The following is a 67615-nucleotide window of genomic DNA, read 5'->3' on the forward strand; positions in this document are numbered from 1 at the left end:
TCAGCCCGGTAACATGTCGCGTGCGCCATGTCTCGAATCGCAGTTTAAGTTTAGACAAACAACTCAGTTGGGTTTAGGAAAGTAAAACAAAGGTTGGGTTTAGGAAACAAAAGCAACTTGGGTGGGGTTAGGGGTTAGGGTTATGCTTCGGGTCCGGATTGAAACTCTCACGGCGAGAAAGTTACAAGTCGGGAACACTACACGTCTGCCACTCACACTCCTTCTGCCTACTGCGACTTTGACATACGTAAACCTCAAACTCTCATTACATTCTATGACGTGTATAACGTTAATTATTTACCTATCTAGAAACGTGATATGGAACGTATTTAGGTTCAGAAATGTTAATTATTCTACATATCTGTGGATTGCAAAAATATACAATGCCGACATTTTATTCTGGCAATTGAGCTGTTCATTGTTGAAAGAATTAAATCCAAGGCCGGATTGCAATCCAAGCCTAACCGACAAGACAACGAACATTCTGAAAGGAGAGCCCTCAACTATTATGCATTACTTTTTCTCAACTGTTTCTAGTGTTAATGCTGATTACAAAGATCCAAACTATGCTTTTTCCCAGACAAGGAAACATTTAAGTGAATTATGCTGAATTAATTATTTAATTTGTTTCCTTTTGCTTACCTGCAATCGTCATATTCAGTCTCTCCACTTCCCTCTGTAGCTGGTCTCGCTCTGCAGTCAGGTTGTTGTATCTCATCTTTAACTTGTCTCTCTCGGCAGTTGCGTTGTTGTAACTGATGCGTAGCTGGTCTCGTTCTTGAATCAAAGCCGTATAACTAGCCTGCAGCTGGTCTGTCACACTTTTAAGTATGTCGTAACTGGCCTGTAAATTGTCTTTCTCCTTAGTCAGGTTGGTGTGGCTGCTCTGTATCTTGTCTTTCTCACTGGTGGTGGAGTTGTGGCTGATCTGTAACTGCTCTACTTGCTTAATCATGGAGTTGTAACTCATCTGCAACCGCTCTCTTGATCTGGTCAGGTTGTTGTATCTGTTCTGTAAATTGTCCCTGTCTTTGGTCAGTGAGTTGTGATTGGTCTGTAACTCGGTTTTTTGTTTGACCACTGAATTGAAATTTGTTTCAAACATGTTTTTGGCTTTAGTCAAGGCATCGTTATTAGTCTGCAATTGGGTTTGGGTGTTTTTTAGCTGGTCTCTCTCGCTCATTAAAGCAGTGTTACTGGTCAGTAACTGTGTTTTACTCGTTTCAAGCTCACTTTTTTCTTTAGTCAGAATATTATTATTGGTCTGATATTGGTCTCTGTCTCTAGTTATAAATTCACTCCTGCTCTGTAACCGGCTTTGGATGCCTTGTAGTTCCCTTTTGTCTTTAAGCGTGGTCTTCAGGTTCTCCTGTATGTTGTCTTTCTCTTTAGTCAGGGCATGGTAGCTGTCCTGTTGGTCTCTCATCACATTGCGATCTGCAGAAGAGGTGAGATATTGAGAAACATCTCCTGGATCAGTGACCTCACCATGAACTCGGGTAACTTCTAAAAAGGTTCGAATATTTGACAAAATAGAAAGACAGACTCACAGTGGACTCCCTGGCCTATGAGCCCAGCCACCAGGAGAACACACAGAAGCCCCAGACAGAGTGCAGCAGGCCTGAGAGGGCTCTTTCTCAACTCCTGAACTGAAACACAAGAAGCAGTAGACATGAAAGAAATGATGATGTGATCTGAGGAACTTGTGGTTTTGTCAGCATGAGGGCAAGTGGCTGACTACAGGATATTCATTACAAAATGCACCAAGTAGGCTATATCTGATTTTGTTGCTATTTTGAAGGTCCTGAAAAAGTCTTGATTTGGCAAACAACTTAGACATTTCCACTCATTTTCAAACAAAGCAGTCATTTTATTACCTGAATATTGAAACCTGCTGCCAGTAAGGAGCTTATATCCATTTGGACCGTCATCGATGTCCATCGTTGTCATCATCGTAGAGTCACTCTGTCTGGCAACCATCTGCTTCTGCATCTGCTTCATAGGTTTGACCTCAGCGAAATCTCAGCAGAATTTCTGTACACAAAATATTTCACAGTCAGACTGAATAAGGATGTATTACAGTAACTAAGAGTTAAACCTGCAGTAAAGTAAGTGATTTCAGACCCATAACCAATCCTTAAACTAACATGTGCTATGTGGAGATTTTTTTTTAGACATAATTATATAGCTAAGTAAATCCACACACATTGCTGCTGTGTTGTTTTCACCTCTTTTTGTAAATCTGGTTGTCAAATTCAAATTGAATCGGAGCTCCTCCCGGTCCGTTCACTAGCTTTTCATTTTAGTGACAAGCAGCTTGTCTCCTCCCTCACTGTTTGAACATGGCGTTCTCCTATGGCAGAATTGATTAACTTGTTCAAGTAATAAACTTGCTACTTCACTTGTCATTGGGACATGTAACCTTAAAGGGACAGCTCACCCTAAAATCCAAAATCCATATTTTCCTCTCACCTGTAGTGCTATTTATCCATCTACATCATTCTGTGTTAGTTGCCTGAGTTTTAGAGATATTGGCCCTAGAGATGTCTGCCTTTTCTCCAATGCAATGGAACTGGATGGCACTCAGCTTGTGGTACTCAAAGCAACAAAAACATACATTTGAAAAACTCAACAGCAATGTCTCTTTCCAGAAATCATGACCTGGTTATCCAAGATAATCCACAAACCTTGTTGTGAGCAGTTTCATGTAGAAAACTATTTTCTTTAGACCGAACTACACCCACCAGCTAATTCCTACATGAAACTGCAGCTAGCTAGCAGCTGTGGGATTAGTTTAGCTGGCTAGCACTTTACAGGTAAAGTGAAATGGGTTACGGTATTTAAGAATAAAACAAACTAATCACCAGGAAACTGTTAATAGTGGATGATCATTAAAACAGGAGTTGTAATTCTATTTTTGTTTTTAATGATACAGTAGTAAATGGTTTAAATGGAAGGGGAAGTTCTAAAACGGAGACAGATCGACCAGTATTAGTCAATATATGTATTTACAAATACATTTGTTAATTACTTAACATGAAAATAATCATGCATTAAGCATTTGTTTAGCATCAATTAATGCATGAACTCATTAACTTAGAGCCTTAGCGGAACATTTAAACAATCTAACTACAACCGCTTGCTTTCCTCTTACATCTCCTTTGAATTGCATCACCCTCTCACTTACCTCCTGCCTTAGTGCACGTCCTAAAGAAAGATAAAGAAATGAATCAAATAAATCCTGCCTACCTGCTCTTATTATTTTACTTAACACTTTCCTCATCACACGAACATTTTCTAATCATCTAGGTGAAGAGGCAGGGTGCTGCTGACCCTTTCACTATTGATTGCTTTTAAATGTTTGAAATCTATGAATTGATTTGGCTTGTCTAACTAATCAGACATTTCCTGCATAAGGATATAAGAGAAAGGCTTAAAATATAATGTGAATGTGTAAGTTGAAAATAAAGTAGGTCTTACCTGGGCTAGATAATATCAAATACAACAAAACAACTGGAAGTAAAATGACACTCCTCTTAAGGAATCAAGTCTGTGTCATAATACACCATCCTTGAATCTTTGTGATCTTTTTGTTATATGTGGCCAGTGGGGCGGGAATTGATGGCTGTCAGGGGGAGGAGAGAGAGCCAATGCACCCATTTGACCCTCTGTCCATATATAAGATCTGTCTGTTTCATTAGGTATATGGTAGGAAAGCTGTTGTACTGATGGTTGAGACGGCATGGTAGACAGATTTAGTGAAACACATACAGATTATCACATTATGACACACATACCTATAGACCAGTGCTCCATGTTGTGTTTGATATCAGGATGATACCTCAGTTTAATTTGGAATAATGTGAGTCATCATGTAAAGAGACTGACAACAACATCACTTTCACAATCAGTGGTTCAATGTTACATGACACATGATGAGGAAGTTCAGATTTAGCAGAATACAGAAATGCTGATCATGAAGTTTCAATATATAAATATATATAGATATAAATATACTTCATTATATTTATTATATGACTTTTGAAGTGTTTTCTGAGAATCGTTTAAAAAGTGTTTAAAAAATGCATTTACGCTTCGAAAATCATAAAAGTGGTCCTCATTTGTGATGATGATCTTGCTGAACACAAAGTCTGCTGTTTCATAAACCTTTGTTAACCACAGACCTTCAAGCATTTAACTAAAATCCCTATGCAAAAATCTCATTGACTTTTACACGTATAGGAACCAGAAGTGCTAACATCCAGGGCCCAGTTGCACAAAGCACCTTAGGTTAAGATTTCCCTTAGAGTCAGCATTAAGGTGTCCATAAAATAAAATCGGCTGCACAAAACACCCTTAAATCTTCTCCATAAGGTTAAACATTTTAAGGAAAACATAAGCTCAAGATTTAAGGGTGTTTTGTGCAGCCGATTCTATTTTATGGACACCTTAACTCTGACTCTAAGGGAAATCTTAACCTAAGGTGCTTTGTGCAACTGGCCAGGTCTTCTGGACTCATTCCTGCAGTACTCTATGCTTTGCTCTGGGAGGAGCTAAGTAAGAAGAAGTGGAAATGTGGGCTACATACAACCAGCCTGCAGTGACACCTACAGGCGTAGTGGCATACTTATATTCACAATTCCTCCACATTCCTCAACATTGCAATGATATGAAATATACTTGAAAGGAAAATGATTAATTAATTAATTGCAATAAATCTGCTCCACTTGGGCAAACTGGTAAATTAAACCAAAATTCCAAATCCAAAGTTACTTATCACAACAAAATACATTTTAGTTCTCAATGTTAACAATGGTTTAGGTTTGTGTGTAATTTGGTCAAATACAACTTTGGAATGGAAGATATCTGCTCCTTTGAAAGGAAGATATTTGCTTCAGTTGGCCTTATTTTGCCATTAACGCCAATACACTGAGAGCAGATCCTAATGTGCAAAAGGCTAGTCTCGCTGGCCAGCCTCCCCCAAGTCTGTGTCATAATACACCATCCTTGAACCTTTGTGATCTTTTCGTTATATGTGGCCAGGCCCCCCCCCCCTTCCCCTAACATGCTTCACTGTGTAATCTTAACATCACAACAAGTTTGCTGAATCGTTCGTTGAAATAGGTATTTTTTCCCCTCCAAAGGTGAGAATTTGACATTTATTCTGAAAGCGGTATGTCCGTTGCTAGTCTGGGTAACTGTTACTGTCTTGACACAGGCCAAGTCCACACCGCTCACTGTGTGTATCCGCTTGTGTGAACCCTGCCCGCGGTAGACAGAGAAGAGAAGAGAAACAGAGACAGAAGCCGTGCGGCCCGCGGGCTGCAATTGGCCAATGGGCCGCACTTTAGACATGCCTGCTGTAGGCCATTCAATATACAGTAGATGTGATCTACATTTCACACATCCATTTTTGTTCTGTGCCACATGAGTCATCGTTCCAATACCCATCCTCTCCTGAACGACGCCGGAATTCTGCACAGTCCTGCACAGCATAGCTGTTGGGCTGGTTTTTGCCCCAGTACCTATGGAGACATTCAAAGGGAGATTAATTGTTGTTTCCATGACATTACCAATCCCTGGATTATTGAACTCAACAAAGAGGATAGGTAATGAACGGTGGTAAGATTTTTTTCCTCCTTCTTCACCATCACAGAGGTACAATATGAGTTCAGTCTCTTACGATGTGGTCAGTGATGTCCCGTCTACCCACTTCCAATCTCCTTCTACTCCTTGGTCAGTCAAGCCAATCCAAGCATCATCGCCATTTCGATACAAACCATAAATGAATATCTTTGAGAGAGAGAGATGAAATTCAAAACATTGTTGCAATGGTTTTCAAGCAAATGTAGCAGTATTTGAAGAAGCACATAGCAATACTTGCACACTATTCACCCTATGTAGCCCCGCCCACTTGACCCATTGTATCACGACTTCCTGTTCAAAACGCCCACTGTTTTACCTACTCAAACTAGTCTGACTCACCTGGTCAAGCCTAGTTTGACTCACATAATGAGTCAGACTAGGTTTGTGAGTCACAGGAAGCGTAAACACAATCAGAAACTTCCGATTGTGTTTACACTTCCTGTTAGTCTCTCAAGCCAGACTGTCTCTTCTACATAAGGTGAATACAGCAAGTGTGCAGTCGCGCACAAATAAACACACCATTTCTTCCTGGCTAGTGATGATTGCCAGGTCTGCCCCTTTGCTTTGGCAGTCCTGTCTGCTTTGGAGCCAAGATTTACGGATAGCAGAAGTGAAGTAGCAGCTATTCTGAAATTTCTTCCAGCCGGGAAAACAGGTCTTATCTGTAAATGTAATATATTCATGAATAAGTAGAGAGTGAGAACAAGTCAGTGATTCATACTTCCTACAATCCTTAGTATCATTTAGCTGCATTAAGTCTCCACACATCCAAGCACTTTATGTCAGCCAAGCCACTTTGACACTATGAATGAGTGTTGAACGAGTGGCCAATTCTGAGGCTAAGTTGAAAGAGATGCTATGATTCCTAATGATCTGGTCAAGGGGGAGTACAGAAAATAAAGTAATATAGAGTTATCAATAAGTAGCCAGTGAGAAGAAGACAATGAACCCTATCCAAACATTGGAGAATTGATGAGGGGAGGAAAACGTTTGACTGATATCTAGTTGTTCACCAAATGGCATTGTCAGCAAAGTGGCATTGCACTTTTGCAGGGTATGCATGCAGTGGAGCATGCAGTGGAGCAGAGCAGTCCAGCTTTCTCAGTGATACACATTGATTTTGTTGTGTCTATGATTTAGCTCTCATATGGCCCAGACAATTTTCTGAAAGCAAAGCTCTCAACTATTACAAAAATGCACATACACTATTGACACGAGTGGCTATATCCATTCCAAACTATATGCTTTTATGCTGAATTCATTCTTTTATTGGTTTATTTTTGCTTACCTCTAATAACAGTTGCATTGAGTCTCTCCACTTCCCTCTGTAGCTGGTCTCTCTCTGCAGTCAGATTGACGTATCTCATCTTTAACTTGTCTCTCTCGGCAGTTGCGTTGTTATAACTGATGCGTAGCTGGTCTCGTTCTTGAATCGTATCATTATAACTAGCCTGCAGCACGTCTGTCGCACTTTTAAGTATGTCGTAACTGACCTGTAAATTGTCTTTCTCCTTAGTCAGGTTGGTGTGGCTGCTCTGTATCTTGTCTTTCTCACTGGTGGTGGAGTTGTGGCTGATCTGTAACTGCTCTACTTGCTTAATCATGGAGTTGTAACTCATCTGCAACCGCTCTCTTGATCTGGTCAGGTTGTTGTATCTGTTCTGTAAATTGTCCCTGTCTTTGGTCAGTGAGTTGTGATTGGTCTGTAACTCAGTTTTTTGTTTGACCACTGAATGGTAATTTGTTTCAAAGAACGTTTTGGCTTTAGTCAAGGCATCATTATTTTTCTGCAATTGGGTTTGGGTGTTTTTTAGCTGGTCTCTCTCGCTCATTAAAGCAGTGTTACTGGTCAGTAACTGTGTTTTACTCCTTGCAAGCTCACTTTTTTCTCTAGTCAGAATATTATTATTGGTCTGATATCGGTCTCTGTCTCTAGTTATATATTCATTCCTGCTCTGTAACCGGCTTTGGATGCCGTGTAGTTCCCTTTTGTCTTTAAGCGTGGTCTTCAGGTTCTCTTGTATGTTGTCTTTCTCTTTAGTCAGGGCATGGTAGCTGTCCTGTTGGTCTCTCTTCACATTGCGATCTGCAGAAGAGGTGAGATATTCAGAAACATCTCCTGCATCAGTGACCTCACCATGAACTCGGGTAACTTCTAAAAAGGTTTGAATATTTGACAAAATAGAAAGACAGACTCACAGTGGACTCCCTGGCCTATGAGCCCAGCCACCAGGAGAACACACAGAAGGCCCAGACAGAGGGCAGCAGGCCTGAGAGGGCTCTTTCTCAACTCATCAACTGAATCACAGGAAGCAGTAGAAATGTAAGAAAAATTCTGATTCGATCTGAGGAACTTGATGAATGTGATTGATTTATTCCTTTACATATAAAGAATACTACAATCATTTTAAGAAAGAAAAAAATTCTGATCTTATTGTTAATTCAGAGAACTTCATAATTGATTCTGCTGCTATTTTGTAGGTCTTGCAAAAGTCTTGGCAAACTACTTGAATTATTAATGTTAACAAATACATTATCTCATTTTAGAATGAAGCTCACCTGAATATTGAAACCTTATGCCATCTGCTGTGAGGAGCTTGTAGCCATTTGGGCCGTCTTCAGTCATCATGTTAGTCATTATAGAGTCAATCTCTGAAAGTCAACAAAATATTTCACTTCTGATATTAAGTCAGACATAATTTTTAAATGATCCAACTACAACTTCTCTCCCCTTACATTGCCCTCTCACTGTACCTCATGTCTTCAATTATAGTCAAATTATTTTCTTTCTATGTTTCTTGTTCTCCTAAGCTCTTATTATTGTATCTCATCAAGTATTGACAGGGTGCCTTTCACTCCTTCCTGTTGATTGTTTATGATTTATTGAGCTTGTAGCGTGTCACTTATCATAAATGTTCCTGCATAAATCTTACCTGGTTTGAAGAGATAATAACAAATGCAGCAGAAGGACTTGACATAAAATGGTCCTCCTCTTGAGCAATCCCAGGAAACTGTGATGTGTCAATGATTCGATCACTGGAAGTGTTCAGCCTACAAAAGCCTGAGTTACTGCTGTACAACACCCTTGTGATATTTTCTTTATATTGTGGCCAGTGGGGCAGGAATTAAGGGGTGGTCAGGAGGCGGAGAGAGAGCTAAGGGCGGTCCATGAGGCATACCTGCACCCATTTACCTGTGTGCCAACAGAAATGCACCGGCAAAGCTGTTCCTGTTACCTTGGAAAGACATCTTCACTGCAATACTCCATGACTATGGTCTTTACCCATGCCGTCATAGCCAAAGAAAATGCAGGTTTTATTCCAACCAAACGCTGTGCTGATACCACACACCTTCAGCCAGCGATGGGAAACTCAGTACTGCCACAGTTTACAGTAATTTGGGAAAAAAAATTGTGTCATCAAGGGTCCTTGATGACCCTTGATGACTTCCTGAGGCACCGCTGGTCCGCTGAGTGTACAGTTCCTGGTAGTTCACACCCCATGATGTGATGGGCTGAGCGCACCACCCTCCCCAGTAGGAATGGGTATCGTTTCGTATTTTTCCGATACCAGTGCTAAAACGATACCTTTAAAACAGTACAGTGCCTAAATGGTGTCTGGACTTTTTTTTATTGCAAATGCAAAGACATTGAACAATATATTAATAAATAAATAATAAATAAAACCTGAGTCAACTACAATAATTTGCAATGGAGGGCGGATATTTAAACCAGCAGTTCAGACACGTAAATGATGTATTGAAATCTGCATTGAAATTCGGTAGTACCGGTCATAAGGGAACTGGTGCCATATTGGTACCGGGTTCCGGCACCCAACCCTACTCCCCAGTGTCTTGCGGTCCATGTCGGTACAGTTGCCGAACCAGGTGGTGAAGCAGCCCATCAGCAGGCTGTGCTGATGTGAAGTCCCTGGGAATTTGCATTGTCAGGCCAAATTTCTTGAGGCGCCTGTGGCCGTAAAGACACTTTTTGGCCTTTTTGACAACGGTGGAGAGATGTGGCTGGCCCATATCAGGTTCTTGTGGATGTTAAGTCCCAGGTGCATGAAGTTATCCACACTCACTGTGCTGTTGATGGTGACTGTGGGGTGAGTACTCCACAGTGACCTCCTTGGTCTTGGAGACGGAGGTGGTTGTCCTGACACCGCTGTTCCAGGGTGTTCACCCCTTTCCTTCTCTTATGCAATGTGTTTATGCCAATGGGGAACAGGCAGATATTTCACTAGCCACTTCTGTTAGTCTGATGTAAGCACTTTTCAGGCTGCTGAATTAGCTTTTCCATTTCCACTTCCCTCAACCATCATGTATGCATCAACAGGTTTGGATCTTCAGCCCATAATCAGAAGAATTCAACTAATCTGTTGCATAACAAGGGAAAATTAGGCCCAGGCCCACGTGCATATATATACAGAATACACCACAATGACAGATTAGCAAGACACATGATCAAACTGTCACAGTAATCAAGAGAAGTGAAGCAAATAAAAATAATTACACTGTTTCAAGTAATCTCAGGATTCAAGGCTAACATTGCATGGGGAGCTCTGTACGCCTGCATCTCATGCCATAGGACCTGCTTCAGCAATGGCGTAACAAAGGCCGATTTAGAGCAACAACTGAGGCAGGCTACAATTTTCACTCAATCAATTGATGACATCATCACTGATGACATCCTATCCATTATCCGTTCCTGACTGAATGAATGAATGAAGAGTGAATGAATGACTCACACCAAACAGCCTTCTCTTGACCACGCGCTTGCTGCGCACGTGGTAAATTTACAGTCGACCTTAGCATCTGGCGAGGTCCGCTAAGCCTAGGTGGCACCTTGTGTACCTATGGGTATGTGCATACGGCATATTATGTCTGGTTCATTATCTGTGCACAGAGGTGACTCTGGTGGTGGTAGGTCTCATTCGAACTCAACTGCCACTGCAGGCTCCTGCAGGAGCAGCTGAGTCTGCTTGGTTGTCTTACAGAGGTCATATCAATACAAATGAAATTTGTAGGAGAGATAATCGATCCACAAAAGAGAATGGTTGGTTACGATATAACCCAGGTTCCCTGAGTGGAGAGATTATCTCTCCAGCTAAGAGCAGCTCCAAAACTGTTCAAATCACGGTCAACCAAAGGGGTGGGCGCCTGCATTGGGGCTTATGTAGCCTGGGGCCAATCACGCTGCCACCCTTGATCAATCACCCACAGGTGTATGATTCAGTCACCCAGGTGAGGTGATTATGTGTCTTAAAGAGCTATTCACATCAGCTGCCGCTAATCAAGGATATATCAATACAAGAGGTCGACCGATTAATCGGCCAGACGATTAATTGCGGACGATTTTTGGCATTTTTAATTAATTGGCATCGGCCGCTGCCTGTGCTTAGAAGGCAGATTTGTATGCCTCCGCCGGCGATAGCCAGGCCGGAGGCATTATCCGGGTGGTCCGTCCATACGTCTGTCCAATGTTCGTTAACGCGATATCTGCTAGCAAGGCGCTACATGCTATCTGTGAGAGGTGTAGTGGGCTAATGTTATGGTTACCTGCAGTAAATGTTAGCTCGCAAGATACCTTTAGCCAGTTAGCTGATTTAATCATTCGGTTTTGGTTTACACTGTGATAAGAGAGATAGTGTGAATAGAGTGAGAACAAAAACAATTGCAGGGACTACTGTAGGTGCAAGGAAGTAGCCTGGTAACCAGCCCTTCACGTGAACTCACATTTCATTTGGTTCTGCGTGACGGTTTGGCCCTTAAGCCTGGGAGGGTGTTTAGCAGAAGCTGCAGAGCGGAAGAGCCAATCAGCGACTGCGCTGTGATTGACAGCGCAAGTTGGCCAATCAGGAACGCTACTAGCACTGCACTAACAAAACAATAAACGTTTACAATAAATGAAACGCAAATGTGAGTTCACGTGACGGGCTGGTTTACCAGGCTAGCAAGGAAGTGGAATCACTGGGAAGCGATAAGGGCACATCATTGGCTGAAGGCGTGTCTGATTCTATTGGCTGCTGCATGAAAGGGGTTGAAATGATTCTTCACAGTGGACATTGGATACCTGCTGATATTTCCGCTCTGCTCTGGGAGGAGCTAAGTAGTATGAAGTAGTGGAAACTTACAAACAGCCTGCAGTGACACCTACAGGCCTAGTGGCACACAGCTTCTTTATTCACAATTCATTCACATACACAGCAGCAGCATATATATTTGTTTTAATGCTATAACGTAATTACCAATAAATGTCAACAATGTCTTGTTGTATTTTTATTAACTTGTATTTTCATATCAAAATCCTTACTGGAAAACAATACATTTTGAATGGTTACCTTAAGCCATACCAGCAGGATAAAAAATTCCGAGCAATACGATCACACATTTTTGAACAATTACACTCCTCCGCTCCTCTCCATCAAGAGAACAAGATGTCCTCAACAATGACTACGTTTACATGCACACACTATTAGGCTATTTGGAAAATGACAATATTCTGAATTGGATAAGGGTCATGTAAACAGCATATTCCAGTTGAATTTTCAGAATTTGGCCTTTTTCCGAATTTTGCATTTTCCAATAAAGACGTGGGTTATTCCAGTATAATTCGGGTTCTAGGAGGATTCTTTGATCATGTATACAGTGCATTCGGAATATGCGTCTCAATCAGGATTTTTACTGCAGTTTGCGACGCATGTTGCCTGTTTGCGGTCAGCTGATGTGTGCTAGAAAGCACTAGAAGAGGCGATATAATCATATAAGCCATCATCTCCAGAAAAGCCCACATTTCTGATCGGGAGGAGATGAGAAACATCGATTTAAAGAGAGAGATATTTAAAGAGAGTGGTGCCCATGGAAGTCCAAAATGCTTGCGAACCTGCGAGGTAATAACGTAGGCTACTAGCCTACTTTTTATGAAAGACTTGGATGTGCAAATATTGCAACGCCAAACTTTCCACCAGCAAGCTCCTGAAATGGACCAAGTGATGCTGGTAAGAATAGCGCTGCTCTGTTTATTCTTAACAGAAAAACTCAGCCTACCTGCATCTCTCTCTCTCCCCCCCTTCACATGTCAGGGAGGGCGAGCTACGGCTGCATGTAAAAGGGAATATTAGTGGATTATTCATTTAGTCGGAATATTGTTTTCCGAATACATTTTCAGAATATGGGCAAAAACCGGAATATTGTTTGCATGTAAACGTAGTCACTGTTGTTTGCTTGTGACTTTAAAATGGGTACAAACACCACCCAGCTGCTATTAGTACATGTCATGTCCTGGCTGGGAATCCATTACTGTAATGAGCATGCCCTTTGTCATTGGATCATCCTCAACCAATCATAGTAGCAAATAAGTGTGACGACATGTGAAACTTTCTTCACCTGGGTAGACTGATCTGTAAAAAAAAGTAGCCTATTTACAGGTATATGTTAAAAATGTCACAGCTATTAGTTGATAGTTGCCTTATCTCAGTGCATCCCATACATGCAGTATAGCTCCAATATCATACAATGTGAGACTGGGATCAGGTATAACAGGTGTGCAGAATGTGTCTTTGAAAATCTTGATACAATGCTAATATGATAATAATTAGCCTCTCTCAACCCATCTGCTCTAGCACCAGCAGGACCAAGTGGTAAATTAAACTTTTTCCCAAATCCAAGTTCCAAAGTTACTCATCACAACAAAATACATTTTAGTTGCCAATGTTAACAATGTGTTAGGCTTGTGTGTAATTTGGTCAAATACATATTTGGAATGGAAGATATCTGCTCCTCTGAAAGGAATATACAGTATTTTGCTTCAGTTGGCCTTATTTTGCCCTTAGGTTAGGTTAAGTTACTATTTGATATGGACATCACAGAGCATTGGAGATTAAACAACCAGATACACAGTGTTTAGTGTTTATAGCGGAACGCTAATTTTCAACACCTGTCCACAGGCGACTCCTTCACCAAAACACAACCCAAATGGACATACTGTACCCAAAATAAACATAATCAAATATAAAACCACAAGAGTAAAGCTATACATACAAATGTATTGACAAGAAAGTCACTACAGAAAATCACTAAAATACACCCCAGAGGACATACCCCAAAAGAAACATAATCAAATATAAAACCACAAGAGTAAAGCTATACATACAAATGTATTGACAAGAAAGTCACTACAGAAAGTCACTAAAATACACCCCAGAGGACATACCCCAAAAGAAACATAATCAAATATAAAACCACATGAGCAAAGCTATACATACAAATATTCAAGGATGTACATGCAATACAGTACACACAATGTACACACGTAAAGTAAGGTTGTACACACAATACAGACATAATACACAGAGTACCACCAGAGGTCTTCAAGGGTATTAAGTGTGAGAACACAGTTGTTTCTCTTTCAACCATGACTTAATACCCCTGTTAAAAACATTAAAATCGTGTTGTGTTTTCAGCTCAGTCGGTAGACTGTTCCATAGTTTTGCTCCTTTAACAGAGAAAACTGATTGTCCAAACAAGGTTGTACACATTGGGGCATGTGCACGCGCACACACACACACACACACACACACACACACACACACACACACACACACACACACACACACACACACACACACACACACACACACACACTTGATTGTGATATTAAGTTTCAACCCTGAAACGGAGGTTGAATAAGATCTCTGACCTACCAGAAACTGAAAGGTTGGCTATAACTACACCATTCTGTATGGACAATCTACATTTCACAGATGAATTTTTCACTTTTCTCACACCCCTCGTCGTTCCATTTCCCTACCCCTGATGAACGGCGCCAGAATTCTGCACAGTCCTGCTTCCCATTCCAGCTGTTGGGCTGGTCGTCGGCCCAGAACCTGCAGTACAGAGAGACATTCAAAAAGAGATGAATTGTTGTTTTCATGACCAATCCCTGGATTATTGAAATCAACAAAGAGGATATGAAGTCATGAATAATGGCAAGACACACAAATCTTTTTTCCACGCTGTTAGTATGTGGGCAGCCCTCTGCTACTGTGCTACTACTGGGGGACCCTTAATCACATCGCCTCTAGAGGGCGACATTGACTAATAGTCTTGACTGAGAGATGACTTGGCCAACACACACACACACACACACACACAGACACCTCCATTGCAACAGGCAGCGTGGGTTTGTACAGGACCTGTGGTTGTTTTTGTTTGTTTTTTCAATATCATGCAGGTATGATTTGAGTCTCTTACGTTGTGCCCACTGACGTCCCGTCCACCCACTTCCAATTCCCTTCTACATCGTCGTCAGTCAAGCCAATCCAGACTTCATCCCCGTCTCGAAACAAACCATTGATGAACGCCTTGGAGGGAAGAGAGATACAATTCAAAACATCAAATACATTTACTTGAAGAAGCCACAGCAACACATACTTGCACACCAATGTTGGGCAAGTTACTTTCATTTGAAAGTAATACGTTACTTTACAATATTACTGTCTGTGTAGAGTAACTCTATACTTATTACACTACTTTTGCATTACTTTCACCAAAATAACTGCAGTAGCAGAATGACATCACCGCCCTGGAACCATCCCGAAAAATAATTTAAACTGTCTTGAAGTCACTGTAAAATTCTTAATGTTATCCTTTTCCTTTGTTATTGTCATCTATAGTGGTTATTTGCATAAAAGCACACAATTTGATTTGGAAATTATTGTATGTTTATTTAAATATGTGCTTTGATAAAAAAATATATATATATATACATTTTTAACGTGTTACTTGACAAAGTAACTGGTAAAATATTACTGAAATCCTATTGGTAATACGTTATATTACTGAGTTACTGCCTAAAGTAATATATTACATGGAATATGTTACTTTTGTAATGAGTTACCCCAACACTGTTGCACACATACAGTACATAAATGCAAGCACACACAAATAAACGCACCATTTCAGCTGAGGTGGTGATGATTGCCAGGTCTGCCCCTTTCCTTTGACAGAATGCTCTGCTCTCCATCCAGGATTGAGTGGTAGAAGAACGGTAGTAGCAGTTATTCTGAAACTTGCTCCAGCCAGACAGACACGTCTTCTCTGTAAATTGCATCCATCAATAAGAAGATAGTAAGAACAAGTCCTTGCAGGGAGATAGTCAGACAAGTGAGACTACGGCTTCCTACCATCCTTTTGGAGTATTATCATGTTTTTAGTTGTGTTTTTTTTGGTTCTTTATATTTTTTGATGGTTGACAGATTAGTTTTTCCAACCCAATCACCAGAATAAAATGTGAGCACTGTACGTTTCTGCAATCCATGAATATGGAGCCTAGAATCTCCGTTGAAACAAAACGGCCTTTCACGTTTCTAAAGTTGTACATCAAACCTACAATCTCAACAATTGTAAACAAAATGTTGATGCACATATCTACACGTAGATTTTGGTTCAGAAACGTGATATTCTATGAGTCTGTGGATTGCAGAAACATACAATGCCGACATTTTATTCTGGCGACCAGGCTGGTTTTTCACCAAACGGCAGCATTGTCAGCAAAGTGACATTTGACTTTTGCTGCGCATGCTATGAGCGGAGCAGAAAGAACAGTCCACCTTTCTCAGTGATACACGTTTCCACTGAGCACCAGACATTATTTCAATGTTGTGTCTATGATTGCAGTACACTATTAAATATTTAAACATCACAGTTGAAAAAATAAGCACCAGAGAAGTATATATCTACATGTTTTCGTCCTAAAGATGTAGTCATAGCCATCTATTAAACTTTAACTTTGAACCACTACATGTAGCCAAAGTTTTGCCTAAACGTTCATCACCATAAAGACCTTCCAGCACAAAATTGCTGTGTTCCTTCTTTGTTGAAAGAATAGTAATGATGAGGGATATAAATAATGAACATCCAAGCCTAACCTAGACAATGTTCTGAAAGCAGATCTCTCAACTATTACTAAAGTGCATATCTACACTATTGACATTCCTGTTGATTAGACATCCAAACTATGTTTTAATGTTGAATAAGCTAAATTCATTATTTTATTTGTTTCATTTTTGCTTACCTCTAACAATACTTGCGTTCAGTCTCGCCACTTCCCTCTGTAGCTGGTCTCGCTCTGCAGTCAGGTTGTTGTATCTCATCTTTAACTTGTCTCTCTCGGCAGTTGCGTTGTTATAACTGATGCGTAGCTGGTCTCGTTCTTGAATCGTATCATTATAACTAGCCTGCAGCACGTCTGTCGCACTTTTAAGTATGTCGTAACTGACCTGTAAATTGTCTTTCTCCTTAGTCAGGTTGGTGTGGCTGCTCTGTATCTTGTCTTTCTCACTGGTGGTGGAGTTGTGGCTGATCTGTAACTGCTCTACTTGCTTAATCATGGAGTTGTAACTCATCTGCAACCGCTCTCTTGATCTGGTCAGGTTGTTGTAGCTGTTCTTTAAATTGTCCCTTTCTTTGGTCAGTGAGTTGTGATTGGTCTGTAACTCGGTTTTTTGTTTGACCACTGAATTGTAATGTGTTTCAAAGAAGGTTTTGGCTTTAGTCAAGGCATCGTTATTTTTCTGCAATTGGGTTTGGGTGTTTTTTAGCTGGTCTCTCTCGCTCATTAAAGCAGTGTTACTGGTCAGTAACTCTGTTTTCCTCGTTGCAAGCTCACTTTTTTCTCTAGTCAGAATATTATTATTGGTCTGAGATTGGTCTCTGTCTCTAGTTATATATTCATTCCTGCTCTGTAACCGGCTTTGGATGCCTTGTAGTTCCCTTTTGTCTTTAAGCGTGGTCTTCAGGTTCTCCTGTATGTTGTCTTTCTCTTTAGTCAGGGCATGGTAGCTGTCCTGTTGGGCTCTCTTCACATTGCGATCTGCAGAAAAGGTGAGATATTGAGAAACATGTCCTGGATCGATTATTTCACTCATCTCAGCTAACTTCCAGAAAACATTAGAATGTTTGACAAAGACAATAGTAAAGTCGACTCACAGTGGACTCCCTGGCCTATGAGCACAGCCACCAGGAGAACACACAGAAGGCCCAGACAGAGTGCAGCAGGCCTGAGAGGGCTCTTTCTCAACTCATCAACTGAATCACAGGAAGCAGTAGAAATGTAAGAAAAATTATGATTAGATCTGTGTTCTATTTCATTCCAAATTGCGATACAGAATGCTAATTACAAGAAAAAAATGTTTCCTGAAATTCAGTCACTGTTACAGTATTTCAAAGTTATACATGGTCCTGCTGCTGAAGGTCTTGGAAAAATCTTGAATTTGCAAACACCTTCCCACAGCGAGTTTAAATCTTAACAAATGCAGGATCTCATTTTAGAATGAAGCTCTCATTTTACCTGAATATTGAAACTTTCTGCCACCCGCTGAGAGGAGTTTATAGCCAGTTGTGCTTTCATCAATCTCCATGGTTGTCATCGTATAGTCGCTCTTGCTGGCAAGAGATTCTTCTGCAAGTCAACACAATATTTCACTTCTGATATCAATTCAGACAGATTAAATGATATAGCTACAACCTCTCTCCCCTTACATGTCCTTTGAATTGCATCTCCCTCTTTACCTCCTCTACTTAACTTGCCACATTATGTTCATGTCTTCAAGAAAATATATCCTTCATATCTGTTCTCCTCAGCTCATCATCACAGGAACATTTTGTTACATTAGGGTGTCTTGATAAGGTGCTGATCCTTTCATTCCTTCCTGTTGATTGCTTATGATTTATTGAGCTTGTAGCGTGTCACTTATCATAAATGTTCCTGCATAAATCTTACCTGGTTTGAAGAGATAATAACAAATGCAGCAGAAGGACTTGAGTTGAAACAAAATGGTCCTCCTCTTGAGCAATCCCAGGAAACTGTGATGTGTCAATGATTCGATCACTGGAAGAGTTCAGCCTACAAAAGCCTGAGTTACTGCTGTACAACACCCTTGTGATATTTTCTTTATATTGTGGCCAGTGGGGCAGGAATTGAGGGTTGGTCAGGAGGCGGAGAGAGAGAGCTAAGGGCAGTCCATGAGGTACCACCAATCTACACACTGGAAGTGTGTAGATTTGTGTTGTGTTTATTGTTGAGGTGTCAACAGAAATGCCCCGGCAAAAATAAGAAGCTTCTTCCATGTGACCTTGGAAAGACATCTTCACTGCAATACTCTACTATGACAATGGTCTTTAGAAAATGCAGGCGTTATTCCAACCAAACACTGTGGTGATACCACACACCTTCAGCGAGGGACGTGCACAGATAGACCCCAGGTGGTGCACAAGCACCTTCAGCGAGGGACATGCACAGATAGACCCCAGGTGGTGCACAAGCACCTTCAGCGAGGGACATGCACAGATAGACCCCAGGTGGTGCACAAGCACCTGCCCTTTTGACATCTGACTGATAAGTGCCCTTTTTGCAGCATTACTGTATTTCAGAAGCTGTAGTAGGTATGAATGTGTTATTTTCACCTATTCTATGTTAACATTTCTGCATACTACTGGGTTCCATAAACAGTCTTGGAATTGCATAATTCGGTATCACTGGAAAGCTGAGACTCTTCTCTTGTGGATTCAATGAGCCTAATTGTATTCATGTGTGATGATGTTAGTCTCCATATAGTAGCCATTTCATTTTAGTGAGACCATTTTTCCAAACTTGATCTCACTGTATAAAATGACCTATTCTTTAGTCAGTACATTGTGTCTTACATTTTTCTGTAGTATGTGTGTTGAGTTTGTGCTCTAGCAATACGTTCATGTACAGTACAGTACTGTAGATCTGTGGTCTTTATTGCCATAAAATGTGAATTTTGTGTAAATTGGAAGGAGGGGGGCACTTCAAGTGGGGTCACCACAGTGTGTTAATCTGGGCCTGACTCTATGTAACTTTATTGTTTAGAAATAATTATGGGAGGGGTGCCCTTTTTCCACTTGAGAACCTGCCCCCCAAAACGCATGACGTTGCCTTCAGCTGGCAATGTGCATATCACTGCCTTCAGCTGGCAATGTTAAACTGGGTAGTGAAATCAGTCTCAGCTGGTCTGTTTGGGCCATGATGGGACACGGGGGCGACCAGTGCTCTCTATGATGTTTCAGAGATCAGGTTGATAAAGCAGTTTTATTTGGAATAGTGTGAGTCATGTAGAGACAGTGGCAACATCACTTTCACAATCAGTGGTTCAACGTGAAATTACGAGGGAATTTATATTTCACAGAACACAGAAATGCTGAATATGCTGTTTCAGTCACGCACACAAAAAGCCATAATACAATTTAACATCATTTTTTTTCTCTTTTTAAAGGGTTGAACTTGATTCGCCAAACATGCACCATGATGATCCATGATGTTTACTCTAGTTGCTGACTGGATTTCTCGCATGTAAGATACATTTGTGATACATGCCTGTGGTCATGGGAATGGGATGCAGGCAGAGATTTCACCGTTATTCTCGCCCAGACAGATTTTTTTAGTCTGATGTAAGCACTTTTCATGCTGCTGAATGATCTTTTCTAGTTTCACTTCCCTCAACCACCAAATATGTCAGCTTAATGGGTTTGCATCTGAAACCTGTGTCAAGAGAATTTACCATAGGGAAACGGAGGGTTAGGCCATGGTTCCCTGAGTGAAGGGACTACACAGTATCTTACACCCAGTGCAAGTGCAAGGCATTATCTTTGCTAGTATCTAGAACTCAAAATCTCACTTTTGTATTTGAATTACCACTGGGTCAGTACATCAAAGGACATGTTTCAGCAACCCAGTGGTAAGTAAAAGCAAAAAAAGGAGATTTTGAGTGCTAGAAACTATCAAAGATAATGCTCATGCTTGCCCCTATGAATCTTGCTCGTCCAGAAATGCAGTAATAAAGCTCAATTACTGTAAAAGAGAAGAAATGTCTGGACCTGGCTAATTTCTAAACCCAGAGTATACGACCCTGCCTGCTTACTCTCATATGGGTGAGGCCCACTGCTCCATTATTGTGTTTGAGGTCAGGATGACTGTGACGCTTTCACAATCAGTGGTTCAGTACAGCATAACCAAATATGAGGAAGTTCCAATTCCACAGGACACAGAAATGCTGAACATGCTGTTTCTAAATAACGGTAATATCTCTGTGAGAAAATGTCAGGACAGATAGGTAGTATTATTTTCATTAACATAACCAAACTATACCGCAGTTAATTATTTACCCTGAAGATAAATATATCGTTAGTTGTTGTGAACTGGAGTAACTACAGTTGTCACTTGCCCAGTTGCCCTGTAGCCAAAAGTAACTGCCATGCACAAGCTGCCTGGGCAGTTTGCAAGGCTCCTCGACTCACGCGCACGCGCACTCGCACCTCACCCCTCCCTGCAGCTATTGCAAAAGCCGTACCCTGACATTATATGAAGCAAAAACAGGAAGAGCTGGTATGTGTCAGATGTACTCCAGTTTACTGAGAATGGTGCAACAAACAAACACATGGAAATAAAATCTAATACAGGTGCACAGCAGCAGAAGACCATGGTGGGTTCCACTCCTGTCAGCTAGGAACAAAAAGATGAAACTAAAATAGGCACCCATATTTAGGATTCTAAAAGAGATGAAAGCGTTTGTTTGTTTGTTTGTTTGTTTGTTTGTTTGTTTGTTTTTCCATGCGATTAATTTGCACGTCAATAGTATTTTCATACCTATTGATAGAGAAAATTTACATCACATTAGCCTTTACTTGGACAATCACTAGTTATTAATATATTCATATACATTTCCATTTTAGTTACATATAGTTATGACACAGACATACTTCAGATGACCTGTGTACATACACAGACAGATAGACATCATATTTGGATAACCTGTGTACATACACAGACAGACATATTTAGATAACTTGTACCATACTTTTGCAGCTCCTCTCTATCGCACACTGTGCCCTGTCACCGTGCCACGGTGCTCTCTACAGGGCCAGAATAACAGATAGGTTGAGTCTACAGAATGGCCTTCCAGTGTGCGTCAAGACATGTAATCTGATGTGCATCAAGACATGTACCGGTAATCTGATGTGTGTCCTATAAGTATCTTTGAGTTTCTGTTCAATGTATGTAAGCCTGTGTATCCATCCGTGAATATACAAGAGTGCATCTCTTGGCCAACATCTATGTTCAATACATCATATCAGACGACTTCTTCTGACTCCTGGCTCCATCATTTCATTTCAACTGGTTTCCTTCAAGTGGTTCACTGTTTACCTTTTGGCTGTGGAATTTCATTCTCTATCACCTATATACAGTAAATGGCAGGCATATCAACGACGAAGTTTCGCTGAGCTTTTATTTTTTCGGACCAAGGTCGAAACATTTGCTTCTGACATGTACACATGGGTCAAGAAATGTGGTCAAAAAAACTTGGCTCAGTGGACTTACTTCCTTATTTCATTTCTCTCCCCCTCTCCTGCAAAGCATGGCGCGTGGCGGGAGCGCATGCTCTTAGAAAAGACCCCCCCTTCCCCCCCGGACCTCCCTAAAGAGCGCTGGGTTAAGCCCCCAAGCCTTCAGACCCTAGAAATGCCCCTGGTAAAAATCTAATATTGACAGTGAAGAATGGAGTGGATATTGTTGTTGAGAAACTGTTGAGAAACTGTTGAGAAGTGAGATTGTCCTGACCTGACAAAATTGTGGATAGACTGCTACACCCTTCCTTACAGTCAGCGCAGTTAATTGTTTCATCAGGTCTGGTTATGGAATTGATTTTGTATGAGAGCAACATTGTATGATTGCATAAGTTTGATTGATTGATTGATTTTATTTTGGATAAAAAATAACAAAATCCAAGGGATGACATGTAAAAGTGTAAACACTTATTTCCATCATGGTCCCTGGTCTTATAAAAACATGATAGGTTTGGGGCTATGTGTCACCCTGCATTGTAACACAAAGCAATAGACAGCATCCTCCTCTGGCCTTGGCACAAATAAGCAAATTATACCATCCAGCACATACACACAGTATTTGCGTAACATATTCATTGTGCCACTCATGCAAGCTGGGTTATATTAAAGCATTTTCAAATGGGTTACTTATTGGATACTGTGGGCTCACATAATATCACGTATAGATAGATAATAATTAGGGATGCACCGATTGCCATTTTCTTGGCCGATTCCGATTTCCGATTTTTGAATAGTCTGACTTGCCGATACCGATTTTTGCCGATTCCGATTTTTTTTTCTAAAAACAACAATTGACAGCTTACACAAACGTTTTTGTAACTTTGTTTAAAAATTAAGATTCATAGAACAATTCTTACATCTAATGGGGATCCAAATAAACAAATAAACAATTCTTATCATTTGCATGAAGTAGGACCTTCTCACTCAAACACATCTCAAAATAAAAGTGTTCCAGGTTAGGCTACTGGACAGAGCTTTTTTGTGCAAATACAATGAATACAAAAATTAAATTAAATCCAATAGCCTATATCCCACAGCTATCATGCATTTACTTTTCCAAAAGAAAACAGGTGCAACAGAACATCAAAATGATCCATGGACAAGGAGTTTATAGACTGGCTCCAGACCAGTCCTCTTGAGTAGAGGGGAAATGAGTTTATGAGTTACAGTAACGATCTTCAGTCTGAATATCAGGCGGAGTTTACACACAGTCCGAAGTTTGGTATGCGTATTTTTATCTGCCATCCGAAAAAATATCGTCACGCACAGAAAACGTTGCACACTTGTGAGTCCGATGCATTTTTATTATTATGTCCGTCGTTCTCATGTCGTTCTATTTGCAATACGAAACAAATAGTCTCTCCTGTATCCACGTCACGTTACAACATGACTTGACAGGCTGAGGCAGCAGCGCTGATGTGGAATGGAAAAGCAGGTCGGGGACTGGACACAATGCTCGCGTTCACCTCGCCAAGCCGGCTGTGCGCGGTGGCGGGTTGCTGGAGCACCGCTTCCCGGGGAGAGAGAGCAGAGAGAGGGGGGCCAGTGAGGTGAAGCGAGCCGCTCAGACTAGACTCCAGCCGAGCGGGACACGGCCGCACCTCTGTCTCCACGGCTTATTTTCGACTTGCATGTGTGACAAACTGCGAGCTTTGTCTACTTCACTGACGGTGAAAAAAATCCACAACGAGGAAGGTATGCTGGCGTGTGTGGTGTGGTGGCTGGGTGCCTGTCTCGGTGCTTTGGGGTGCGCGCACGTCATGTGAAAATCGGCTCACAGAATCGGCTATTTAGAGTGACCGGAACAGATCACCGATCGAGGCCGATCACGTGAAAATCGGCCATTTCCGGTCACGTGCCGATCGATCGGTGCATCCCTAATAATAATACAAGACTAAAATGTATGGCAAACTCATAGGGCCCTATCTTCCAACAGGCGATATCCCCCATTAGCGCTTGCGCACTTGTTTGCGCGTGCCTTAAGGCAGGGAAGATGGCAGTCCGCCTTGTGCCAGTGTCCAGGTGTTATGCCGAGTTTTGCACCCCAGCACCGGCAGCATCCCCACCTCATGGGAGCATATTGTAATGATTTATACAGAAATGTAACTGTTTAAAAGTGATAGAGTGGTAGACGTGACCTCCCTGATTTTTAAGTTAAAACAGCCCCGAAATATGTTGGGGATGCAATTCTCAGCGGGGATGCGGAAACGTTCACGGCACGTGTCGCAGACGCAAATTAGAGCCGTGCCAAAATCATCTGCGCCCCAAAATGCCTGCGCAAACGGGATTTGGGCGGTCTTAACTACCAGAATTATTCACGGGTGTGGCCAGGCAATGCTGGGCATTATGTCAATCAAAACCAATCAGATTCCCGTCTCGCAATGGCTGTTTGCGCGAGGCATGCAATATGCTGTAATTCTCTCCATGCGTGATAGAGTGTTCTCACTCGTGCGAGGACAGAGAGAGCTTATTGACAGATCGTCTGTGGTGCCAACGACCCTCCGGGTTAGGAAGGTAAATAGCCTATGTCCATTGTCCAACACGTTTTCTCAATTCCCTGTTTGCGATGTGATAAAAGTTTCTCAGTGAGTTATAGTTGATTGCCTCACTGAATTATCTGCCAATACCCAATTTTAGCAGCATAATTTGATGTATTGGCGTGGCAAGGCTGTGCGTAATGACATATCCAAAAGGAATTCTACTTTGCACTGCGCTGTGCTGCATGGAGATTACAGTGCGCTCCCAGCGCAGCGAGGTATTTGTGCGTAAGAGGTCATTTTCAAAGCTCTTAGCGCAAAGTAATTGCGCGCTGCCGAGAATAGTATAATGCCATCTATCCCCACATTTTACCGCTGAAACGCCTGTTTTGGCATGTGGCAGCCTATGCCCAGTACAATTATCACAGGCATGCGCTTGTGTCCGCCCCCTAATTAACAGCGTTAAATGAGCGCAAACGCTAAATTAACGCTTTTGGGAAGATAGGGCCCATTGTGAGACTGTCAATTGATCACAGGGTATTCTGTGCACCCTCACTAAAAGTCAGTATTGTCCATTGATAGCGATCCTGTCCTTATGCACATCCAGGTAGTAGTGATGATGGCGGACCCGGTAGAACATCCGTTCCAGTAAGGGCGGTCTGTCACCCGGTGTGATGTATCCATTGGAGACCCCCGTGCACCGGAAGCCCAGCCGCTGGTAGAGCCGGTGGGCAGCCGGTGTGTACGCCGTGGTTCCCAAGACCACCAACGAGTACCTGCGACTCACAGCAAATTGCAGAAGTTTCCGTCCCAGCGCCATGCCCACTCCACAGTGCCGACAGCTCCGGTCCACAGACATCCGCCGCAGCTCCACAGCACCACTTGGCTCTTGCTGGCCAACAGCTGCCACAACACCCACTACTTTGCCTTCCAGCTCTGCTACCCACATACAGGAGTCTGAAATGTCAATCGATAGATAGATAGATAGATAGATAGATAGATAGATAGATAGATAGATAGATAGATAGATAGATAGATAGATACCATACATTTTGGTCTTCAATACAATTTACATAGATAGCCATCTTGTCCCTATGGCCATATCATGCCATCGATGGTCATGATTATTCTTCAGTGACAAATACCTACATATTTGAGATGACAGGGGATCTAAACAAAAGAGAATTTGCAGTTGCACATGTACATTGGGACAATTTAACAATATTTTCCCCACAATTTTCTAATTTACCTGGTGATTTCATGTAAAACCCCTCGATGTCACCCATGTCTCCGCTCCTGGCGCGCTCCAGGTGTCGCTGGCTCACGCGCCAGCTGCAGAAGTAGCGCCCACCCAGGACAAGCACTGGTGCGAGGCCTGCCACCCACCAAGACACGGTGATGACAAAACAGATGACTGCAAGTGGAAAGTTGGGAAAAGATACCAGCAGAAAAATAAAAAGAGAAGATGATGAACGCAAGTTGCTAACTTGCTATAGCAGATAACACACACACACACACACACCGCCACACACACTTCTATATACTGGAACGCGACAGAGTGCAGTAACGAAATCAATCCAATTCGACCAATCAGAACATGGCTTTCGCCGAACTTGGCAGGCGCGCTGCTGGGGTCCCGAGAAAGTGCAGTGGTGAATTTCATGCAATTTGACCATAATACATACATAATATATAATAAACCAACCATAACATAAACATTCAATTAGTAGCATACTTGTCACAGCAGTGTAGAGTAAAAGGCTCTCGGGATGACGTCTTAACCCTCTGAAGGCCGTATCCGCTATCATCTCCATCAGCCCTTCATGGAAGATGCGCTGCACCTCCGGATTGTCCGCAGGCTCAAACTTGCGCACGACGACGCTTCTGTCTTTGAATCCACTGTCAAGTTCTTTGTCGTCCCTTGTCTGTGCCTCTTCCTCCATGTCAAACTATAACCAGCACATGATGAAGATTTGGTTGAGAGCAAGCTTTAGTCAAAGTCCCAGCACTGATAACTTAGGCTTTTCTTCAATGCTTCCATTTTACTTACTTTGTTGTAAATTGTGCACAGTTTTCTCTCTATGTTGAAACTCTATGATGCACCTAAAGCTGCAGTTGGGTTGAGTGTGTCTGTTAGTGCCCCCTGCATGCTGAATCCATATGTCCGGACGTTTACGTATTCTGACGATGACTGAAGTGCTCAGCGTGACATGAGATGGCGAAGGTGTAGGGGTGTGAGACTGGGACAAGCCAGAGCCATTTATTGAGATGGATACAAGTAATGGACGACCCTTCAGCAATAAGCTAAAACAGTTTGAAAACTTCTCTGTGGTTACCAGCACCTTTTGAGGCTATACTGTTATCAGCTGTGAACTGTTCTCAGCGGGCTCGCAGACGCAGCTCGTGCGCTACGCACGCTCGCCCCGCTACGCGTGGGCCTATAAAGACGGAGAAAAGAAATCTAAAATTGTATTCCCCCCTTCCCCCTCCCCATTGTTATTTTTGGTTTTTGATGCAACTGAAAAGTGTTATGGTCACTCATGATTCAGTAGGTCACGGGTTGGCTTGGTTTCAGCCTTAACACTCACAAGGATTTTTCTAAATGTCTATGGGGGAAACTCACTTGCGGGGCAAGAGATGTGACGCGACTGTTCAGCTCCATTAGGCTACTTCCATGTTAACAAAGCCCACCTGTACGATCTGGCATTGGGTGGTCTGCCACATGCAGAATAGCCAACGCAGAAATCTATATGCTTGTACTGCTCTAGGCAGCTACATTGACACTTTGACGCAGAGCTATAAAACAGCCTTTTAGAGTGACAGCCTCTAATGAATTGTAAATTGTTCACAGCGTAACAAGTGCAAATGTATCATAGTAACAAGCTTTGAATGAGTACAGTCAACAACCTAACAACTGATGTTGTGTTGACTCAAAGCTCAAAGCTGCTTTTTGTTTTTATGGATGTTGCCATTTTGGTCAGGTCTTACTCGAAAAAGAGATCTTGGATCTCAAGTAATTTTCCTGGTAAAATAAAGGTGAAATAAATAAATAAATAAAGAGTGCGGTGCAGTGCAGAAAACTTTGTAGTTTCAGGAATACAAAGTTGTCTTTCTGTTAACAGTGAGCATTTACAAATAAACATGAACACAACATACATTATTACAGTTACCTTAAGTCAAGTCAAGTCAAGTCAAGTTTATTTGTATAGCACATTTCATACACAGAGGCAATTCAAAGTGCTTCACATAAAATGGTTGACACAAGAAAATAAAAGAATAAAAAAAGAGAATAAAATGGACATTTAAAAGCATCACAACAGAACTTTAAGAAAGAGCATAAAAAGTGCATTAAGCGACAGGCGCAGCAGTTACAAAAAGAGCTAAAAACTTACAGAGGACTCATTGGGTTTGCATAATAGAATAAATCATTTTTTCTATGTTAAATCCCCCGACATCATGACTATATAAGAAACATGATTACACAGCCATGATTGGAAAAATTATTATGTCTGGTTCATTATCTGTGCACAGAGGTGACTCTGGTGGTCGTAGGTCTCATTCGAACTCAACTGCCACTGCAGGCTCCTGCAGGAGCAGCTGAGTCTGCTTGGTTGTCTTACAGATGTCATATCAATACAAATAAAATTTGTAGGAGAGGTAATCGATCCACAAAAGAGAATGGTTGGTTACGATATAACCCAGGTTCTCTGAGTGGAGAGATTATTTCTCCAGCTAAGAGCAGCTCCAAAACTGTTCAAATCACGGTCAACCAAAGGGGTGGGCGCCTGCATTGGGGCTTATGTAGCCTGGGGCCAATCACGCTGCCACCCTTGATCAATCACCCACAGGTGTATGATTCAGTCACCCAGGTGAGGTGATTATGTGTCTTAAAGAGCTATTCACATCAGCTGCCGCTAATCAAGGATATATCAATACAAGAGGTCGACCGATTAATCGGCCAGACGATTAATTGCGGACGATTTTTGGCATTTTTAATTAATTGGCATCGGCCGCTGCCTGTGCTTAGAAGGCAGATTTTTATGCCTCTGCCGGCGATAGCCAGGCCGGAGGCATTATCCAGTTGGTCCGTCCGTACGTCTGTCCGATGTTCGTTAACGCGATATCTGAGGAATGCCTTGACGGAATTTCATAAAATTTGCCTCAAACATCGACTTGGACTCAAGGATGAACTGATTACATCTTGGTGGTCAAAGGTCAAGGTCACTGTGACCCCTCGAACGCCATTTTCAGGCTTGTTAACGCAATATCTCAGGAATGCCTTGACGGAATTTAATCAAATTTGCCTCAAACATCGACTTGGACTCAAGGATGAACTGATTAGATTTTAATGGTCAAAGGTCAAGGTCACTGTGACCTCCCGAATGCCATTCCCAAGTTCGTTAAAGCAATATCTCAAGAACGGCTTGATGGAATTTCTTTTAATTTGGCTCAACGTCAACTTGGGGGCAAGGATGAAGGGATTACATTTTGGTGATCAAAGGTCAAGGTCACTGTGACCTCACACACCCAATTTCCAAGCTCTGTAACGCAACATCTCAGGAGCGCCTTGACGGAATTTCTTCCAATTTGCCTCAAATGGGGATTTGGACTCCACAATGAACTAATGGCGGAGGCATAAATCCACGGTGTGGTCGTTCTAGTTTATTACATTTTAAAACATATATTATTCTTTTTATCGGGGGGTTCCTATCTGGAGGAAACGAGCATGCAAACTCAGCACAAAAAGGCCGGTTTATTACAAATTAGTGTTTGGGACTGACTGGCTGCTGCGCTGCTGAACAACTATGCCACCCCTCCCCGCATTGGTGCAGGCAGAGCACGCAGCGGTGAAAGGGAACTCCAATGAGACAAACGACGGTAACACTCACATTCCAGCTTTCAAAGATCCATATACATTTACTGTCTGTAACGTTATGATTGCGGGTGAACATTGAGTATAAATTGCCACGTATTGTTTTTAAGCCGGGCATGAGATGAGATCGTTTCAGCGTTTCACTTGAAGTGAATCACTTCTCTTGCTCTGTCTCAGTCACAGACAAAGGAGCTTGACAAAGGTGGGGGCTTTTGCACGCACACACACACACACACACACACACACACACACACACACACACACACACACACACACACATACACACACACACACACACACACACACACACACAAGCGGGGAAGTGATCGTCTCAGCTCATGTTTTGTAGCCTACATTGTCCAATTGTAACTTGTTCCATGGAGTCCCGCTTCTGGTAACAGCCCATGTTGTAGCCGCAAAACGCGACTATTTCACTCGAGTACCTCTCCCATCATAGTCGCGCTCGCCCGACCCCTTTATCGAGGGAAAGTTGCACATTTAGCGATCTACAAGCTTCAAACATGCACCAATCACTAATATAAACTACGCACCTTGTTGCCACGGATGTTGTCGAGCAGGCCGCGCTGAGGCCGCGCTTTGTTAACTCGTATTTTAAGAAAGTTTGGGTTATTTGTGTGTCCGGAAACATTATTTTCCCTTCTCCAACGACTCTTCTTCTTTTTTGCTGCTCACCGGTTCAACTGCTCAACTGCGCCACCGCAGTTACTGACAGAACGACACAGGGCAAACCCCATACTTGACACATGATGTAATACCCCATGATGCGGTGGCGCAGTTGAGCAGTTGAACCGGGGAGCAGCAAAAAAGAAGAAGAGTCGTTGGAGAAGGGAAAATAATGTTTCCGGACACACAAATAACCCAAACTTTCTTAAAATACGAGTTAACAAAGCGCGGCCTCAGCGCGGCCTGCTCGACAACATCCGTGGCAACAAGGTGCGTAGTTTATATTAGTGATTGGTGCATGTTTGAAGCTTGTAGATCGCTAAATGTGCAACTTTCCCTCGATAAAGGGGTCGGGCGAGCGCGACTATGATGGGAGAGGTACTCGAGTGAAATAGTCGCGTTTTGCGGCTACCCATGTTGTAGACTACAGCAGCGTTTGATGCGTGGAGACACCTGGTGTCACTGCTGCCCATTCATTTTGTATTGGATCGCGTCGCCATGTATCCCAGCATGCTTTTCAAGGCGACGAGCGGCGGAGGGCCATTTTGAAATTGACCAATTGAAGACGGAAATACAGCAAGACAACCAATCAGGCTGCAAGCACCAAGCGACCAGCAGGCAACAGCAGGCATCTACACGCGAAAAACGCTGCTGCAATGTGCAAGGGGCGTAATTTAATTTAACCACAATTTAACGCAGAAGTAATGTACATGTGTACTGAAAAAGTTTACCAACAGTTTACCAACATTGTATAGTAAACTGCTACAGTCTTTCTGACAGAAGTGCACATATCTTGCACTGTATAAGCAAGGCGCTACATGCTATCTGTGAGAGGTGTAGTGGGCTAATGTTATGGTTACCTGCAGTAAATGTTAGCTCGCAAGATACCTTTAGCCAGTTAGCTGATTTAATCATTCGGTTTTGGTTTACACTGTGATAAGAGAGATAGTGTGAATAGAGTGAGAACAAAAACTAGAACGACCGCAACGCGGACTTATGCCTCCGCCATTAGTTCATTCTGGAGTCCAAATCGCCATTTGAGGCAAATTGGAAGAGATTCCGTCAAGGCGCTCCTGTGATGTTGCGTTACAGAGCTTGGAAATTGGGTGTGTGAGAGGTCCCAGTGACCTTGAACTTTGACCACCAAAATCTAATCAGTTCATCCTTGAGTCCAAGTCGATGTTTGAGACAAGTTTGATTAAATTCCGTCAAGGCATTCCTGAGATATCGCGTTAACAAGCTTGAAAATGGCGTTCGAGAGGTCACCTTGTCCTTTGACCTTTGACCACCAAAATCTAATCAGATCATCCTTGAGTCTAAGGTGATGTTTGAGGCAAATTTGATGAAATTCCGTCAAGGCATTGGTGAGATATCGCGTTAACAAGCTGGAAAATGGCGTTTGAGAGGTCACAGTGACCTTGAACTTTGACCACCAAAATGTAATCAGTTCATCCTTGAGTCCAAGTCGATGTTTGAGACAAGTTTGATTAAATTCCGTCAAGGCATTCCTGAGATATCACGTTAACAAGCTTGAAAATGGCGTTTGAGAGGTCACAGTGACCTTGACCTTTGACTTTTGACCACCAAAATCTAATCAGTTCATCCTTGAGTCTAAGTAGATGTTTGAGGCAAATTTGATGAAATTCCGTCAAGGTATTCATGAGATATCGCGTTAACAAGCTGGAAAATGGCGTTTGAGAGGTCACAGTGACCTTGACCTTTGACTTTTGACCACCAAAATGTAATCAGTTCATCCTTGAGTCCAAGTCGATGTTTGAGACAAGTTTGATTAAATTCCGTCAAGGAATTCCTGAGATATCGCGTTAACAAGCTTGAAAATGGCATTCGAGAGGTCACAGTGACCTTGACCTTTGACCGTTGACCACCAAAATCTAATCAGTTCATCCTTGAGTCCAAGTCGATGTTTGAGACAAGTTTGATTAAATTCCGTCAAGGAATTCCTGAGATATCGCGTTAACAAGCTTGAAAATGGCATTCGAGAGGTCACAGTGACCTTGACCTTTGACCGTTGACCACCAAAATCTAATCAGTTCATCCTTGAGTCCAATTCGATGTTTGAGACAAGTTTGATTAAATTCCGTCAAGGCATTCCTGAGATATCACGTTAACAAGCTTGAAAATGGCGTTCGAGAGGTCACAGTGACCTTGACTTTTGACCTTTGACCACCAAAATCTAATCAGATCATCCTTGAGTCTAAGTCGATGTTTGAGGCAAATTTGATGAAATTCCGTCCTGGCGTTCCTCAGATATCGCGTTAACAAACATCGTACGTACGGATGGACGTACGGACGGACGTACGGACGGACAACCCGGATCCATAATGCCTCCGGCCTGGCTATCGCCGGCGGAGGCATAAAAATTGCAGGGACTACTGTAGGTGCAAGGAAGTAGCCTGGTAAACCAGCCCTTCACGTGAACTCACATTTCATTTGGTTCTGCGTGACGGTCTGGCCCTTAAGCCTGGGAGGGTGTTTAGCAGAAGCGGAAAAGCGGAAGAGCCACTCAGCGACTGCGCTGTGATTGACAGCGCAAGTTGGCCAATCAGGAACGCTACTAGCACTGCACTAACAAAACAATAATGGCCGCCTCTTTGCCTGATCGTCTCGAGGAGTAATGTCAGCGTTTGTCTAATTTAAACAGCCATAAAGTGCAGTTATTGCAGAAATAGCTTCAATAACAACAATTAAACAAGTACAGGAGTTTCTCGGCAGAAAACATGTTTTTGCCATTCTCCCGAGTGGATTTGGGTTTGACTGGATCCGACGCTGATTGGCTGAAGGAGTTGTCTGTCAAGGCAACTATGCAACTATGCAACCATGCTCCCACCCCTGCTAAGGACTGGGTGAAGAGTTGGGGCCAGACCGTCACGCAGAACCAAATGAAATGTGAGTTCACGTGACGGGCTGGTTTACCAGGCTAGCAAGGAAGTGGAATCACTGGGAAGTGATAAGGGCACGTCATTGGCTGAAGGCGTGTCTTATTCTATTGGCTGCTGCATGAAAGGGGTTGGATAAGGGGGGCGGGTTTCTGTGACGGGCACTGTCTGCAAGAAAGGGTCCACGAACTTCGCCCATGTGCGTCATGCGATGAGTGGCAGCTGGGGCAGAATGTAGGTCATCACCCCAGCAGTGAAATGATTCTTCACAGTGGACATTGGATACCTGCTGATATTTCCGCTCTGCTCTGGGAGGAGCTAAGTAGTATGAAGTAGTGGAAACTTACAAACAGCCTGCAGTGACACCTACAGGCCTAGTGGCACACAGCTTCTTTATTCACAATTCATTCACATACACAGCAGCAGCATATATATTTGTTTTAATGCTATAACGTAATTACCAATAAATGTCAACAATGTCTTGTTGTATTTTTAGGGGTTCAAGCCCTGAAGGGGCTGAAACCCTATTGTTTTTCCTCCGGTTTATTATTATTCTTCTTGTTCATCTGCCCCGACGCAAATTCCCGTGAGTTGGTAAATGGTAGAGACCTGAAATTTGACCCAATGACAGATATTGTTGGCTGGTAGGTGCTCAAAAAATATTTTTCGAATCGGCCTGAAGGTGGCGCTATAATCGACAGTTTTACTTTAAAGGCCATAACTTCCACGCCGTTGGTCCGATTTTCAAACTTTTTTTTTCCAGATGTTCAGGTGAACCTGCTCTACAAGTTTGCCATAAGGACCCTTAATGTCCGTCTGGAAAATTTTTGAGATATTTGGAAAAGTTTGGAAAACACATTTTCGAGAACTCCTCCTAGACTGTTGGACCGATTTGCACCAAAATCGCCAGGAAGCCTCTCTGGAGCAAGCTCTACAAACTGCCTTTTTGAAACCTTTGAAATCTCCTTTCGTTTCGGAGATATCAATCGTTAAAGTTGTGAGAGGGCGTGGCCTCACAGCTAAATTGTCATAACTTCATGAAAGATTAAGGAATCTTCACAAAACTTGCAGGAGGTCTTCGGAGACCATCCTAGACCATGTGTGTCAAATTTTGTGCAATTCGACCAAAAGGGGGCGCCATAAACGCCAGAAATGGGCGTGGCTCAACATAAAAAAGGCTGTAACTCCACACCTGTTTGTCCAATGAACGCGAAACTTGTCAGATATATCAAGGAGGATGTCCTAGTCAGAATCAGAAGCTTTGTCATCTGCGCAAGGCTTGAACCCCGCCCATCGCCGCTTGCGGCTATATTTATTAACTTGTATTTTCATATCAAAATCCTTACTGGAAAACAATACATTTTGAATGGTTACCTTAAGCCATACCAGCAGGATAAAAGATTCCGAGCAATACGATCACACATTTTTGAACAATTACACTCCTCCGCTCCTCTCCATCAAGAGAACAAGATGTCCTCAACAATGACTACGTTTACATGCACACACTATTATTTGGAAAATGACAATATTCTGAATTGGATAAGGGTCATGTAAACAGCATATTCCAGTTGAATTTTCAGAATTTGGCCTTTTTCCGAATTTTGTATTTTCCAATAAAGACGTGGGTTATTCCAGTATAATTCAGGTTCTAGGAGGATTCTTTGATCATATATACAGCGCATTCGGAATATGCGTCTCAATCAGGATTTTTACTGCAGTTTGCAATGCATGTTGCCTGTTTGCGGTCAGCTGATGTGTGCTAGAAAGCACTAGAAGAGGCGATATAATCATATAATCCATCATCTCTGGCATGCGAAAGGAAAAGCCCACATTTCTGATTGGGAGGAGATGAGAAACATCGATTTAAAGAGAGAGATATTTAAAGAGAGAGTGGTGCCCACGGAAGTCCAAAATGCTTGCGAACCTGCGAGGTAATAACGTAGGCTACTAGCCTACTTTTTATGAAAGACTTGGATGTGCAAATATCGCAACGCCAAACTTCCCAGCAGCAAGCTCCTGAAATGGACCAAGTGATGCTGGTAAGAATAGCGCTGCTCTGTTTATTCTTACGAAACGCGTCACCTGGCCCATTTTTTTTTTTTTTTTTTTTTTTCATTTATTTTTTTCTCTGGCTGTGAACAAGCAATTTCAAAAATTTCAACGGATTCGAAATTTAAGATTTTTTAAGAATTAATATATATTCATATTCCCCACGGTAAAGCCGGCCTTTAACAGAAAAACTCAGCCTACCTGCATCTCTCTCTCTCCCCCAGTGTGCGAACTATACTGTGCGGGGGAGGCACTACAGCCGCCGTCGGAAATTTGAGGCAATTTGAAGGCCAATTTAGGGGTATAACTCATTTTAAATCAGCACGCTCAAAGACACGGATACAGCTCTTGTCGTGTTCAACTTTTCTCTCCAAGACAGAAAAGCATGCTGCGCACACAGAGAGGGAGGGAGGGTGAGAGAGCACAGTGGCGAAACCGGCGCACTGCTCTCCATATACACTGCATCCGCAAGAACATGATATCTCTGCCCAACACTTTTATCCACTCCATAACGCACATGTCCCACTCACTGTGAAGTTCCTGACGCATTCCATCTCACAAACAGTCCTCCATATGCGGGAGGACTCGGAGGTATTCCAGCTTCACGTCGTCACTTTTTCCACATCTGCGTTTGAAGTAGAAGCGACTTGTTGCTGTTCAACTGACGGCTGCTTCCATTTCTTCATGAATGTAAAGTTTGTCAAACTGCCTTGTTTTCTTTTTGACATCTTGCTGTTGTTTTAAATCTGACCTGCCCGCGTGAGTGACGTTTGATTTGCACCTGCGCCGCCACGCTTTGATGTGGTGATGATAAGAATACATGCATGTCGGTATAGGGGCTTACAGTGAATTTGACAGTGATTGAGTACACTCTGAATCATACGATTAAAATAGCATAATTTTACGCATTATTCACTATGAAGGTACAGAAAAAGAAATAGAAAATACATGGGGTAATATATATTAGTCAATAATTTAGAGACCCCCCCAAATTTCACAAGTCATGTTTTCAGGGGGTCTACTATTTCTTTAAGGGGAGCCAAAGCCCCCCCAGCTCCCCCGTAGTTCGCACCCTGCTCTCCCCCCCTTCAGATGTCAGGGAGGGCGAGCTACGGCTGCATGTAAACGGGAATATTAGTTGATTATTCATTTAGTCGGAATATTGTTTTCCGAATAAATTTTCAGAATATGGGCAAAAACCGGAATATTGTTTGCATGTAAACGTAGTCACTGTTGTTTGCTTGTGACTTTAAAATGGGTACAAACACCACCCAGCTGCTATTAGTACATGTCATGTCCTGGCTGGGAATCCATTAATGAGCATGCCCTTTGTCATTGGATCATCCTCAACCAATCATAGTAGCAAATGTGAAATCATGTGAAACTTTCTTCACCTGGGTAGACTGATCTGTGTAAAAAAAAAGTAGCCTATTTACAGTATGTTCAAATTGATTTATTTAGGAAAAACCCCTTGAGATGAATCATCTCGTTTTCGAGGGGGTCCTAAGATACAGAAGAACAAGTCAGGTTACAATTCAAGGGAAACAAGACAGACAAAAAAATGTCAACAAAATGATAAAACAACAGGACAGGACACTACACTACAACAAATATAGCAGAATAATTAATACTTAATATAATTATATAATATTTATATATTTATAATATTATATATAATAATTAATACCATTAATATAGTATAAATATATATATATAATAAATATAATACACAAGCAGTATATTTTATGAAGTGAACTATGTAGAACATGCACAGAAGCATATATCATATAACCATAAACATACATTTAAACATGTATGATATACAGATACACATATATACATATACACACTATATATATATATATATATATATATATATATATATATATATATATATATATACACATATATATACATACTATATATACTAATACATATATATTAGATATACATATTCATAAACATAAATATTAATAGGCAACACAATCATATCACACCTCATCAGAAGCAGGAGCACGTCAACTCAAAACAAGAAGATAAACCTTTCTTAAGGGCAATATCACATCCTTAAATAGCTAAACCCTGATGAACAAATAGCCTACCCACAATCTGTAGAGAAGATTAAAAAAAAATGGAGAGAGTGTGTGGGTGTATGTGTATATGTGTGTGGGTGTGTGCCCATGTGCGCGCGCGCAGGAGACCAAGGCAGTACATTTAAATGAGAGAAGACAAGTTTGTGTCACTCTGTGTACTTGAGGGAGAACAGAGAGTAGGACCAAGTCTCTGTGTTTGTGTATGTGTGTGTGTGTGCGCGCGCGCGCAGGAGACCACGGCAGTACATTTAAATGAGAGAAGACAAGTTTGTGTCACTCTGTGTACTTGAGGGAGAACAGAGATGGACCAGTGTCTCTGTGTATGTGTGTGTGTGTGTGTGTGTGTGTGTGTGTGTGTGTGTGTGTGTGTGTGTGTGTGTGTGTGTGTGTGTGCGCGCGCAGGAGACCACGGCAGTACATTTAAATGAGAGAAGACAAGTTTGTGTCACTCTGTGTACTTGAGGGAGAACAGAGATGGACCAGTGCCTCTGTGTATGTGTGTGTGTGTGTGTGTGTGTGTGTGTGTGTGTGTGTGTGTGTGTGTGTGTGTGTGTGTGTGTGTGTGTGTGTGTGTGTGTGTGCGTGCGTGCAGGAGACCAAGGCAGTACATTTAAATGAGAAAAGACAAGTTTGTGTCACTCTGTGTACTTGAGGGAGAACAGAGATGGACCAGTGTCTCTGTGTATGTGTGTGTGTGTGTGTGTGTGTGTGTGTGTGTGTGTGTGTGTGTGTGTGTGTGTGTGTGTGTGTGTGTGTGTGTGTGTGTGTGTGTGTGTGTGTGTGTGTGTGTGTGTGTGTGTGTGTGTGTGTGTGTGTGTGTGTGTGTGTGCGTGCAGGAGACCAAGGCAGTACATTTAAATGAGAGAGGACAAGTTTGTGTCACTCTGTGTACTTGAGGGAGAACAGAGATGGACCAGTGTATGTTAAAGTATGTTAAAAATGTCACAGCTATTAGTTGATTGCCTTATCTCAGTGCATCCCATACATGCAGTATAGCTCCAATATCATACAATGTGAGACTGGGATCAGGTATAACAGGTGTGCAGAATGTGTCTTTGAAAATCTTGATACAATGCTAATATGATAATAATTAGCCTCTCTCAACCCATCTGCTCTAGCACCAGCAGGACCAAGTGGTAAATTAAACTTTTTCCCAAATCCAAGTTCCAAAGTTACTCATCACAACAAAATACATTTTAGTTGCCAATGTTAACAATGTGTTAGGCTTGTGTGTAATTTGGTCAAATACATATTTGGAATGGAAGATATCTGCTCCTCTGAAAGGAATATACAGTATTTTGCTTCAGTTGGCCTTATTTTGCCATTAGGTTAGGTTAAGTTACTATTTGATATGGACATCACAGAGCATTGGAGATTAAACAACCAGATACACAGTGTTTAGTGTTTATAGCGGAACGCTAATTTTCAACACCTGTCCACAGGCGACTCCTTCACCAAAACACAACCCAAATGGACATACTGTACCCAAAATAAACATAATCAAATATAAAACCACAAGAGTAAAGCTATACATACAAATGTATTGACAAGAAAGTCACTACAGAAAGTCACTAAAATACACCCCAGAGGACATACCCCAAAATAAACATAATCAAATATAAAACCACAAGAGTAAAGCTATACATACAAATATTCAAGGATGTACATGCAATACAGTACACACAATGTACACACGTAAAGTAAGGTTGTACACACAATACAGACATAATACACAGAGTACCACCAGAGGTCTTCAAGGGTATTAAGTGTGAGAACACAGTTGTTTCTCTTTCAACCATGACTTAATACCCCCTGTTAAAAACATTAAAATCGTGTTGTGTTTTCAGCTCAGTCGGTAGACTGTTCCATAGTTTTGCTCCTTTAACAGAGAAAACTGATTGTCCAAACAAGGTTGTACACATTGGGGCATGCGCACGCACGCACGCACGCACGCACACACACACACACACACACACACACACACACACACACACACACACACACACACACACACACACACACACTTGATTGTGACATTAAGTTTCAACCCTGAAACGGAGGTTGAATAAGATCTCTGACCTACCAGAAACTGAAAGGTTGGCTATAACTACGCCATTCTGTATGGACAATCTACATTTCACAGATGAATTTTTCATTTTTGTCACACCCCTCGTCGTTCCATTTCCCTACCCCTGATGAACGGCGCCAGAATTCTGCACAGTCCTCCACCCTATTCCAGCTGTTGGGCTGGTTGTTGGGCTCGTTGTCGGCCCAGAACCTGCAGTACAGAGAGACATTCAAAAAGAGATGAATTGTTGTTTTCATGACTTGTTCTTTTCATGACCAATCCCTGGATTATTGAAATCAACAATGAGGATATGAAGTCATGAATGGTTACAAGACACACAATTTTTCCACACTGTTAGTATGTGGGCAGCCCTCTGCTACTGTGCTACTACTGGGGGACCCTTAATCACATCGCCTCTAGAGGGCGACATTGACTAATAGTCTTGACTGAGAGATGACTTGGCCAACACCACACACACACACACACACACACCTCGATTGCAACAGGCAGCGTGGGTTTGTACAGGACCTGTGGTTGTTTTTGTTTGTTTTTTCAATATCATGCAGGTATGATTTGAGTCTCTTACGTTGTGCCCACTGACGTCCCGTCCACCCACTTCCAATTCCCTTCTACATCGTTGTCAGTCAAGCCAATCCAGAATTCATCCCCGTCTCGAAACAAACCATTGATGAACGCCTTGGAGGGAAGAGAGATACAATTCAAAACATCAAATACATTTACTTGAAGAAGCCACAGCAACACATACTTGCACACCAATGTTGGGCAAGTTACTTTCAAAATGTAATATACTACATATTACTAGTTACTTTCATTTGAAAGTAATACGTTACTTTACAATATTACTGTCTGTGTAGAGTAAGAGGCGGCTTTAGCTCAGGAGGTAGAGCGGGTCGGCCAATGACGCAAGGGTTGGCGGTTCGATCCCCGCACCCTCCCAGCTGCTGTCGTTGTGTCCTGCGTGGTAGCCTGCCACCATTGGTGTATGAATGGGTGAATGTAGACTATCTACTGATTGTAAAGCGCTTTGGATAAAAGCGCTATATAAATGCAGGCCATTTACCATTTTACCATTAGTAACTCTATACTTATTACACTACTTTTGCATTACTTTCACCAAAATAACTGCAGTAGCAGAATGACATCACCGCCCTGGAACCATCCCGAAAAATAATTTAAACTGTCTTGAAGTCAGTGTAAAATTCTTAATGTTATCCTTTTGCTTTGTTATTGTCATCTATAGTGGTTGTTTGCATAAAAGCACACAATTTGATTTGGAAATTATTGTATGTTTAATTAAATATGTGCTTTGATAAAAAAAAAATATATATATATATATATATATATATATATATACACACATTTTTAACGTGTTACTTGACAAAGTAACTGGTAAAATATTACTGAAATCCTATTGGTAATATGTTATATTACTGAGTTACTGCCTAAAGTAATATATTACATGTAATATGTTACTTTTGTAATGGGTTACCCCAACACTGTTGCACACACACATACAGTACATAAATGCAAGCACACACAAATAAACGCACCATTTCAGCTGAGGTGGTGATGATTGCCAGGTCTGCCCCTTTCCTTTGACAAAATGCTCTGCTCAAACTCCAGGTTTTAGTGGAAGAAGAACGGTAGTAGCAGTTATTCTGAAACTTGCTCCAGCCAGACAGACACGTCTTCTCTGTAAATTGCATCCATCAATAAGAAGATAGTAAGAACAAGTCCTTGCAGGGAGATAGTCAGACAAGTGAGACTACGGCTTCCTACCATCCTTTTGGAGTATTATCATGTTTTTAGTTGTGTTTTTTTTGGTTCTTTTTATTTTCTGATGGTTGACAGATTAGTTTTTCCAACCCAATCACCAGAATAAAATGTGAGCACTGTACGTTTCTGCAATCCATGAATATGGAGCCTAGAATCTCCGTTGAAACAAAACGACCTTTCACGTTTCTAAAGTTGTACATCAAACCTACAATCTCAACAATTGTAAACAAAATGTTGATGCACATATCTACACGTAGATTTTGGTTCAGAAACGTGATATTCTATGAGTCTGTGGATTGCAGAAACATACAATGGCGACATTTTATTCTGGCGACCAGGCTGGTTTTTCACCAAACGGCAGCATTGTCAGCAAAGTGACATTTGACTTTTGCTGCGCATGCTAAGAGCGGAGCAGAAAGAACAGTCCACCTTTCTCAGTGATACACGTTTCCACTGAGCACCAGACATTATTTCAATGTTGTGTCTATGATTGAGCTGTCATATAGCGGTTTAGATCAATAAGTAGATGCAGTACACTATTAAATATTTAAACATCACAGTTGAATATCAAAAATAAGCACCAGAGAAGTATATATCTACATGTTTTCGTCCTAAAGATGTAGTCATAGCCATCTATTAAACTTTAACTTTGAACCACTACATGTAGCCAAAGTTTTGCCTAAACGTTCATCACCATAAAGACCTTCCAACACAAAATTGCTGTGTTCCTTCTTTGTTGAAAGAATAGTAATGATGAGGGATCTAAATAATGAACATCCAAGCCTAACCTAGACAATGTTCTGAAAGCAGATCTCTCAACTATTACTAAAGTGCATATCTACACTATTGACATTCCTGTTGATTAGACATCCAAACTATGTTTTAATGTTGAATAAGCTAAATTCATTATTTTATTTGTTTCATTTTTGCTTACCTCTAACAATACTTGCGTTCAGTCTCGCCACTTCCCTCTGTAGCTGGTCTCTCTCTGCAGTCAGATTGACGTATCTCATCGTTAACTTGTCTCTCTCGGCAGTTGCGTTGTTATAACTGATGCGTAGCTGGTCTCGTTCTTGAATCGTATCATTATAACTAGCCTGCAGCACGTCTGTCGCACTTTTAAGTATGTCGTAACTGACCTGTAAATTGTCTTTCTCCTTAGTCAGGTTGGTGTGGCTGCTCTGTATCTTCTCTTTGTCACTGGTGGTGGAGTTGTGGCTGATCTGTAACTGCTCTACTTGCTTAATCATGGAGTTGTAACTCATCTGCAACCGCTCTCTTGATCTGGTCAGGTTGTTGTATCTGTTCTGTAAATTGTCCCTGTCTTTGGTCAGTGAGTTGTGATTGGTCTGTAACTCGGTTTTTTGTTTGACCACTGAATTGTAATGTGTTTCAAAGAAGGTTTTGGCTTTAGTCAAGGCATCGTTATTTTTCTGCAATTGGGTTTGGGTGTTTTTTAGCTGGTCTCTCTCGCTCATTAAAGCAGTGTTACTGGTCAGTAACTCTGTTTTCCTCGTTGCAAGCTCACTTTTTTCTCTAGTCAGAATATTATTATTGGTCTGATATCGGTCTCTGTCTCTAGTTATATATTCATTCCTGCTCTGTAACCGGCTTTGGATGCCTTGTAGTTCCCTTTTGTCTTTAAGCGTGGTCTTCAGGTTCTCCTGTGTGTTGTCTTTCTCTTTAGTCAGGGCATGGTAGCTGTCCTGTTGGTCTCTCTTCACATTGCGATCTGCAGAAAAGGTGAGATATTGAGAAACATGTCCTGGATCGATTATTTCACTCATCTCAGCTAACTTCCAGAAAACATTAGAATGTTTGACAAAGACAATAGTAAAGTCGACTCACAGTGGACTCCCTGGCCTATGAGCACAGCCACCAGGAGAACACACAGAAGGCCCAGACAGAGGGCAGCAGGCCTGAGAGGGCTCTTTCTCAACTCATCAACTGAATCACAGGAAGCAGTAATGTAAGAAAAATGATGATGTGATCTGTGTTCTATTTCATTCCAAATTGCGATACAGAATGCTAATTACAAGGGGGAAAAAATTCCTGAAATTAAGTCACTGTTACAGTATTTCAAAGTTATACATGGTCCTGCTGCTGAAGGTCTTGGAAAAATCTTGAATTTGCAAACACCTTTCCACAGCGAGTTTAAATCTTAACACATTGACTGCCAGCCGTTTTGTTTTTGCTGTAGGTAGCTTCTGCCAGGCCGTTTTTTGAGGATTCTGGCTCATTTTACAAGAGCCGAGGATTCTTTTCTGCTTGGAGTTTGTGAACACGAAGTTCACAAAAGTACTAATAGAATGTGTGCTTTCTCTGTCTAAAAGAGTTAGTTTGTAGAGTTAGTAGTTATGTAGATATTAGCCGTTGAGTACAGCATGGTTTCAGCTGTCTGAGAGTGAAAGCTGAGATAATCGCAGTTTTGTGAAATTTAATCAAACAGGCAGAACAGTCACTTTAACCATTTATTTTTGGCATCAGTGAGAGATCAGACATCCAAACAATATAGTTCCGAACGCCCTCTCCTTCAACTCCTCCCTCCGTGGGCGTGTCTAGTGGCTTTCAGCCTGCGTTTGTCACAAGCGAGTGCTCTGCTGCAGCCTCCCTCCCTGGCAGCGAGTTTGAGCAGCCTCCCTCCCCGCCTACAGTATGAGAATGAGGCTCGTTCGTTTCTGGGTTTTCGGAATGCGTGCGATTCTGGCCTTTCTGCGGGCGTTTCAAAGTGTGTTTTACCCATAATATATTATGCAAATTTGCAATCCCCCGTGTGCTGCTGCTGGCGCGGCCCGAGAGCGGCGAGTCTGGTGACTGATGACTGTAAAATCGGCAAGCCATTTCCTCGAGAATGGAGGAAGCAGCCGCGGGAGGCAGCTGCTTTTGGTTGACTTTCTCTCTGTCGGGAGGGCACCGTCGCCACCTAGCTGGTCGGTAAAATAGATTATACACATTCTCTTCCTCCAATTCTGCTATAGGAGACGTAAAAGGGGTTGATCGATGTCCCACCGTCAAAAAAAAAAAATATTTATGTAAGCCGAGATATCTCGTCCTTGGCACTTAACGGTTGGATCATGTAAGCCGAGATATCTCGTCCATGGCACTCAACGTGTTAACAAATGCAGGATCTCATTTTAGAATGAAGCTCTCATTTTACCTGAATATTGAAACTTTCTGCCACCCGCTGAGAGGAGTTTATAGCCAGTTGTGCTTTCATCAATCTCCATGGTTGTCATCGTATAGTCGCTCTTGCTGGCAAGAGATTCTTCTGCAAGTCAACACAATATTTCACTTCTGATATCAATTCAGACAGATGAAATGATATAGCTACAACCTCTCTCCCCTTACATGTCCTTTGAATTGCATCTCCCTCTTTACCTCCTCTACTTAACTTGCCACATTATGTTCATGTCTTCAAGAAAAAATATATCCTTCATATCTGTTCTCCTCAGCTCATCATCACAGGAACATTTTGTTACATTAGGGTGTCTTGATAAGGTGCTGATCCTTTCACTCCTTCCTGTTGATTGTTTATGATTTATTGAGCTTGTAGCGTGTCACTTATCATAAATGTTCCTGCATAAATCTTACCTGGTTTGAAGAGATAATAACAAATGCAGCAGAAGGACTTGAGTTGAAACAAAATGGTCCTCCTCTTGAGCAATCCCAGGAAACTGTGATGTGTCAATGATTCAATCACTGGAAGGGTTCAGCCTACAAAAGCCTGAGTTACTGCTGTACACCACCCTTGTGATATTTTCTTTATATTCTGGCCAGTGGGGCAGGAATTGAGGGTTGGTCAGGAGGCGGAGAGAGAGAGCTAAGGGCAGTCCATGAGGTACCAGTTTGCCCTCTTTCTATATATACTGTACATGATCTGTGTTTCAGTAGATGCTGGTAGGCCCTTGCACTCACGGACGAGTGGGACAGTAAACCTGATCATGGCTCTCCATGGCACATGGATGCCTGCCCCTGTGATGAGCTGATGATTGATCTCAACACTGGAAGTGTGTAGATTTGTGTTGTGTTTATTGTTGAGGTGTCAACAGAAATGCCCCGGCAAAAATAAGAAGCTTCTTCCATGTGACCTTGGAAAGACATCTTCACTGCAATACTCTACTATGACAATGGTCTTTAGAAAATGCAGGCGTTATTCCAACCAAACACTGTGGTGATACCACACACACAGCGAGGGACGTACACAGATAGACCCCAGGTGGTGCACAAGCACCTGCCCTTTTGACATCTGACTGATAAGTGCCCTTTTTGCAAGACACGCCAGCATTACTGTATTTCAGAAGCTGCAGTGGGTATGAATGTGTTATTTTCGCCTATTCTATGTTAACATTTCTGCATACTACTGGGTTCCATAAACAGTCTTGGAATTGCATAATTCGGTATCACTGGAAAGCTGAGACTCTTCTCTTGTGGATTCAATGAGCCTAATTGTATTCATGTGTGATGATGTTAGTCTCCATATAGTAGCCATTTCATTTTAGTGAGACCATTTTTCCAAACTTGATCTCACTGTATAAAATGACCTATTCTTTAGTCAGTACATTGTGTCTTACATTTTTCTGTAGTATGTGTGTTGAGTTTGTGCTCTAGCAATACGTTCATGTACAGTACATTACTGTAGATCTGTGGTCTTTATTGCCATAAAATGTGAATTTTGTGTAAATTGGAAGGAGGGGGGCACTTCAAGTGGGGTCACCACAGTGTGTTAATCCGGGCCTGACTCTATGTAACTTTATTGTTTAGAAATAATTATGGCTTTCTTTATAGCTTATTAAGGTCTACCTCTACTCTGAACACCCTGGCCACCAAGCAGATATGGGAAAGGGACCTTGAGGTGGAGATTGATGACGAGGACTGGTGTGATATATTTGATAATGCCAAAAGAATTTCTGTGTGCAACAGACTGTGGTCGATGCAGCTAAGAATTATACATAGATTGCAAATATCACCCAGCCTTCGTCATAAAATGAATGCTAGCCTGTCTCCCCTCTGCCTTAAGTGTAAGATAGAGGTGGGAGATTACACTCACTGCATATGGTCATGTCCTAAGATAGAACGATACTGGTCAGACATAGTGCAGCAGTTGAGTGTCATCTTTGGTGTGGAGTTGGACCCAGACCCTGTCAGCCTTATTCTTGGTCTTCCCCATAAGAAACTCGTTTATAAACATCACAAACGGCTATTTAATTTATTAACTTTTGCTGCTAGAAAAAATATTCTTTTATTTTGGATTAAAGACAAACCTCCAACAAAGAGGAACTGGCACCAGATAATTATGCAGCTTATGCCTCTGGAGTTCATGACATGTATGCTGCACTCAACAACCGATGTCTTTTATAAAGTGTGGGAGCCCTACCTGAAATATATTGACCCTAACCTAGCAGAGACACTGACTATTGGATACCTCAACCGAAGTGATACTGCCACCTGAGTACTGCCTTTTGCCTCGTACATCTAATTTAATTTAATTTATTTTATCGTATTCTCATTCATCTGTCCATCCTTTTCTTCATTGTTGTCCACATCTATGTCTTTGTGAAGTGTTTAAGCTGCCCTGTCTTTTCGTTTTTGTTTTTTGTCTTTGTCGTTGTCTTGTCTTGTAAAATTTAAAATTGAATAAAAATATTATTGAAAAAAATAAAATAATAATAATTATGGGAGGGGTGCCCTTTTTCCACTTGAGAACCTGCCCCCCAAAACGCATGACGTTGCCTTCAGCTGGCAATGTGCATATCACTGCCTTCAGCTGGCAATGTTAAACTGGGTAGTGAAATCAGGCTCAGCTGGTCTGTTTGGGCCATGATGGGACACGGGGGCGACCAGTGCTCTCTATGATGTTTCAGAGATCAGGTTGATAAAGCAGTTTTATTTGGAATAGTGTGAGTCATGTAGAGACAGTGGCAACATCACTTTCACAATCAGTGGTTCAACGTGAAATTACGAGGGAATTCATATTTCACAGAACACAGAAATGCTGAATATGCTGTTTCAGTCACGCACACAAAAAGCCATAATACAATTTAACATAAATTTTTTTCTCTTTTTAAAGGGTTGAACTTGATTCGCCAAACATGCACCATGATGATCCATGATGTTTACTCTAGTTGCTGACTGGATTTCTCGCATGTAAGATACATTTGTGATACATGCCTGTGGTCATGGGAATGGGATGCAGGCAGAGATTTCACCGTTATTCTCGCCCAGACAGATTTTTTTAGTCTGATGTAAGCACTTTTCATGCTGCTGAATTATCTTTTCTAGTTTCACTTCCCTCAACCACCAAATATGTCAGCTTAATGGGTTTGCATCTGAAACCTGTGTCAAGAGAATTTACCATAGGGAAACGGAGGGTTAGGCCATGGTTCCCTGAGTGAAGGGACTACACAGTATCTTACACCCAGTGCAAGTGCAAGGCATTATCTTTGCTAGTATCTAGAACTCAAAATCTCACTTTTGTATTTGAATTACCACTGGGTCAGTACATCAAAGGACATGTTTCAGCAACCCAGTGGTAAGTAAAATTTACCAGGGCCAGAATAACAGATAGGTTGAGTCTACAGAATGGCCTTCCAGTGTGCGTCAAGACATGTAATCTGATGTGCATCAAGACATGTAATCTGATGTGTGTCCTATAAGTATCTTTGAGTTTCTGTTCAATGTATGTAAGCCTGTGTATCCATCCGTGAATATACAAGAGTGCATCTCTTGGCCAAGATCTATGTTCAATACATCATATCAGACGACTTCTTCTGACTCCTGGCTCCATCATTTCATTTCAACTGGTTTCCTTCAAGTGGTTCACTGTTTACCTTCCTCATTTAATTTCTCTCCCTCTCTCCTGCAAAGCATGGCGCGTGGCGGGAGCGCATGCTCTTAGAAAAGACCCCCCCCCCCCCCCCTTCCCCCCCAGACCTCCCTAAAGAGCGCTGGGTTAAGCCCCCAAGCCTTCAGACCCTAGAAATGCCCCTGGTAAAAATCTAATATTGACAGTGAAGAATGGAGTGGATATTGTTGTTGAGAAACTGTTGAGAAACTGTTGAGAAGTGAGATTGTCCTGACCTGACAAAATTGTGGATAGACTGCTACACCCTTCCTTACAGTCAGCGCAGTTAATTGTTTCATCAGGTCTGGTTATGGAATTGATTTTGTGTGAGAGCAACATTGTATGATTGCATAAGTTTGATTGATTGATTGATTTTATTTTGGATAAAGAATAACAAAATCCAAGGGATGACATGTAAAAGTGTAAACACTTATTTCCATCATGGTCCCTGGTCTTATAAAAACATGATAGGTTTGGGGCTATGTGTCACCCTGCATTGTAACACAAAGCAATAGACAGCATCCTCCTCTGGCCTTGGCAAAATAAGCAAATTATACCATCCAGCACATACACACAGTATTTGCGTAACATATTCATTGTGCCACTCATGCAAGCTGGGTTATATTAAAGCATTTTCAAATGGGTTACTTATTGGATACTGTGGGCTCACATAATATCACGTATAGATAGATAATAATACAAGACTAAAATGTATGGCAAACTCATAGGGCCCTATCTTCCAACAGGCGATATCCCCCATTAGCGCTTGCGCACTTGTTTGCGCGTGCCTTAAGGCAGGGAAGATGGCAGTCCGCCTTGTGCCAGTGTCCAGGTGTTATGCCGAGTTTTGCACCCCAGCACCGGCAGCATCCCCACCTCATGGGAGCATATTGTAATGATTTATACAGAAATGTAACTGTTTAAAAGTGATAGAGTGGTAGACGTGACCTCCCTGATTTTTAAGTTAAAACAGCCCCGAAATATGTTGGGGATGCAATTCTCGGCGGGGATGCGGAAACGTTCACGGCACGTGTCGCAGACGCAAATTAGAGCCGTGCCAAAATCATCTGCGCCCCAAAATGCCTGCGCAAACGGGATTTGGGCGGTCTTAACTACCAGAATTATTCACGGGTGTGGCCAGGCAATGCTGGGCATTATGTCAATCAAAACCAAAACCAATCAGATTCCCGTCTCGCAATGGCTGTTTGCGCGAGGCATGCAATATGCTGTAATTCTCTCCATGCGTGATAGAGTGTTCTCACTCGTGCGAGGACAGAGAGAGCTTATTGACAGATCGTCTGTGGTGCCAACGACCCTCCGGGTTAGGAAGGTAAATAGCCTATGTCCATTGTCCAACACGTTTTCTCAATTAATTTCCCTGTTTGCGATGTGATAAAAGTTTCTCAGTGAGTTATAGTTGATTGCCTCACTGAATTATCTGCCAATACCCAATTTTAGCAGCATAATTTGATGTATTGGCGTGGCAAGGCTGTGCGTAATGACATATCCAAAAGGAATTCTACTTTGCACTGCGCTGTGCTGCATGGAGATTACGGTGCTCTCCCAGTGCAGCGAGGTATTTGCGCGTAAGAGGTCATTTTCAAAGCTCTTAGCGCAAAGTAATTGCGCGCTGCTGAGAATAGTATAATGCCATCTATCCCCACATTTTACCGCTGAAACGCCTGTTTTGGCATGTGGCAGCCTATGCCCAGTACAATTATCACAGGCATGCGCTTGTGTCCGCCCCCTAATTAACAGCGTTAAATGAGCGCAAACGCTAAATTAACGCTTTTGGGAAGATAGGGCCCATTGTGAGACTGTCAATTGATCACAGGGTATTCTGTGCACCCTCACTAAAAGTCAGTATTGTCCATTGATAGCGATCCTGTCCTTATGCACATCCAGGTAGTAGTGATGATGGCGGACCCGGTAGAACATCCGTTCCAGTAAGGGCGGTCTGTCACCCGGTGTGATGTATCCATTGGAGACCCCCGTGCACCGGAAGCCCAGCCGCTGGTAGAGCCGGTGGGCAGCCGGTGTGTACGCCGTGGTTCCCAAGACCACCGACGAGTACCTGCGACTCACAGCAAATTGCAGAAGTTTCCGTCCCAGCGCCATGCCCACTCCACAGTGCCGACAGCTCCGGTCCACAGACATCCGCCGCAGCTCCACAGCACCACTTGGCTCTTGCTGGCCAACAGCTGCCACAACACCCACTACTTTGCCTTCCAGCTCTGCTACCCACATACAGGAGTCTGAAATGTCAATCGATAGATAGATAGATAGATAGATAGATAGATAGATAGATAGATAGATAGATACCATACATTTTGGTCTTCAATACAATTTACATAGATAGCCATCTTGTCCCTATGGCCATATCATGCCATCGATGGTCATGATTATTCTTCAGTGACAAATACCTACATATTTGAGATGACAGGGGATCTAAACAAAAGAGAATTTGCAGTTGCACATGTACATTGGGACATTTTAACAATATTTTCCCCACAATTTTCTAATTTACCTGGTGATTTCATGTAAAACCCCTCGATGTCACCCATGTCTCCGCTCCTGGCGCGCTCCAGGTGTCGCTGGCTCACGCGCCAGCTGCAGAAGTAGCGCCCACCCAGGACAAGCACTGGTGCGAGGCCTGCCACCCACCAAGACACGGTGATGACAAAACAGATGACTGCAAGTGGAAAGTTGGGAAAAGATACCAGCAGAAAAATAAAAAGAGAAGATGATGAACGCAAGTTGCTAACTTGCTATAGCAGATAACACACACACACACACACACACACCGCCACACACACTTCTATATACTGGAACGCGACAGAGTGCAGTAACGAAATCAATCCAATTCGACCAATCAGAACATGGCTTTCGCCGAACTTGGCAGGCGCGCTGCTGGGGTCCCGAGAAAGTGCAGTGGTGAATTTCATGCAATTTGACCTTAATACATACATAATATATAATAAACCAACCATAACATAAACATTCAATTAGTAGCATACTTGTCACAGCAGTGTAGAGTAAAAGGCTCTCGGGATGACGTCTTAACCCTCTGAAGGCCGTATCCGCTATCATCTCCATCAGCCCTTCATGGAAGATGCGCTGCACCTCCGGATTGTCCGCAGGCTCAAACTTGCGCACGATGACGCTTCTGTCTTTGAATCCACTGTCAAGTTCTTTGTCGTCCCTTGTCTGTGCCTCTTCCTCCATGTCAAACTATAACAAGCACATGATGAAGATTTGGTTGAGAGCAAGCTTTAGTCAAAGACCCAGCACTGATAACTTAGGCTTTTCTTCAATGCTTCCATTTGACTTACTTTGTTGTAAATTGTGCACACTTTTCTCTCTATGTTGAAACTCTATGATGCACCTAAAGCTGCAGTTGGGTTGAGTGTGTCTGTTAGTGCCCCCTGCATGCTGAATCCATATGTCCGGACGTTTACGTATTCTGACGATGACTGAAGTGCTCAGCATGACATGAGATGGCGAAGGTGTAGGGGTGTGAGACTGGGACAAGCCAGAGCCATTTATTGAGATGGATACAAGTAATGGACAACCCTTCAGCAATAAGCTAAAACAGTTTGAAAACTTATCTGTGGTTACCAGCACCTTTTGAGGCTATACTGTTATCAGCTGTGAACTATTCTCAGCGGGCTCGCAGACGCAGCTCATGCGCTACGCACGCTCGCCCCGCTACGCGTGGGCCTATAAAGACGGAGAAAATAAATCTAAAATTGTATTCCCCCCTTCCCCCTCCCCATTGTTATTTTTTGTTTTTGATGCAACTGAAAAGTGTTATGGTCACTCATGATTCAGTAGGTCACGGGTTGGCTTGGTTTCAGCCTTAACACTCGTAAGGATTTTTCTAAATGTCTATGGGGGAAACTCACTTGCGGGGCAAGAGATGTGACGCGACTGTTCAGCTCCATTAGGCTGCTTCCATGTTAACAAAGCCCACCTGTATGATCTGGCATTGGGTGGTCTGCCACATGCAGAATAGCCAACGCAGAAATCTATATGCTTGTACTGCTCTAGGCAGCTACATTGACACTTTGACGCAGAGCTACTGTATAAAACAGCCTTTTAGAGTGACAGCCCCTAATGAATTGTAAATTGTTCACAGCGTACAAGTGCACATGTATCATAGTAACAAGCTTTGAATGAGTACAGTCAACAACCTAACAACTGATGTTGTGTTGACTCAAAGCTCAAAGCTGCTTTTTGTTTTCATGGATGTTGCCATTTTGGCCAGGTCTTACTCGAAAAAGAGATCTTGGATCTCAAGTAATTTTCCTGGTAAAATAAAGGTGAAATAAATAAATAAATAAAGAGTGCGGTGCAGTGCAGAAAACTTTGTAGTTTCAGGAATACAAAGTTGTCTTTCTGTTAACAGTGAGCATTTACAAATAAACATGAACACAACATACATTATTACAGTTACCTTAAGTCAAGTCAAGTCAAGTCAAGTTTATTTGTATAGCACATTTCATACACAGAGGCCATTCAAAGTGCTTCACATAAAATGGTTGACACAAGAAAATAAAAGAATAAAAAAAGAGAATAAAATGGACATTTAAAAGCATCACAACAGAACTTTAAGAAAGCGACAGGCGCAGCAGTTACAAAAAGAGCTAAAAACTTACAGAGGACTCATTGGGTTTGCATAATAGAATAAATCATTTTTTCTACATTAAATCCCCCGACATCATGACTAATATAAGAAACATGATTACACACACATGATTGGAAAAATGTCCATACCTTTATAATAGCTTTAACTACCTACCTAAATACCTTTAACTTAACCCGCACATACAACAAAGAAAACTAAACATCCAACAACAGGGCAAACACGGATGAGAGTGGAGCCCCTGTCGCCTCCACTCTGTCTCCATGTTGTCTGACTTCTGCATTGGCAGTGGCTTGACTCCAATCAGCAACAGCCATGTTGAATCAATTGTCTCCCAGCAGACCAATCCAGACCAGAGTCGAGTCTGAATGAGAGCATGTTACCAAAGAGTCTAACATGACAAGAGAAAGATCCCCATTGTGGAAGTACTGTGAAGAAGCGTTGTCCAGAAAATAAACCAGATTCATAACAGAAAACTACTCAATTAAATAACTAAACGACAACAGTCGTAATACCCCTCCCTCTACCCCACAAGAGATATTCTGAATCAAGATGGCACAAACACCTCCCACCCCAAATTAAACCTCTCCCCTGCCCAACTAAGACACCCCCCCCTTAAAAACTAACACAGTGACCCATTACATCTTACATCCATCATAAAAACATTCACAAATACCCCATGCTCAAGGTACTCACCACCGTCCATTTCACTCAGAAGCTCCTGCTCACCCTCTCAGGCTCCTAAGAGAAGGAATCTGCAAACATAATCCCAAACTCACCCATGTCAAATAGTAATCTGTCACCAGTTGACGCTACAGCACCGAACTGGAGAGCCAGCATCACAAAACAGTATTTGGCAGCGTCTATCTCCTTCAAGTGAGCGAGCCCTTTTAAATGAATGGGACGGTTGCGAATCGCCACCTCCAGACTCAATCCCACAAGCCAGACACAGACTAGGCGTAACCTGGGCAAAATCCCCTGCAGGCCACAGGATGCACACTCCAAATCAATGTCTGATTTGGTGACATGTCGTCTACCTCTCCAAGCAGAAGTTCTAATCAGGACAACAACAAAAAACCAAGCTAAGAACAAATAAACACCCCATCACTCTTAACGGGAACCACAGTTACCCCCCTTTACCAATGTTGACCACTGTCAGTGTCAACCCATCCACTGTTACCCCTCCTTCTTAATGTGTTTACGTGAGCTACTTAAGAACACACGGTAACCCTTTATTTTACAGGTACCCTAGTTACATATGAACTATTTGTAATTACACATGAACACCAAATGTAATTACACAGTAATTACCAATAGTTATAAATTACGTTCATATGTAGTTATATTGTAACAGACCTGTAAAATGGAGTGAGTCTGTTCAACTGTAGTTCATATGTAGTTACATTCTAACAGGCCTGTAAAATGGAGTGAGTCTGTTCAACTGTAGTTCATATGTAGTTACATTGTAACAGACCTGTAAAATGGAGTGAGTCTGTTCAACTGTAGTTCATTATGTAGTTACATTCTAACAGGCCTGTAAAATGGAGTGAGTCTGTTCAACTGTAGTTCATATGTAGTTACATTGTAACAGACCTGTAAAATGAAGTGAGTCTGTTCAACTGTAGTTCATATGTAGTTACATTGTAACAGACCTGTAAAGTGGAGTGAGACCGTTCAACTGTAGTTCATATGTAGTTACATGGTACCGGACCTGTAAAGTGGAGTGAGACTGTTCAACTGTAGTTCATATGTAGTTACATGGTACCGGACCTGTAAAGTGGAGTGAGTCTGTTCAACTGTAGTTCATATGTAGTTACATGGTACCGGACCTGTAAAGTGGAGTGAGTCTTTTCAACTGTGGGTCATATGTAGTTACATGGTACCGGACCTGTAAAGAAGCTCCGGGCTGGGACAGAGATTGCTAAAACCCAGTGGTGGATTCGAACCACTGAACTTCTGATTGCAAAGCAAGCGGCTTTAACCACTCAGCCACGAGGGCTTTCCAAATTTCATGGTGGAGTTTAAGAGGATAACTGTATGTCAGTCAGATGTAGTTGCTGTCACTTCATAGCTTTGTTATTATACACAGAGACTTGGGGGAAAATATTGATACTTTATTTAGTTGTAGGTATGATTTTGTCCAGAATTCCAACACAAAAATTATAATAGGTATTGTATATATATATATATATATATATATATATATATATATATATATATATATATATATATATATATATATATATATATATATATATATATATATAGTATATGTATTGTAGATATAGAGGTAACAGTGAAACTATAATCAAAATAGCCATTCTTCTACATTCTAATTGTTAGCTTATTGTAAATGAGTCATTTCCCCATCAATTTCCCAATTTCTCAATTTGTTGGGGACCCAGTCGAAGCCCCTCAAAGACCCCTTTGGTCAGCAGACCCCCGGATCATCTCTCCCCAAAGTCTATACCCCCCCCCCCCAAGTCTATAAATCCCCTATTTGCTAAATAAATTGTATGCACTGTGCTCTAGAAACATTTAGTTATATTTAAAGATTTTAAATGGCACAGTCACACTGCAGAAATGCATTCACATTAATCAATATTGCCTGTCTTTCAAGCTACAACTAACAAAGTATCAACATTTTCCCCCAAGTCTATGCTTATAATAACAAAGCTAGGAAGTGACAACTACATCTGACTGACATACAGTTATCCTCTCAAACTCCACTAAGAAAGTTGGAAAGCCCTCGTGGCTGAGTGGTTAAAGCCGCCTGCTTTGCAATCTGAAGTTCACTGGTTCGAATCCCCCACTGGCTTTTAGCAATCTCTGTCCCAGGCCAGAGCTTCTTTACAGGTCTGGTACCATGTAACTACAGTTAAATAGACTCACTCCACTTTACAGGTCCGGTACCATGTAACTACATATGAACTACAGTTGAATAGACTCACTCCACTTTACAGGTCCGTTACAATGTAACTACATATGAACTACAGTTGAATAGACTCACTCCACTTTACAGGTCTGTTACCATGTAACTACATATGAACTACAGTTGAATATACTCACTCCACTTTACAGGTCCGGTACCATGTAACTACATATGAACTACAGTTGAATAGACTCACTCCACTTTACAGGTCTGTTACAATGTAACTACATATGAACTACAGTTGAATATACTCACTCCACTTTACAGGTCTGTTACCATGTAACTACATATGAACTACAGTTGAACAGACTCACTCCATTTTACAGGTCTGTTACAATGTAACTACATATGAACATCATTTATAACTATTGGTAATTACTGTGTAATTACATTTGGTGTTCATGTGTAATTACAAATAGTTCATATGTAACTAGGGTACCTGTAAAATAAAGGGTTACCGAACACACACTTAAACGATGGACCCCAAAATTTCACAATAAACCAACATTTCTATCTAAATTCAGGCTTACCTCTGCTCATTCAACCACGGAACAACCCCCTCACAAAGGCAACAAAAATAACTCAAAATTGAAACAATTCTCCACTTGACATGTTTTCTTATGACAAAATTATATTTTGGTTGGCAGATTAGATGAAGGAAACTCAGTATGCCTCCTCTAGATCTAAATTGTAAACGCCCAACTACAGTATTCAACTCATTACCAAGACTGGCAGCGGGATAAATAAGTGCAGGCTTCAACACCAAAACATGAATCAACCTCGTCTCAGGACTGAGGGAGCAAAGCAATGTGTATGGCTCATTTGTATGGCTAGATGTTATCAGGGTGGTGAAAAATGCTGCTGTACTCGCCAGACCACTAACCCGGATGAGTGTCAAACCCATCAGTTTACTTTGCTGCATGAGGGCAGCCTGAGCAGCTTTGGCCTTGGCCTCCTGCTTGCAGGTTGCACAAAACAAGGCAGCTGGACTGGTCCTGGGCTGTTCCCCCAGCACCAACGTTGCAGAAATACATGCACGTCTCTTAGCTTAGCGTTGAGAAAAGACTTTCAGCCAATCTATTCATATTTTTTCACAGAGTCATTCAAACTCATACTCTATTAGATTTTTTCATAATAATATAACTTATAGTTCAAATACTCATACCCACTCCACCAGAGGGGCAAGTGGTGGACAAATTGTGTTACCCCGACCAAAGACTAATTATTTGAGGAAGGCTGTGATTTCCAGGGCTATAGCATCATGGAACTGTCTCCCAGGTGATGTACGTTCCATCACAGGAAAGGCTGGTTTTAAAAGGAAACTTAGATCGTTTCTATTCTCACATTAACCACCCTTATTTCAGCTTATCTTATTGTCATATTTTGTATTGTCTGGTTTATAAATTGAAAATGTCTTCTGACTGTAAGCCATACTCTGGTTCTACTAGAAAGCTTGATTACCATGCTACATTGTTTCGTCTGTTCTTGATATACTTCTAACTTTATCTTCTCCTTTCATATTTTTTCTTTTACTCTCATGATGCGACATGTTTTTTATTCTATTTTATTGTTTGTCTGACATGTATTGGATTTGTTGTCTGGGACCCCAGGAAGACTAGCTGACACCCTGGAGCCAGCTAATGGGGATCCTTTTTAACTCATTGAGTGCCAAGGACGAGTATGTTCGTCAATTCGTTTAGTAACGTAGAGTGCCAAGGACGAGTATGTTCGTCAATTGCGTTTTTTGACGGTGGGACATGGATCAATGCCTAATACATCTCCCGTAAAATTTTGGGGCATGTTGAATGTGTATAACCTATTTTACCGACCCATTAGGTAGCGACAGTGCTCTCCAGATTAGAGAAAGTTGAGTAAAAACAGCAGAAAAAGCCGTGATGAAACCATTCTCATGAGAATGGCTGTCGCACTGGGAGCCGGCGCACAACGGTGGGGGGCTCCGAAAATAGACTCTGGGTGCAGCACACTTTGAAACGCGCAGCAGAAAGCCCAGAAAGCCCAGAATCGGACGCAGCTTCATCCCAGCTCACAACCGAAACCCCAGAAACGAGCGAGCCCGATCCAGACAGTCCCCCGACGAGCGGCTGCCATCCGAACGTGGATCCGCAAGCAGCAGAGACTCGCCTGACAAGCAGCAGAGCGAGCAAAGCCACCAGAGACACACCCACGGAGGAGGAGTTTGCAGTAGAGGGGGGTGGGGGTGCTGTTATATTGAAGGAAATTACTGTTCAGATGTTTCAGGTCAGAAAATATTAGTTTCAGAGTCAGTGATTTGCTTGAAATGCTTCATTTCACAAAAGGCTCAATATCTCAGCTTGTAGATGGAAACGCCTGTTTTTGCTGTTTTTGACCTATCTTCTCCGGCTGATAACTAAAGAACGGAAAATGATATCAATAAATTTTGTTTTGCTGCTGATACAATAGAGTCTCATCGTTCTTTGTGCGTGTTCGGTGTTTACATAGTAATATCACACAATATTCTGTGGGCCTCGAGAAATCACTGAAAACGCTCTGAAACTCTGGCACTGGGAGCGTCCGTTCTCCAAAAGTGGCTGGCACTCAATGAGTTAATAAACAATAAACAATTATATCACCACATGGCACCATGACCACCTTTTTAAGCCACCTCCACCACATCTGCTCTCAAACATTGCTCACAGATTCAAGTCAAATGCTGCACAAACTTACCCAGCCGAATGCAAACCGAGAACGGCATACAAACTCACCAACCTGCCAAGCAAAACATTTACAAAACCACCACAGATAACTATCATGTTAAACACACCCTTTTGATAACTAGAAGAGAGAGAAGGTCCACAAAACAAACCTCTGACCCAAAACTGGTCTTTGTAGTTTGCAATCACACTATAGAATGGTGAACAAAAACGAAGTTAAGGTGGATTTGCGTGTTCTTTTTAAATGCCTAACAAAACAATAACCTTGTGTAAAGTTACTATGTTAAGCAGCAAAAAAAAACACAGGAACTAGCCATGATACAGTGTATCCATCGACAGTACAAAGGGAGGTAGACACTGTAGTCGTTTGACCGGCTTTCAAAGAATGAAAATAGACATTGGTGACGACAGAAGGTAAGGGGCTGAGAGAAGGAGTTGCGGAGAATGACTCACTAATAGCATGGCAACGTTAGAAAGATCCTTTGAGATCAGAAATTCTCAGTGAACATCACACAAGCTAAGCCTGCCAGAAGTGACATGAGGGTGAGATCAGTTAGATGCTATATTTAACTACAGTGACGCCTTTTGGGTATGCTGCACATGAAAGTGGAAGAACGCAAAGATAAAAGGCTCACACCAGAGCGAGGGACAGGGGACTCAGCATTGTCAAACCTGATAGTGATAGTGGGAGAGAGATACAATATACAGGCTCAAATCTGACCTCCCAGCTCAGATTACCTTTAGTCTGACACACTGGATGAACATAATTAGAACATGTCCCCTATTGGAATGACTATGATGGCACTGCTGCTCAGAAACACTTTGTCACATCATGAACCCAAAGATGCTAAAGTTAAAAGGGATGGGTACGAATGATTCAAGCTCGGGTCAAATATAAACAGCCCTTATGAAAATGTCCAATCCACATGTGAATTCAGAGCACATCTGGTTTCTGGATGCATACAATGTATTTCCAGTAGTTGTATTTGTCATGTGTATGAGGTATGCTGCAATGCAACAAACATGAGGGTTATATAACCTCACGAGGCAGCTGGATTTGCGAGATCATGCTCACGCGAAAAATCCATCTTGCCATGCTGCTATGTGCGTTTGACTCCTCAACTCCACCAGCAGTGTGGACCAATCATTGTCCGACGAAGAAGGAGGCAGTCCTAAGTGGTTGAAGTTAGCCAGTGGATAGACAGATCATTCATCCAATCACATATTTTTTTAAAGTGATTGCCCTCTTCCAAACAGTTTCCAAGGACGAGTTCCCACTTCCCAGATCATTCCTCTCGCATCTTGCATGCCACGCGCACTCGATTCCTAGGCTCGCCCGGTGCGCAGACTCGCCCGTCGCCCGAATGCGAGCTGGCCCTGCAGCTCACATTCGCAGCTTGCCCGCTGCGTGGCCTTGCCCGCAGCTCGGCTGCTGTGTGGCCTATTGGCGCACGCGCAATGTTTCCTCTCTCTCTCCCTCAGTCTCTCTCCCCCTCTCTTTCTCTCCCTCAGTCTCTCCCCCTCTTTCTCCTCTCGCTCCTTTCCTCTCTCCCTCAGTCTCTCTCCCTCTCCTCTCTCCCTCTTCCTCAGTCTCTCTCCCCCTCTCCTCTCTCCCTCAGTCACTGATGACACCATCACTGATGACATCATCAGTGATGTCACTGATGACATCATCACTCTGTCTCTTGTGTGTTGTGTGTGCCTGTCTGTCTGTCTCGTGTGTGTGTGTGTGTGTGTGTGTGTGTGTGTCTGTCTCTTGTGTGTGTGTGTGTGTGTGTGTGTGTGTGTGTGTGTGTGTGTGTGTGCGTGTGTGTGTGTGTGTGTGTGTGTGTGTGTGTGTGTGCGTGTGCGTGTGCGTGTGCGTGTGTGTGTGTGTGTGTGTAGTGGCCCTGTTTGTAAGGTAAGTAACTATTGGCTAATCAGAAAAATTGCTAGAAGTCATCTCCAGATGACATCATCGCAATGGAGGGAGGGGGGCTATGCTGTGTGTGGGAAGCGCTGTGATCATCACATCAGACCTCTCTGCACGTACCAAATGCAACACTTCACCAGAAGTTGAATGGCAAATGAGAACGAGAATACATTGGCACAAAGGAGATGGAAACGGATGAGTTCATTAGGAAACACCTCGTACGTAAATCCAACTGAAACCACATCAGATTTTATTGAAGTTGAGGATCAACTTGAAGAAAATGAGAAAAATAACCTAGTTTGAACTTTATATGTTTTTGTACTTTTCATTGCATAGGACAGATCATATACGCCACCTTGAAGAAAAGAAAGTAACTAAGTAATGAATGAATGAATTTTATTTTTCGATAATGCAAGACAAACATCCAAGGGATGACATGAAAAGTGTAAACACTTATTTCCATCATGGTCCCTGGTCTTATAAAACATGACACTCAATAACATAATAATAACATCAGGTAAAACAATACAGAACAGTCAAAGGACAAGAGGGACAGAAGATAAAAGCCAACATACCATATCACCGGGAGACTCACGTTTACACTAGTTTGCTCAGCAAGAATTTCTTCAGAAGGATTTTGAAACCATTCCGAGAAGCAAACCTAATTTCACTAGGAATTTTATTTCACTCCTCTCCCCCCAAATAGAGGAACGTACTTCTTCCTACTTTGCTCTTCAGATTGGGCAATTTCAAACCTGATATACTGGCTCTTGTTGTTCCGGCTATGGATGTTACGGACATACTGGTTGTTGAAATAGTTGGGACAAAGGTCACGTAATATTTTATAAACCATGATAAGTTTCAGCTGTTGAACTCTCCTTTCAACTGGGAGCCAATTCAACTCTTTATACATTTTGAGTCCAACTGAGCAACTTTGCTGTGCTGTTACTTGTCTATCTGCTAAATATTCCTGCTAGAATTACTGGTGAGTTTTTTAGTTTGGTTTTTTACTTTGACTAGCTTGTGGTTTTAAAAAAGTAGTGCTAGACTCCTATCTGCCTATATTGTGGGCCATTCAATCACAGCTGAGTGTGATCAGGTGATCAGGTGAGCTGTGAAACTATCGGCTGATTGCAGAGGGCGGGGCATAGAAACTCCCTGGCTTTAAAAAGGCATCCAGCTGGCTGTCTCAGTTAGAACACATTTTGAGTCCAACTGAGCAACTTTGCTGTGCTGTTACTTGTCTATCTGCTAAATATTCCTGCTAGAATTACTGGTGAGTTTTTTAGTTTGGTTTTTTACTTTGACTAGCTTGTGGTTTTAAAAAAGTAGTGCTAGACTCCTATCTGCCTATATTGTGGGCCATTCAATCACAGCTGAGTGTGATCAGGTGATCAGGTGAGCTGTGAAACTATCGGCTGATTGCAGAGGGCGGGGCATAGAAACTCCCTGGCTTTAAAAAGGCATCCAGCTGGCTGTCTCAGTTAGAACACATTTTGAGTCCAACTGAGCAACTTTGCTGTGCTGTTACTTGTCTATCTGCTAAATATTCCTGCTAGAATTACTGGTGAGTTTTTTAGTTTGGTTTTTTACTTTGACTAGCTTGTGGTTTTAAAAAAGTAGTGCTAGACTCCTATCTGCCTATATTGTGGGCCATTCAATCACAGCTGAGTGTGATCAGGTGATCAGGTGAGCTGTGAAACTATCGGCTGATTGCAGAGGGCGGGGCATAGAAACTCCCTGGCTTTAAAAAGGCATCCAGCTGGCTGTCTCAGTTAGAACACATTTTGAGTCCAACTGAGCAACTTTGCTGTGCTGTTACTTGTCTATCTGCTAAATATTCCTGCTAGAATTACTGGTGAGTTTTTTAGTTTGGTTTTTTACTTTGACTAGCTTGTGGTTTTAAAAAAGTAGTGCTAGACTCCTATCTGCCTATATTGTGGGCCATTCAATCACAGCTGAGTGTGATCAGGTGATCAGGTGAGCTGTGAAACTATCGGCTGATTGCAGAGGGCGGGGCATAGAAACTCCCTGGCTTTAAAAAGGCATCCAGCTGGCTGTCTCAGTTAGAACACATTTTGAGTCCAACTGAGCAACTTTGCTGTGCTGTTACTTGTCTATCTGCTAAATATTCCTGCTAGAATTACTGGTGAGTTTTTTAGTTTGGTTTTTTACTTTGACTAGCTTGTGGTTTTAAAAAAGTAGTGCTAGACTCCTATCTGCCTATATTGTGGGCCATTCAATCACAGCTGAGTGTGATCAGGTGATCAGGTGAGCTGTGAAACTATCGGCTGATTGCAGAGGGCGGGGCATAGAAACTCCCTGGCTTTAAAAAGGCATCCAGCTGGCTGTCTCAGTTAGAACACATTTTGAGTCCAACTGAGCAACTTTGCTGTGCTGTTACTTGTCTATCTGCTAAATATTCCTGCTAGAATTACTGGTGAGTTTTTTAGTTTGGTTTTTTACTTTGACTAGCTTGTGGTTTTAAAAAAGTAGTGCTAGACTCCTATCTGCCTATATTGTGGGCCATTCAATCACAGCTGAGTGTGATCAGGTGATCAGGTGAGCTGTGAAACTATCGGCTGATTGCAGAGGGCGGGGCATAGAAACTCCCTGGCTTTAAAAAGGCATCCAGCTGGCTGTCTCAGTTAGAACACATTTTGAGTCCAACTGAGCAACTTTGCTGTGCTGTTACTTGTCTATCTGCTAAATATTCCTGCTAGAATTACTGGTGAGTTTTTTAGTTTGGTTTTTTACTTTGACTAGCTTGTGGTTTTAAAAAAGTAGTGCTAGACTCCTATCTGCCTATATTGTGGGCCATTCAATCACAGCTGAGTGTGATCAGGTGATCAGGTGAGCTGTGAAACTATCGGCTGATTGCAGAGGGCGGGGCATAGAAACTCCCTGGCTTTAAAAAGGCATCCAGCTGGCTGTCTCAGTTAGAACACATTTTGAGTCCAACTGAGCAACTTTGCTGTGCTGTTACTTGTCTATCTGCTAAATATTCCTGCTAGAATTACTGGTGAGTTTTTTAGTTTGGTTTTTTACTTTGACTAGCTTGTGGTTTTAAAAAAGTAGTGCTAGACTCCTATCTGCCTATATTGTGGGCCATTCAATCACAGCTGAGTGTGATCAGGTGATCAGGTGAGCTGTGAAACTATCGGCTGATTGCAGAGGGCGGGGCATAGAAACTCCCTGGCTTTAAAAAGGCATCCAGCTGGCTGTCTCAGTTAGAACACATTTTGAGTCCAACTGAGCAACTTTGCTGTGCTGTTACTTGTCTATCTGCTAAATATTCCTGCTAGAATTACTGGTGAGTTTTTTAGTTTGGTTTTTTACTTTGACTAGCTTGTGGTTTTAAAAAAGTAGTGCTAGACTCCTATCTGCCTATATTGTGGGCCATTCAATCACAGCTGAGTGTGATCAGGTGATCAGGTGAGCTGTGAAACTATCGGCTGATTGCAGAGGGCGGGGCATAGAAACTCCCTGGCTTTAAAAAGGCATCCAGCTGGCTGTCTCAGTTAGAACACATTTTGAGTCCAACTGAGCAACTTTGCTGTGCTGTTACTTGTCTATCTGCTAAATATTCCTGCTAGAATTACTGGTGAGTTTTTTAGTTTGGTTTTTTACTTTGACTAGCTTGTGGTTTTAAAAAAGTAGTGCTAGACTCCTATCTGCCTATATTGTGGGCCATTCAATCACAGCTGAGTGTGATCAGGTGATCAGGTGAGCTGTGAAACTATCGGCTGATTGCAGAGGGCGGGGCATAGAAACTCCCTGGCTTTAAAAAGGCATCCAGCTGGCTGTCTCAGTTAGAACACATTTTGAGTCCAACTGAGCAACTTTGCTGTGCTGTTACTTGTCTATCTGCTAAATATTCCTGCTAGAATTACTGGTGAGTTTTTTAGTTTGGTTTTTTACTTTGACTAGCTTGTGGTTTTAAAAAAGTAGTGCTAGACTCCTATCTGCCTATATTGTGGGCCATTCAATCACAGCTGAGTGTGATCAGGTGATCAGGTGAGCTGTGAAACTATCGGCTGATTGCAGAGGGCGGGGCATAGAAACTCCCTGGCTTTAAAAAGGCATCCAGCTGGCTGTCTCAGTTAGAACACATTTTGAGTCCAACTGAGCAACTTTGCTGTGCTGTTACTTGTCTATCTGCTAAATATTCCTGCTAGAATTACTGGTGAGTTTTTTAGTTTGGTTTTTTACTTTGACTAGCTTGTGGTTTTAAAAAAGTAGTGCTAGACTCCTATCTGCCTATATTGTGGGCCATTCAATCACAGCTGAGTGTGATCAGGTGATCAGGTGAGCTGTGAAACTATCGGCTGATTGCAGAGGGCGGGGCATAGAAACTCCCTGGCTTTAAAAAGGCATCCAGCTGGCTGTCTCAGTTAGAACACATTTTGAGTCCAACTGAGCAACTTTGCTGTGCTGTTACTTGTCTATCTGCTAAATATTCCTGCTAGAATTACTGGTGAGTTTTTTAGTTTGGTTTTTTACTTTGACTAGCTTGTGGTTTTAAAAAAGTAGTGCTAGACTCCTATCTGCCTATATTGTGGGCCATTCAATCACAGCTGAGTGTGATCAGGTGATCAGGTGAGCTGTGAAACTATCGGCTGATTGCAGAGGGCGGGGCATAGAAACTCCCTGGCTTTAAAAAGGCATCCAGCTGGCTGTCTCAGTTAGAACACATTTTGAGTCCAACTGAGCAACTTTGCTGTGCTGTTACTTGTCTATCTGCTAAATATTCCTGCTAGAATTACTGGTGAGTTTTTTAGTTTGGTTTTTTACTTTGACTAGCTTGTGGTTTTAAAAAAGTAGTGCTAGACTCCTATCTGCCTATATTGTGGGCCATTCAATCACAGCTGAGTGTGATCAGGTGATCAGGTGAGCTGTGAAACTATCGGCTGATTGCAGAGGGCGGGGCATAGAAACTCCCTGGCTTTAAAAAGGCATCCAGCTGGCTGTCTCAGTTAGAACACATTTTGAGTCCAACTGAGCAACTTTGCTGTGCTGTTACTTGTCTATCTGCTAAATATTCCTGCTAGAATTACTGGTGAGTTTTTTAGTTTGGTTTTTTACTTTGACTAGCTTGTGGTTTTAAAAAAGTAGTGCTAGACTCCTATCTGCCTATATTGTGGGCCATTCAATCACAGCTGAGTGTGATCAGGTGATCAGGTGAGCTGTGAAACTATCGGCTGATTGCAGAGGGCGGGGCATAGAACCCTGTAGATGTAGTATATCTTAGCATAGTCAGTCTACAGCGGCAGCTGTAAGCGGCACTAACCCTCGTGGCACTAAGACTCGGGAACAAAGACGGAGGGAGTCTTTCTGCGGGAGTCCGTCGCAGGGAGGCCAGAGCACAGGCTTTTTTCTACTTCTCTTATTCTCACTTCTTATTATAACTACTCCTCTTCCTAACTATGTGTTTTCTCCCCATCCCTGTTGTAGCTTCAACCCACAGACGCCGTAGACACGGCAGCTTCAGGTGTAGTATCCCTGGTAATCTTTCCTACCCTAAACGCACAACTACTTCTTTTACCATTGCCGGAGGTCTCTGGAACTGTCAGTCGGCGGTTAAGAAAACTGAGACCATCTCGGCTCATGCTCTATCTCAAACCCTCCACTTCCTAGCTCTCACAGAGACCTGGATCATCCCAGAAAACACTGCTACTCCTGCAGCCCTCTCTGCTGCGTACTCCTTTTCCCACACACCCAGGCCCTCCGGCCGTGGTGGAGGCACTGGTCTCCTCATCTCTCCCAAATGGACCTACACTGTCACCTCTCTCTCTCATCTGTCTATCTCATCTTTTGAGTCCCATGCAGTTGCCGTATCCCTACCCATCAAACTCAACATTGTGGTAATCTACCGCCCGCCTGGTCCACTAGGCGACTTTCTGGACGAGATGGACACCCTTCTCTCTTTCTTTCCTGAGGATGGTACTCCACTCATCCTGCTGGGTGATTTCAACATCCAGCCAGTAACCTTAAATTCTCTCCCTTTCCTTAACTTCTTCTCATCCTTTGACCTCTACCTCTCTCAATCTCCTCCTACTCACAAAGCAGGAAATGTGCTTGACCTGGTCTTCACCAGATCCTGCTCCACCTTTAACCTCACTGTGACCCCTCTTCCTGTATCTGACCACCACTTTATCACCTTCTCTCTTCCCATCCCCATCCCCTCCTCCCTCCCATCACCCCCTCACTCTATCACCACCCGACGCCACCTAAAAACTCTCTCACCTGACTCCCTCTCTTCTACCGTCCTCTCCTTGCTTCCCTCAGCCGAGCAGTTTGCTCTCCTGTCCGCTGACAAGGCTTCCACCACTCTTCTATCCTCTCTCTCCTCTGCTCTTGATTCTCTCTGCCCTCTCACCACTAAACCTGCCCGATCCTCTCCCCCTGCTCCCTGGCTAACCGAAACTCTGCGAACTCATCGAACAGAGCTTCGGGCAGCTGAGAGAAAATGGAGAAAATCACACCACCCTGAAGACCTCTCTTCCTACCATCTTATTCACTCCAACTTCACCTCTGCTGTCTCCAAAGCAAAAACCTCCTTCTTCATCTCTGAAATCCAGTCCTCTGCATCCAACCCCAGTAAAATGTTCTCCACCTTCTCTACGCTCCTCAACCCTCCCCCGCCCCCCCCCTCCCTCCTCCCTCTCTGCTGACGATTTTGTAACCTTCTTTACTAAAAAGGTGGATGACATCAGCTCCTCCTTCCATCCTCCAAGCACCCTCACTAACACTCCCGACTCCAATCCTGCTCCTCGGCCCGCGGTCCCTGGATTTCCTTCCTTCTCCCCCCTCTCTCCTGATGAGGTGCTTAAACTCATCAGCTCAAACCGAGCCACTTACTGCCCCCTCGATCCCATCCCTTCCTCTCTCCTCCAAACCATCTCACCTGACATATCTCCCTTCCTCACTACCTTCATAAACTCCTCTCTGTCCTCTGGTCTTGTTCCGCCTGATCTAAAGGCTGCAAGAGTCAAGCCTCTGCTTAAGAAACCCTCCCTTGACCCTACTGCTATTCAGAACTACAGACCTGTCTCTCTTCTCTCATTCCTTTCCAAAACCCTTGAACGAGCAGCGTCCGAACAACTTTCTCTCTATCTCTCCCAGAATGACCTCTTGGACCCTCTGCAGTCCGGTTTCAAGGCTTCGCACTCCACTGAGACAGCTCTTCTTGCTGTCACAGAGGCCCTTCACACTGCTAAGGCCTCATCCCTCTCCTCTGTCCTTGTCCTCCTTGACCTGTCTGCTGCCTTCGATACAGTCAATCACCAAATCCTTCTTTCCACTCTGTCTGATCTCGGCATTTCAGGTTCTGCACTATCCTGGTTTGCTTCCTATCTCTCGAACCGCTCATACCAGGTCTTATGGAGAGGGTCCGTCTCCAGATCCTGCCCTCTTACCACTGGTGTCCCCCAGGGCTCAGTCCTGGGCCCCTTACTTTTTCTTCTCTATATCAGATCTCTTGCCTATGTGATCTCTTCTCATGGCTTCTCTTATCACTGCTATGCTGATGACACCCAACTTTTCCTTTCCTTCCCCCCCTCAGACACTCAAATCGAGGCTCG

The 67615-nt window shown here is 42.4% G+C and overlaps 4 protein-coding genes across 8 annotated transcripts in view; all 4 read right to left on the minus strand.

The window, feature by feature from the left end:
• Positions 1-3501, minus strand: part of LOC310794162 (uncharacterized protein) — a 5514-nt gene extending 2013 nt beyond the window's left edge. Inside the window, exons 1-5 of the mRNA XM_083656079.1 lie at positions 3481-3501; positions 3188-3207; positions 1878-2034; positions 1551-1649; positions 643-1437 (exon numbers count right to left, since the gene is read on the minus strand). Of these exons, the coding sequence (XP_083512205.1) occupies positions 643-1437; positions 1551-1649; positions 1878-2001 (1018 nt within the window). The 5' untranslated portion in view covers positions 2002-2034; positions 3188-3207; positions 3481-3501. The remainder of the gene's footprint in view (positions 1-642; positions 1438-1550; positions 1650-1877; positions 2035-3187; positions 3208-3480) is intronic.
• Positions 3502-11912: 8411 nt separating this feature from the next.
• On the minus strand, positions 11913-18569 carry LOC310794163 (uncharacterized protein). The gene is made up of 7 exons (XM_083656080.1): positions 18428-18569; positions 17996-18106; positions 17635-17733; positions 16721-17518; positions 15602-15744; positions 14899-15008; positions 11913-14531 (listed from the first exon to the last, which is right to left on the minus strand). The coding sequence occupies exons 2-7, from the start codon at positions 18072-18074 to the stop codon at positions 14396-14398; spliced, it is 1365 nt and encodes a 454-aa protein (XP_083512206.1). The 5' UTR covers positions 18075-18106; positions 18428-18569; the 3' UTR covers positions 11913-14395.
• A 6358-nt stretch (positions 18570-24927) lies between these two features.
• Positions 24928-60684, minus strand: LOC310793596 (N-acetylaspartate synthetase-like). Of its 5 annotated transcripts, XM_083655424.1 has the most exons (5): positions 55958-56153; positions 53192-53250; positions 50868-51081; positions 50378-50542; positions 48235-50105 (listed from the first exon to the last, which is right to left on the minus strand). In XM_083655424.1, exons 3-5 carry the CDS (start codon positions 51073-51075, stop codon positions 49711-49713), a joined length of 768 nt encoding a protein of 255 aa, XP_083511550.1. In that variant the 5' UTR covers positions 51076-51081; positions 53192-53250; positions 55958-56153; the 3' UTR covers positions 48235-49710. The 5 variants fall into 5 exon arrangements, with proteins under 5 accessions (XP_083511553.1, XP_083511550.1, XP_083511549.1 ...); XM_083655427.1 differs by lacking the exons at positions 48235-50105; positions 50378-50542; positions 50868-51081; positions 53192-53250 and adding exons at positions 24928-25505; positions 25798-25962; positions 26284-26497; XM_083655423.1 differs by lacking the exons at positions 53192-53250; positions 55958-56153 and adding an exon at positions 60608-60684.
• LOC310793718 (uncharacterized protein) lies at positions 38535-44740 on the minus strand. The gene is made up of 7 exons (XM_083655581.1): positions 44601-44740; positions 44167-44277; positions 42858-42956; positions 41944-42741; positions 40784-40926; positions 39799-39908; positions 38535-39422 (listed from the first exon to the last, which is right to left on the minus strand). Exons 2-7 carry the CDS (start codon positions 44243-44245, stop codon positions 39275-39277), a joined length of 1377 nt encoding a protein of 458 aa, XP_083511707.1. The 5' UTR covers positions 44246-44277; positions 44601-44740; the 3' UTR covers positions 38535-39274.
• Positions 60685-67615: the final 6931 nt, after the last annotated feature.

The sequence above is a fragment of the Poromitra crassiceps genome, assembly GCF_964638095.1.
Source record: "Poromitra crassiceps genome assembly, chromosome: 19".
NCBI classification, from domain to species: domain Eukaryota; kingdom Metazoa; phylum Chordata; class Actinopteri; order Beryciformes; family Melamphaidae; genus Poromitra; species Poromitra crassiceps.

Bases quoted from the DNA above. Each gene is read 5' to 3' on its own strand.
- LOC310794163 (XM_083656080.1), bottom strand. From the start codon at position 18,074: ATGACAACCATGGAGATTGATGAAAGCACAACTGGCTATAAACTCCTC. The intron at 17,734-17,995 runs GTAAAATGAGAG...CCTGTGATTCAG, and splicing joins CAGAAAGTTTCAATATTCAG to TTGATGAGTTGAGAAAGAGC. The intron at 15,009-15,601 runs GTGCGTTTATTT...CTTCCCTCCAAG, and splicing joins TCACCACCTCAGCTGAAATG to GCGTTCATCAATGGTTTGTT.
- LOC310793718 (XM_083655581.1), bottom strand. From the start codon at position 44,245: ATGACAACCATGGAGATTGATGAAAGCACAACTGGCTATAAACTCCTC. The intron at 42,742-42,857 runs GTGAGTCGACTT...CCTTTTCTGCAG, and splicing joins CATAGGCCAGGGAGTCCACT to ATCGCAATGTGAAGAGAGAC. The intron at 39,909-40,783 runs GTGCGTTTATTT...CTTCCCTCCAAG, and splicing joins TCACCACCTCAGCTGAAATG to GCGTTCATCAATGGTTTGTT.
- LOC310793596 (XM_083655423.1), bottom strand. The intron at 50,543-50,867 runs GTATGCTACTAA...TTCCACTTGCAG, and splicing joins ACTCTACACTGCTGTGACAA to TCATCTGTTTTGTCATCACC. The intron at 50,106-50,377 runs GTAAATTAGAAA...TTGACATTTCAG, and splicing joins GTTTTACATGAAATCACCAG to ACTCCTGTATGTGGGTAGCA.